Source organism: Chiloscyllium punctatum, chromosome 29 (assembly GCF_047496795.1).
Source record: "Chiloscyllium punctatum isolate Juve2018m chromosome 29, sChiPun1.3, whole genome shotgun sequence".
Classification (NCBI taxonomy): Eukaryota; Metazoa; Chordata; class Chondrichthyes; order Orectolobiformes; family Hemiscylliidae; genus Chiloscyllium; species Chiloscyllium punctatum.
Genome location: NC_092767.1, coordinates 51,549,391 through 51,621,479, shown reverse-complemented (window position 1 = coordinate 51,621,479; position 72,089 = coordinate 51,549,391).

The window sequence follows — 72,089 nt, the reverse complement described above, 5'->3', positions numbered from 1 at the left end:
TGTTTTGGTGTAACAGGGTTGAAGGCCTGAATATCCTCCTGTTGTTCCTATGTAACAGGCTGGAGAACGGAATGGATTCCTCCACTATCTGTGTAATTCGCTTCACTTGTTGACTTCTTCCGTCATCTATGTTCAAACAATATCATCTTTATTTTTTGTAAACTCCAATGGCTACTGGGTCAACCTGATCATCCTTTCGTTGTAAGCTAGCACCTTCGTTGCAGGAATCAGTTGAGGGAACCGTCTCTGAGCTGCTTCCAATATAACAACATCCTTTCTTCATTGAAGAGATTAAATCTGTACACACTACTCCAGATGTCATCTCACTAAGACCCTGTACAGCAGCAGCAACACATTACCAGCCTGCTGTAAAGTTCCCACCCAGGTTAGAGCAGTCTCAGCTCTCTGGGGGAATACAGAGCATTGTTGAGAGATCATTGTCCTTCTCTAATCCATCAGCATAACGGGAGATCTGGTGAAATTAAATTTGAGAAGATCATAAATGATGTGGCGATATGATCTCTACCATTCATTTCCCCAGAGCCCCAGAATCTAGGAAGGTGGAGCGCAAAAACAGCAAGGAGGAGCAAACATTGATGGGAGTTTTATATCAAAGTGAAAGCTGCAGTACAAATGCTGGGCATGTTATAAAACAGGAAATGAGACATACACATTTGTGGGTACTGCAGTAATAATGTACTGTTTAAATTATATCTAAACTGTGTGAACCCAATTGAATGCTAATGCTGGGAAAATGGATTTCATGACCACGTGTGAGATGGTTTACATGAACATTATGTCGAGCACTGAGCTCGAGATCAGGTTATTTAGGAATTGGTGTTGAATGATCAGAAGAGCTAATTGAAATTTTTGCTGTAAAGGACCTTTTGGGATCAGTGACCACAATGTATTGGTTTTCTTTTACCCTGTTTGAGTACACGGCAGTTTTTGTTTTATTTGAAGTAACCGTTATAAATCTGTATCATGCAAGCCATGAATGTGTGAGGAGAAAGTGGGGACTACACATGCTGGAGATCAGAGTCGAAGAATGTGGTGCTGGAAAAGCACAGTCAGGCAGCATACTAAGAGCAGATGAATCAATGTTTGGGGCATAAGACCTTAAACAGAAATGAAGCTTATGGGCCAAGGGGGCTGAGAGATAACTGAGAAGGGGGTGTGGCGGGGGAGGTTAGCAGGGATAGCAATAGGTAGATGAAGGTGGGGTTGAAAGTAATAGGTGATGAAGGGAGACAGAATGCCTCATCTACTGCATCCATTAAACCCATTGTGGTCTTCACAACGTTGGTGAGGCAGGAGGTCAACTTGTAGATCATTTCAGAGAACATCTCTGAGACAGCCACATTGAACAACTCCATCGCCTTCTGGCTGAGCACTTTAACTTCGTTTCCAACTCTGCCAAGGACATGAGAGTCCTAGACCTGCTCCATCCCCAAACCAGAATCACCAGAAGCCTGGAGGAAGAAAGCCTCCTGATCTGCCTTGGGACCCTCCAACCACAGGTGATCATAGTGGATTTCACCATTTCCCATTTCCCCTAATCCCACTTTATCTCAGTCCAACCTTCCAAGTCAGCACCGCCCTTTTGAATGTTCGTATGTGTCCACCCTCCTTCCTGTCAATCTAGTCCACCCTCTCCTCCGACTATCACTTTCGATTCCAATTTAATCTACCTATTTGATGAAAGGAGGCATCTTAGAAAAATGTCAAGTGTTGCAGTAAGCTGGAGGATTCAGAGAAATGTAGGACCCAGCAAAGGATCACCAAGAAACTGAGAAGGAAATCAAAAAGAGAAAAAGCATGCAAACAGAAGAAAAACATGAAGACTGCTAAAAAGCGTCTATCAATGTATGAAATAAAAATAAAAACAAGGCCAAATGTGGAAGAGTTGTTGCGCGTTCAAGATAATTTATTGCAGAGAACAGAGAAATCGCAGGGAAAAGAAACAGTTTCTTTGTGTCTATCTTCATGGAAGAATGTCCTGAAATTCTTCCAGAAATACCAAGTGACCATGGGACTTGTGTAAGTAAAGTCTAAGACCATTCTTATCAATGCTGAGATTATCTTTGGAAAAAAAAGCTGGATTGAGTATTTATAAATAAGATAGACTAGTTGTACTTCATGCACGAATTTCACAGGAAGTAGCGATAGGCATGTTGATTGCATCGTGGATTTTCACTTTATTTTCTGACACATTCCCGAAAGGCATTTAGCCAATCTGGATAAGGCAAAGGTTATAAATATTATCCAACACTTTAAGAAAGAATGAAGATGTAGAATGGTGAACTACAGACCAGTTATCTTGTCATCCAGAGTCGGGTATCTGTTGAACCCGATAACAAAGAACGTGCTAATAGATATATAGAAGGTAATAATATAACCGGGGAGTGTGAGAATGTATCGATGGAAGGAAAACCAGAAGTGGCAAACATTGTTTTGGAATGGTTTGAAGATCATTCTTGTGGACATAGGCAATGAAGAACAAATGTATAACGTATAGTTGGATATTCATGAGCTTTTTTTTCAAAGAACTCACACAGTAAGCTCATAAGAAAAGTTAAACGAGAGGTATTGGGAAGATTATATGCAAATTAGAAAGTAAAAATTAGGTTTACATTCCTGTGAATGTAATTGGAGTAGAGAAGATGTCGTGCACCATTTGCATTGAGTGTTCATGAGACTAATCGTAGAGCATTGTGTGTCGTTCGGAATCCCAATCTAAGAAAGAATACACTGAGTACCGAGGACTGCAAAAGGTATTATCAAGATTAATCCCTAAAATGGCAAGATTGTCTGATGTGGAAACACAGCCTGTGATCTCAAGTTTCAAAACATGAGAGGTAATTGCAGTAAAACTTAGAAAAATAGAGGGGACTGAATAAGAGAGGGAGATGGAGAAATACAGGTTGGCGAGATTAGGAAGAATCCCACGATATTCTATACGGACAAATAGAACAGAATAATCAGCAAACAGTTAGTGTCCATTAGAAACCAAAGGGGCAATCTGTGTGTCAACCCGGAGAACATTGATGGATTGTTACATGAGACATTCACATCTGTTTTACTTGGGAGAAGGAGGATGCAGATACAGAATTCAAGAAGATGGACGGGGAAGCTCTTGAACAGATTGATGTAAAATACGAGCAAGGATTTGAGGATTTGTTCTGTATAAATTTGGACCAATCTCCATGTCTGAATGTGTTGTTTCAGATGGCTGTTTGGGTCAAGGGACGAAAGACCTTGAATGAATATTTTAATTAGAATCTGACCATAGGGTAGGTGCCAGAGAACTGGAGAACTGCTAATACCGAGTCCACTTCGCAGTAAGGGTGGGAGAGATAGACCAGGGAACTATAGACGAGTGACTATTAGATCACTGTTAAGGAAACTACTGGAGAAAATCGAACTCCAATAAGATTCACAAGGTTTGATCAGGGATAATCATCATGACTTTATCAGAAGGAAGTCATATCCAATGCGTTTGATTGAATTAGTTTGAGGAAGTCGATTGTTTTGTTTTTTAGGAAAGCCTTTGATAAATTTCCACCTGGGAAACTGAAAACTAAAGTAATATCTCACAATATGAAGCAAAACTTGACACGTTACAACAAAAATTGTCTTAGTAGCAGGAGGCAGAGGGTGGTGGGAGAAGGCTGTTTGTGTGACTGGAGACCAGTGTCCCCGGTGTACCACAGGCATCAGTGCTGTGTCCCTTACTGTTTGCATTATTCATAACAAAATATAGATCTGAATGTGGAGGGGTCTAGGTGGCGAGTGGGGGAGATGTGATAAGTAAGTGAATGTTTGACATAAAGATTGCCTGAGAGTTTAGCAGTGAGGAGGAAGGCCTTAAGTTACAGGAAGATGCAGATGGAATGGTCAGATGGGCAGATCAATGGCAGATAGAATGTAACCCTGATAAAGATGAGGTGATGCACTTTGGGAGAAGGAACCGGGCAGGGGAGGACTCAATGAATGGCAGCACACTGGGAGCCTCAGTGTGTGCTTCTCCACACATCCCTAAATGTGACTGGACAGATTAATGGACTAGTTAAGAATTTGTCCTTGGGTGTTGTGTTTCCGAATCAGGGCATGGATTATAAGAGCAATACAAGGTTTTGGTTCAGCCAAACTGGAGTACTGTGTGTAGTTCTGGGAGCCACAGTCCAGAAAGGATGTGATTGTGCACAGGTGATTCACCAGGATGTTCCCTGGGATGGAACATATCAGCTATGGAGAGAGGCTGGATAAGCTCGGGTTGTTTACTTTGGAGCAGAGAAAGCTGAGGGGTCCATGATTCAGGAGGATAAGATTATGAGGGACACGGACAGGGTGGATAGACAGCAGCTGTTCCTTTTAGTGAGAGGGTCAAGAACAAAGGAGCTCGCTTTTAAAGTGAAGAGTTTGAGGTTCAGAGAGGATTTAAATATTTTTTTCACCTAGAGGATGTTGGGTTCTGGGATTACTTCCTGAGAGGGGAATTTTCACGGATAACCTCACAATCATTAAAAAGTACTTGGATAAGCAGTTGGAAGTGTCATATTATTATACAGGCTATGGGCCTGCTGTAGGAAAGTGAGACTAATATAGATCGTGCTGTACTTCTATTGGCACAGATTCTATGCTCCTGTGAGTGAATGGTGTGGAAGGTCAATCATTGAGCAGTTTAAGGCAGGAATTGATGAGTTTCTGAAAACTATATTCACAAGGGTTATAAGAATGAACTGTAATAACTTGATAAATCATATCAATGTGAGAAACATGAGAAAACAAGTGCAGTTTCCTTACAGTTTGAAACCAGAAAATGGAGAATGGGGAACAGGGAAATGACAGAACTATGAAGCCACTACTGCAGTTCTGTCTTCACAGAACTTTCAAACAATACAAGGAAAACCAAGTCTGATGTGGTAAAATAGTAGAGTACATGGAACATAGAACATAGTTAGTAAATGGTTTAAGAAAAATTATTAGGGCTGAAAGTAATGGTCATAGACAACACTAACATAGATTTATGAAAGGGGAATTATGTTTGAGAAACAGACTGAGAGACAAATGAAAGAGAAGCAGTGTATGTAAAACATGTTGATTTTCAGAAAAAAACATTCGTAAAGCTCCAAGCCCAGATTGCAAAATCAAACTGCGGGATATCTGCGGATGTGGGACATCTCCGACTCGCTTGAAAGGCGGTTGGAGCCGGAGGGGGAGGATCCAGTTGTTGTGGTCCACGTTGGAACTAACAACATAGGCAAAGCTGGGGTGGAGGACCTGTTTGGGGATGATCAAACACTTGGAAGGAAATTCAAGTACAGGTCCTCAAAGGTCATAATCTCTGGATTACTGCCCGAGCCAAGTGCCAATTGGCGTCGGGATAAGAAAATTAGGGCAGTAAACACATTGCTAAGGGATTGAAGTGACAAAGAGGGATTCCACTTCATGGGGCATTAGCATCAGTTTTGGACCCAGCGGGATCTGTATCGTTGGAACGGTCTCCACCTGAACCGATCTGGTACCAATATTCTAGCGAACAGGATAAAAAGGGTGGTCAGTAGGACTTTAAACTTCTGAATTGGGGCGAAGGGAAAGTGAAAGCGACAGGGAGTATGGAGTTAAATGGAAAGATAAGCAGCAGGATAGCATGTGTCCAGGTGAATTTCAGCTTGAGGCAGACTAGAAATGCTGCAAAAAGGAAGGATAACTGAGGACATCTTATGACTTCCAATATCTCTAATGATCAGAAAGTTAGCATTAAGGCACTTTACCTGAATGCTCGTAGCATTCGTAACAAAGTAGATGAACTAATGGCACAGTTCATCGAGAATGATTATGATGCGGTCGGCATCACAGAGACATGGTTGCAGGTTGTTCAGGACTGGCTGTTGAACATCCAAGGATCTACAACTTATCGAAAAGACAGGGAGGTCGGCAGAGGAGGCGGGTTTGCCTTGTTAGTTAAGAACAAAATTAAATCTATGGCACTGAATGACATAGGGTCGAATGATGTGGAGTCTGTATGGGTGGAATTGAGGAATGACAAAGGCAAAAAAAAACATAATGGGAGTTATGTATAGACCTCCGAACAGTGGTCAGGACTAGGGGCACAACATGAACCAGGAAATAGAGAAGGTACGTCGGAAAGGCAAGGTCACGGTGATCATGGGGGACTTCAATATGCAGGTGGACTGGGTAAATAATGTTGCCAGTGGATCTAAAGAAAGGGAATTCATAGAATGCTTGCAGGATGGCTTTTTGGAACAGCTTGTCATGGAGCCCACAGGGATCAGGTTATTCTGTACCTAGTGCTGTGTAATGAACCAGACTTTATAAAATATCTTAAAGTAAGGGAACACTTAGGAAGCAGCGATCATAATATGGGAGAGTTCAGTCTGCAGTTTGCAAGAGAGAAGGCAAAATCGGATGTAATGGTGTTACAGTTAAATAAAGGTAATTATGAGGGCATGAGAGAGGAACTGACGAAAATAGACTGGAAGCAGAGACTTGCGGGGAAGACAGTACAGCAAAAATGGCAGGAGTTTGTGGGTATAATTGAGGACACAGTACAGAGGTTCATCCACAAGAAAAGAAAGATTATCCGCGGAGCGATTAGACAGCCGTGGCTGACAAAGAAAGTCAGGAAATGTATCAGAGAAAAAGAGAGATCCTATAAAGTGGCCAAGAGCACTGGGAAATCAGAAGATTGGGAAAGCTACAAAAACAAACGGAAGATAACAAAGAGAGAAATAAGGAAGAAGAGGATCACATACTAAGGTAGGCTAGCCAGAAGTATTAGAAATGATAGTAAAAGTTTCTTTCAATACATAAGAAACAAACGACAGGCAAAAGTAGACAAACTAATGCTGGAAGCCTCGTGATGGGAGATAAGGAAATAGCAGGAGAATTTATGAAGTACTTTGCGTCATTCTTCACAGTGAAAGACATGAGCAATATCCCAACAATTAAAGGGAGTCAGGGGATTTAGTTAAATATGGTTGCTGTTACAAAAGAGGAAGTGCGAGAAAAGCGAAAAGGTCTTAAAATTCATAAATCTCCTTGCCCCGTTGGGCTACATCCGAGAGTTCTGAGGGAGGTGGCTGAAGAAATAGCGGAAGCGTTGGTTGAGATCTTTCAAAAGTCACTGGAGTCAGGGAAAGTCCCAGATGATTGGAAGATCGCTGTTATTACCCCCTTGTTCAAGAAAGGATCAAGACAAAAGATGGAAAATTATAGCAGCATCCAAGGAGCAGGAGAATCGACGTTTCGGGTATGAGCCCTTCTTCAGTCTCATGCCCGAAACGTCGATTCTCCTGCTCCTTGGATGCTGCCTGACCTGTTGTGCTTTTCAAGCAACACATTTTCAGCTCTGATCTCCAGTATCTGCCGTCCTCACTTTCTCCATGGAAAATTATAGGCCTATTAGCCTAACCTCGGTTGTTGGTAAAATTCTAGAATCTATCGTTAAGGATTAATTCTTGTAAGATCAGGGTCGGAAAAGAACAAATCAACATGGATTTTGTAAGAGGAGGTCGTGCCTGAAAAACCTGTTGGAATTCTTGGAAGGGGTGACAAGTGGGTTAGACCAGGGAAACCCAGTGGATGTGGTCTATCTAGACTTCCAAAAGTCCGTTGATAAGGTGCCACACGGGAGGCTGCTGAGTAAGGTGAGGGGGCATGGTGTTCAAGATGAGTTACTGACATGGACTGAGGATTGGCTCTCTGACAGAAGGCAGAGATTTGGGATAAGAGGTTCTTTTTCAGAATGGCAGCCAGTGACAAGCGGTGTCCCGCAGGGTTCAGTGTTGGGGCCGCAGCTGTTTACATAATATATTAATGATCTGGATGAAGGGCCTGCGGGCATTCTAGCGAAGTTTGCCGATGATACAAAGTTAGGTGGACAGGCAGGTAGTTCTGAGGAAGTGGGGAGACTGCGGAAGGATCTAGACAGTTTGGGAGAGTGGTCCAGGGAATGGCTGATGGAATTCAATGTGAGCAAATGTGAGGTCTTGCACTTTGGAAAAAAGAATACCAGCATGTACTACTTTCTAAACAGTGAGAAAATTCATAAAGCCAAAGTACAAAGGGATCTGGGAGTGCTAGTTGAGGATTCTCTAAAGGGAAACATGCAGATTGAGTCCATGACTAAGAAAGCGAATGCAATGTTGTCATTTATCTCAAGAGAGTTGGAATATAAAAGCACCGTTGTGCTACTGAGACTTTATAAAGCTCTGGTTAGGCCTCATTTGGAGTACTGTGTCCACTTTTGGGCCCCACACCTCAGGAGGGACATGCTGGCACTGGAGCGTGCCAGCAGAGATTCACACGGATGATCCCTGGAATGGTAGGTCTAACATGTGAGGAACGGCTGAGGATCCTGGGATTGTATTCATTGGAGGTTAGAAGTTAAGTGGAGATCTAATAGAAACTTACAAGATAATACATGACTTGGAAAAGGTGAACGCTAGGGAATTGTTTCTGTTAGTCGTGGAGACTAGGATCCATGGGCACAGCCTTAGAATCAGAGGGGGTCAATTCAGAACAGAAATGCGGAGACATTTCTTCAGCCAGAGAGTGGTGGGCCTGTGAAATTCATTGCCACAGAGTGCAGTGGAGGCTGGACGCTAAATGCCTTCAAGGCAGAGATTGATAAATTCTTGATGTCACAAGGAATTAAGGGCTACGGGGAGAATGCGGGTAAATAGAGTTGAAATGCCCATCAGCCATGATTAAATGGCGGAGTGGACTCGATGGGCTGAATGGCCTTACTTCCGCTCCTAAGTCTTAAGGTCTTATGGTCTAAATCTTAGTGGATTGGGGATAATATGTGGACGTGTTTCTAGAATGGGACAGCTGGCAGAAAATAGTGAATTGAAATAAGCAGACTCGTGAAGCAACAGCTTGACATTGTCTGTAAGATATGATTATGTGAGTATGACTATATCCCAGGCACCCCATCATCTTCCCCGGATATCTCTTGTCTCATCAGCAGGACAGACACAGCAGAAGTGGCGGCACAGCTGGAAGTGAATTGCTCAGGGAATCCTCAACAGTGACTCCGTATCCCATGAAGTCTCATGGCGTTAGTTTACACATGGGAAAGGAAACTCCTGCAGATTACCATGTACCAGCCTTTCTCAACTGATGAATTAGTACTCCGCTATGTTGATCAACACTTGGAGGAAGCACTGAGGGTAGCACGGATGCTAGATGTACTCTGGGTGGAGGATTTCAGTGTCCACCTCCAAGCGTATCTGAGCTACAGCAATACTGATCGAGCTGGCCGGGTCCTAAAGGATATAACTGCTAGACTGGTTCTGCGGCAGGTGGTGAAGGAACCAACAAAAGGAAAATACACATTTGACCACAGCCTTACTAATCTGCCAGTTGCAGAAGTATCTGTCCATGACAGGATCGGTAAGAGCGCCCACCGCATAGTCATTGTGGAGACAAAGTCACACCTTCACATTGAGAATAGCCTCCACCTTTTTGGGTGGGACTATCACGGTGCTAAATAGGGCAGAATTCGAACAGATCTAGAAGCTCAAGTCTGGGTGTCCATAAGGTGTTGTGGATCATGAATAGCAGCAGAATTGTACAGCCACACAACCTCATAATCTGGCATATCCCCCTGGCAACAATTACCATCAATCCAGAGGATCAACATTGGTTCAATGGAGTGTGCAGGATGGCAGGAGTAGGACCAGGCATACCTGAAAGTGAGGTGTCAGCCTGATGAAGCCATCAAACAGGACAACTTGTGCGCCAAACAGCATAAGCCATAGGTGATAGACAGAGCTAGGTCATCCCACAAGCAAAGGATCAGATCGAAGCTCTGCAGGCCTTTGACATCTAGTCGAGAAATGTTGGGGACAATTAAACAATTCACTGGAGGAAGAGATTCCACAAATAACCCCTTCCTCCATGATGGAAGAGCCCAGCACTTCAGTATAGAAGATAAGGCTGATTCATTCGCAACAATCTTCAGTCAGAAATGCTGAGTGGATGATCTATCTCGGCCTCCTCCAGTGGTCCTCAGCAATTCAGTTACCAGTCATCAACCAATTTGGTTCAGTCCACGCGATATCCAGAAACAATTGGAGATACTGGATATTCCAAAGGGTCCATAATCTGACAACATTCTGGCAACAGTACTGAAAACTTGAGCTCCATATCTTGCCACTCCCTTCGCCAAACTGTTTCAATACAGTTACAACAATGGCTTTTCCCGATTTTATGGAAAATTACCCCAAGTATCTTCTATATATAAAAAGCAGAACAAATCCAATCGGGCCAAATACCACCCCATCAGTCTACTCTCGATCATCAGTAAAGTGGTGGAATGTCTCAGTGCTTTTAAGCAACACTTGTTCAGCAATACGCTGGTCAATGATGCCCAGGTTGGGCTCCCTCAGGGCCACTCAGCTCCTGACCTCATTACCGTGGTTCAAACATGGACAAAAGAGATGAATTCCAGAGGTGGGGTGAGAGCGATAGCCCTTTAAATCAAGGCTGCCTCCGACCAAATGTGGCATCAAGGGGCTTTGGCAAAACTGGAATCAATGGGTAGCGGGGCAAACTCCCCGCTGGTTAGAATCATACCTGACACGTAGGACGATGGTCATGGTTGAAAAAGGTCAGTCAACTCAGCTCCAGGAAAAGCAGTGGCCTCGGCTGAAAACCTCTTCATGGCTGCTTCATCAATGACCTTCCCTCCATTTTAAGGTCAGAAATGGGGATTTTCGACAATGATTGTACAATGTTCTGCAACATTTGTGGCTCCTCAGATACTGAAGCAGTCCATATTCAAATGCGACAGTATCCAGGCTAACAAGTGGCAAATAATATTCAGGCCACGCAAATGCCAGACCATGACCATCACCAATAAAATATAATCTAACCTGCCACTTGGCATTCAATGGTGTTACTATCACTGAATCCCCCAGTATCAAAGTCCTGGTGGGTAATCATTGCTCAGAAACTCACTGGACTCACCACATAAACACAGTAACTGCAAGAGCAGGTCAGAAGCTAGGAATACTGCTGCGAGTAACTCACATTCTGACTTCCAGAAGTCTGTCCACCATCTACAATGCATAAATCCGAAGTGTGATAGAAGACTCCCAATTTGTCTGAATGAGTGCAGTTCCAACAACACTCAAGAAGCTTTATACCATCCAGGACAAAGCAGCCAGTCTGACTGTCCCTTCATCCACAATGCTCCACCATCAACGCTCAGCAGCAGCAGCAGTGTTTTACTATCTACATGCTGCAATGAAATGATTCACCAAAGATCCTCAGAGACCATCTTCCCAACTCACGACCACGTCTATCTAGAAGGACAAGGGATGCAGATGTATGGAAAAACCATCATCTTTAGGTTCCCGTCCAAGCCATGCACCATCCTGACTTGGAAATATATCACCGCTCCTTCACAGTCACTGGGTCAGAATCCTGGGATTCCCTCCCAAATGGCATTGGATGTCAACCACAGCAGGTTGACTGCAGCGGTTCAACAAGGCAGCTCACCACCACCTTCTCAAGGGCAACTAGGGACAGGTAATAAATGCTGGCCCAGCCAGTGACTCCCAGATTCACGAAATAAATAAGTAGATTTTAACAGAGGACGGTTGCTGAGGTGTCGCAGGGATCAGTGCTTGGGGCCCAGCTGTTCACAATGCCCTTTAAACATTTGGTTGCTGGAATCAGATACAATGTATCCCAGTCTGCTGACAGCACTAACGGATGTGGGATTGTGAGTGGGTGAGGAGGTTGTAAATAAACACCAATATTGCAAGACAAAAAGCAGTTAAGAAGATAAATGGTGTGCTGACCTTCATTTCAGGAGGATTTGAGTCTAGGAGAAAGGGTGCCTTACTGCAGCTGTGCATGGCCTTGGTGAGACATCATCTCAAACATTGTTCTGTATTGTGTGCAGTTTTGATCTCCGTACCTAATAAAGGACAAACCTGACATTGAGGGAGAGCAGTGAAGGATGACCAGACTGATCTCTGGGATGACAGGCTTGTTGTAGGAGCAGAGATTGGGGAGACTGGGCCTGTCTTCCAAGGGGTTTAGGAAAATGAGTGGGGATGTCAGTGAAATATACAAAACTCTGACAGGGTGAGACACATTGGAAGCAGGGATGATACTTCCCCTGGCTGGGACGTCGAAAACCAGGTGCCACAGTATTAGGTACAGGCAGGTCACTCTGCATTGAGATGAGAATAAATGTCTGCACTCACAGACCAGTGAACCTGGGGAATTAGCTCGCACCTGGAAACCGAGACACTGATTATAAATAAGGATTTAGAGACAGTAAAGGGATGGTGGGAGAGCAGGAGTACGGTGTGGAAATGAAGGGCCAAGCATTATTACATTGAATTGGTTAGCAAACTCGATGGCCCAAACGTACTACTGCACTGCCTATTTTATAACTTCCCAAGGTTACTCACATTAACGGATATGTATATCGTGTGGGGTAAGTGCATTGAGGAGAGTTTTTTCCATGAACTAGAATGGGGGAGGCTCAATGTGTTGTATGACCTACTCCTTTCCCGCTGTTTCTGTGCAGTCTGTGGGAAAGCTCTGTAAATGTTGTCACACGCTCTCAGGAGGTCTCTGCAGGGTCTTACAGGATCTGTGTTCCCATTCCCTTTTCTGCTACAGATGCCGAGGCCGGGTGTTCTGTCCAGTTTCATCCTTTTAGACCTCGGAGTACTTAATTACAAATGAGTGTCTTGATTGGCCGTTTCAGAGACCATTGAAATGTTTATCACATGTCAGCGTCTTTGGAGTCACTTTTAGGCGAACCCAGGAAATCATGGGAGATTCACTTTCTAAAAGTACATTGGATAAGGAAATTCTGTTTACAATCCATATTGGCTTCAAGGTCACTGTTACTGACCCCAGATTTTAGGTCTCGATATTTTATTAATTGTTTTTAACTTCCACCCACTGCCAGAGCATTAGCATGGTCTGGATTAGTAATCCAGTGACATTTCCACAACAGCACCATCTCCACATGGGGACCGATCGGAAACCACACTGAGCAGGTTATTTCTGTACTGCTTGACAGCTCTGTCAAAAAGAACTCCCACCAATTTGACTGTCGTGATGGGACTGAGGAGGTGGTAATTTGTCAGATTGTAATTATTCCCGTTTTAGGGGACGGGACGCAGCTGAGTAATATTCCTCATTGCCAGGGAGATGTCAGAGTTGGATCCGGAATGAAACAGCTTCTCCCAGGGTCACGGCTTCTTGTGCAGCACAAGTCTTCAGTTCTATTGCAGGAATTGTGTCAGGGCCCATTGTCTTTGTCGTATCTACTGTGTTCACCTGTTTCTTCATGTCACGTGCAGCGGATCGAATTGGTTGAAGATTGGCATCTGTGATTTTGTGGGTATCATGATGAGGGTGAGGTGTATCATCGACTCAAAACTTCTGGCAGAGGATGCTGCAGATAAAACATCCTTCTCTTTTACACTGATGTGCAGGTCTGTTCCATTATTTAGGATGGGGATGTTTGTGGAGCCCACTCCTCCAGTCATTTGTTTAATCGTCCATCACCATTTATGACTGACTGTGGCAGAACTGCAGGGCTTCGAACAGATCTGTTGGTCAAGTCTGGTAGCTTTAATGAGTTAGCATCAGGTTAAAGTTCATGTGATTCTGACTTTGACATGTTCAGCCACACTCGTCACTGAGCCATAGATGGTGTTGATGATAATGACAGACTGAGGTGTTACCCTGGCAAAAAGTTACAGGTTGTGGTTGAATGCAGGTCTGCTTCTCCTTCTGCTGTGGTCTACAGCACGACATGAATACGCAGTTTCGAGCTGCAATATCTGCAATGCAATTCTGCTGTCTGTTCCCCAATTCTCACTGAGACCCATTCACCCATCAGCCCTGCACTCAGTGACCTAACCTGGTTTCTGATGTGGAAATACTTCCATTTTCAAACTCTCATTCTACTGAGGATCTGTCTCCCCGGGTCTTGCTTCCAATCTGACATATTCCGCAAAAGCATTTAACTGATCTTAATTCACCTGAATCTTTTTCCTATAGAAATACCATGTTCTGTGTTTAAAGTGAATGTGTTTCCTCTGTTCCTTTCCCTGACCATGATTAAGAGCTCTGTCCTGTCAGTGATGCCAGCGTTATGTAGTTTCAGAGCCAATGAATTCTCTGGATTCCCAATTATGTTCACCACATTGTATGTTTCCTCTTTTGGTTTGATGCCTTATCACTCATGGCTGCCTTGTCCTCCCATGAGTATGTTTCATCTTTTTCGGGTTGCATTTCTGGTATTATCTTCCGAATTATCCCCAGAACCTCCTCCCATTGCTTCTCCATGGTCTTTCCTGCTCAGCTCCCCTTCCAATTAACTCTGGCCAGCTTCGCCCGCATGTCTTTGTAGTTACATTGCTTAATTATAACCACATTACATCTTGAAGAGAGCATTAGATATCACCAGAAAGAAGGTGTTTTGAGAGTTAGGACATGAAGAATAATTGGTGGATTTCTTAACTTGGTGCAAAGGGAGAACGAGAGAGAGGATATAGATCTGGAGCTGTGGAAAATGAGAAAACTACATTATCAAAAGAAGTAGATGAACATTCCCCAATGTTTTGGCAATGCCTGTGTGCTGTGGTCCCTTGTACAGTGCGCGTGCAACAGAGTAATACGTTCAAATGCTGAGTCTGATGCCAGAATATTTATCTCCAATAATATGACAGACACTAGCTTTGGAAAGAATCCAACAGGCCAATATATTGAAATCCCGTTAAAAAGGGGATTAACTGAAATAAATTGGGACACTAGAATCAAGAATTTGGAGCACACATCCTGGTAAGAATGAGAGATTAGTGTTAGGAATCCCAGAAAAGAAGCGAACGTTGAGAGGATCAAATCATGCTTTAATGTTTTATCAAGTTTATACATCATTTGCACCATTTTTCGTTAACTGTGTCTCTGTTGTTCATTTACAATGTGTTGTGCACGTGTGAAAAATGCGATTTAACTGCACACAAACATTGATTAAACAGTGTGTATAAAATCACTTTTCGACCATTGAAACTGTCCTGTTGTCGTGTTACGAGGATACATGAACACCAACTGGCCACCAAAAGACATGGCGCACTATCACTATGTTCCATACATACAGATAATGAAAGGCACCACTTTGACTGGGACAAAGCACACACACATGCTAAGACACGCAAGTACCTTCTTAGAGGAATGGCATTCTAACCAGAAGTCCATTAATAAACTCATCAATTCAGATCCTGTCTACATTCTTTTGTAAAAATAACCGGAAATGACATCACCCATCTTAAGAAACCAAAATCTATAAATAGAGAGGTGGGACATACCACCAGAGCTTCAGCGGAGACTCTCACTGATGATGTCACCTAGTCTTGGTGACGAAACTTCTGAAAACAGACCTTCAAGCTCAACGAGCTAACTTGCACACATATAAATTATTATTTTTTGCTTATTAGTGGAATTTAGGAGTTCTCTGTCACTCACGTTTTAACAGATTATGATGTGAGGTGAGTTTTTCTGGGTATGTGGTTTTAATTAACAGAGGGGTTCGACATTGATGTCATAACAGTTTTGAGGCCTTGCTGTGTGGGATTTGGACCGACTTGAACGGATTTGGGGTACAAAAGGTCCCAGCAAATTCCAATTCATTGCAATTAGTGATTTTTATCTTCAGATAAAACCAGTGGGAAAATTCGTTTAATTTTGTTACTTGTGGTTGATTAAATCAAAAAGTGAGGGAAATGGCTTTTAACATTACCAAAGAGGTTCCCAAATTTTCAAGGAAGTTTAGAAGGACAAAAGGAGGACATTTTTTAGAATTAGCAAATAGGTTGGAATTGGGTTTAACCAGGGAGAATAGGGAAGTTGAAATTGTAATGGAGTTGGTCAAGCACTTTGATGTATCTGCAGTAGAGTTAGAAAAACCTTAAATTGCAAATGTGGCAACTGGAGATAGAAGATAAATAAAGGGAAGGAAACAGAGAGAGAAGAAAGAGAAAGACAGGAAAAAGAAAGAAAGAGAGGATTTGAAATTCAGAAGTTGGAAATTAGAAAAGAAAGTTAAATTAACAGGATAGAGATGAAGGGAGAACGTAGGGATGCATAAAACTATGCTAATAACTTGCCATGATTCGGTGAGAAAAATGTCAAAAACTTTTTTATTTCATTTGGAAAAATGGCAAGGCAGATGACGTGTCCAATGAACGTCTGGATAATGCTAGTGCAGACTAAGCTGGTGGGCACTGCTGGTGTGGCATGTGCAGCGCTATCAGATGTGGGGTCAAGAGATTATCACGATGTTAAATTGGCTATATTTATTGGTTATGAATTGGTACTAGAAGCATATAGACATAAGTTCTGAAAAATAGAGACGGAAACAGGTCAGACTTATATTGAGTTTGAAAGAATTAACCACAGTCATTTTGACAGGTGGGTGCTGGCCTTAAAAATGGATAAGACCTGTGAGGCTTGAAGGGAGAATAATCTGCTGGAGAAGTTAAAAGACTCACTTCCAGAGATAGTAAGAATTCATGTGAATGTACAGAAAGTTCAAGAAGTGAGAAGCTCAGCAGAAATGGCAGGTAAATATGCACTGGGGCATGAGATGATATTTAGCTTCTGGCAGGAATTTCATCCTGTGAGGAATAGAAATTGGGCGAAGGGACGATCACACATTACAAAGCAAACAGTCGCGCACAATATTTTACCAAGTTGAAGAAAGAAGCCCAAGGGGGATAAAAGGTGGTGAAAGGCCTCAGGTGTTCTCACTATAAGGGAGTGGAACACATAAAATTACAGTGCCGATGGTTGAAAAAGGGTAGAGGGAAAAGGTGGTTTCAATGCAGTTAGCTGGGACACACAGTGATGGGCGTTGAATGAAGGCACTTTGGGGAAAGATGTGGCAGAAGAGGCTAAGCCCAGTGGAATTAGTGAAACTGGTAAAGGAGACCCCAAGTGGAGCCGAGGAGCTGCAGGAGAGTGCACAGCTGAGGCAGGGTCTAGGTATGGAGTGAGTACATGATCTCTGAAAGAATTCACCTCTGTAGATAAAGTTTACTCAGAAAGAACAGGGGGAGAAGGACAAGAAGTCATAATTTTGTGAGATATGGGATCTGCTCAGTCTCTAATAGTTGAGAAGTGAGGCGCCGGAAAAGCACAACAGATCAGGCAGCATCAAAACAGCAGGACAATCGAATATCAGGCAGAAACCCATCGTCAGGAACATGGTGGGGGGAACAAGGGGGGTTATAGATAAATACGAGGGGAGTAGCTGAGCTGGTGGGAGGGTCACTGGGAAGGCAATAAGAAGATGTAGGTGGGAGTGATAGTGATATGTCAGAAAGGAGGGTGGAGTCAATAGGTGGGAAGGAAGATGGCCAGTTAGGGCGGTTCAAGAGGGCAGTGCGAGGTTGAACGGTTGGATCTGGGAGAGTTGGTGGAGGGGAGATTTGGAATTTGGTGAAGTCAACGTTGATGCTGTACAGTTTGAGGGTTCCAGCTGTCCGACCACCGATAGGAGTCCTATCACCCTCCTGTCAAACTATCACACTCACACCATCACTCCTCACCTGCATCTACCTATCGCCTTCTAAGCTCCCTTCCACCCATCTCCATCCCCACCCTCCCATTTATTTCTCAACCTCCTTCCCTCTCCCTTACCTCCCACTTTCCTGATGAAGCATTTATGCCTGAAACATCAATGCTCCTGCCCCTCGGATGCTGCCGACGTGCTGTGCTTTTCCAGCACCACACTTTTCAAATCTCATCTCCAGCATCTGCAGCCCTCACTTTCTCTCACCCTCTAATAGGAAGAGATGAAAGTATTTTCACTCTTTCTGGCATGCTAATCAAGAGCGTGTTAATTTGTAGAATGGGGACAGAAATTAAGCATTCACTTGTGTAACATCAGGATGCAGTGCCATATCAAGTCTGGGGTAGTAACAGTGACAGTGAGTAACAGAGTGTCAGTTCCAGGAATACAGTTTGTTCTTGGGAACAATTTCGCAGGAGGCGAGTTGGGAGACGCACCCCTTGTGGTGAAGAAGCCAACAGAAGTCTAGGAAATTGAGGTGTTAAAACAAAAATACCGAGGAATTTTTCCAGAGTGTGTAGTAACAAGATCCCACTGTCATAAGTTACAGCAGGAAGGAAAAACGAAAGAAAAAGACAAATGATTTGATGCTCAGTGAACTGACACCCTGTTTGATGTAACGGTGCAGGAAAAACCTGAACAGGCAGAGGATCAGGCAGAGGGGTTTAGTCCAGAAAGGCTAATGGACTTACAACAGATATACACACACACATTCACACACACATACATATGCACACACACAGAAAAGTAATCAGAATATATTGTTGAAAGTTATTAACTTAAAGATAGAATCCTAAAATTAAAATGGAGACCCCGATAGGTTACTGCAGAAGGGAAATGGGCTGAAGTACACCACATTGTGTTCCGTGTAGCGTACAGTGTTACGGGTAGCACATAAACTAATTGCAGGCGGTCACCTAGGTGGACAGAAGACTCAGGCTAAGGTACAGGAGCATTTCTAGTGGCCTGGTATGCACAAGGACGTGTTTTTTTTTGTACATGACATACATATCACATGGTTGGTAAGTAACAGGCAGTAATAAAACCAGCACCCTTCTTGCCAATTACTGCATTCGAAGAACATTTCACGTGGGTTATGATTAATTGTGTAGCTCCCCTTCCTAAAATAGAAGTGGAAAATTATATTTGCTGACCATAATGAATGTGTCCACAAGATTTCCCGAGGCAATTCCATTGCGGAATGTTAAGATAAAACGGGAGGTGGAGGGGTTGGTAGCTTTCTTTACTCGCTGTGGGCTAGGCAGTAAGATTCAGTCAGACCAAGGAACTCATTTTACCGCTCAGCTGTTTTAGGAAGTCATGGATAGGTCAGCATACAGCAGTTGAAATCAAGTGCATCGGATCCTGAATCCCAAGGAGCCTTGGAAAGTTAGCATCAGACGCTGAAGACCATGTTATCAGCGTACTGTTATGATTACCTGAATGATTGCAATAAATGTGTCCCATTATATTGTTTGCCATTAGAGATGCCCCAAATAAATCTACTCACTTTACTTCCTCTGAGTTAATATTCGTACATGAAGTGAGAGGTCCTTTGAAATTAATTAAATATAAATTGACAGGACCAAATTCGGAAATCTCACACTTGGATTCTGTGTGTGAGGTGAAGGAGAGAGTAGATGGAGTCGGTGAGTTTGCTAAATAGTATCTGAAGAGCACAACATAGAGTGAAGCAGGTGGCAGATAAAAACACTGAAACTTTGAGGATATCCCGTGGGGATGACGTATTAGTATCACCACCTGTGGTAAGAAATCCCTTCAAAGCCAGGTTTAGTGGCCCCTTTCAAATTTAAAAAAATGTGGAGTCAGTTAAACTATCTAGTAAAGATACCAGAGATGACAAAAAAAAATCGAGTATTTTATATGGATGAATAATGCTCCAGCCACATTTAAGACTCAGGAACAGGGCTGTGGCCAGATGAATAAATTGTGAAGTTCATCTGTATGGTGTGGTGATCATTAGGAAGTGATTAACAGCACACATGTAACAGTTGGCTGAGCATGTTGAACGATTACAAGAAGCAAACTTGGTAATAAACTTAAAGAAAACAGAATTCACGAAGGCAGAGGTGACGTTCTTGGGACATTACATTGGACATGGAAGGTTGATCCCATGGAACATAAAAACGAAGGGCTTTGAGGAATTTCCACAACCATCCTCGAAGAAAGAGATGACTCGATTTTTGGAACTGAGTGGATTCTATCATAAGTTTGTCCCAAACTTCAGCAACGTATTGGCACCACTGATGGATATATTAATGATGAACACAGAATTGTGGTGGACAGAACAATGCCAGGAGGCATTCGAGAATTTTATATCAGGATTAATCACCGCACCAGTTTCAGATACACCAAATATTCTGAAACCTTTTGAAAATTGTGTTTGATGCTCGGGATGTAGCGGTCGGAGATGTATTGATACAGAAAGAGGATGATGGAATTGAATGGCTAATTGGCTATTTGTCGAAAACACTCAATATCCACCAGAAAAAAAAACAAAATCTCCATTATTGAACAAGAATGATTATGTTTCGCACTGGCCTGACAATATTTAATGTGTATATGACAAACAAATTGTCGGAGATGGTTGTGGACAACGACAAATCTCTCGCATTTTTTGGAATATTTAAAGACCAGAATATGAGACTATTTAATTGGAGTCTTACCTTCCCGACTTTAAACTCACAAGATGTACAGGCTGTGGCTCCAACAATGTGATAGCAGATGTGTTATCGCGGATTTAAAGGAAAGCAGTGGAGATAAGATTTGACTTATTCCAGTGTTGTATTGGTGTGCAGGATTAATATGAATGATATAACTGAGATTAATACTTCTGTATTTCATATAATTGGGATTGAGAATTAGAGGAGAAGAAATGTAGTCATCTTTTCATTCTGCTGGTTCGTTTTATTTTCTGAAGCGGGGAGATGTTATGAAGCCAAAAACATGTAGGGTACTTTAAAACAGAACGGGTTTTTTCGAATAGAAATTAAAGCCACTGATGCCAGCTAAAGGTCAAACTGTTCCACATGTCACCATTAGCTGAGAAATGGATACCTGAGTTTTGGTTGCTGTTTTGATAGCCATTCAAATGCAACCAAAGAGTTTAAATAACGCTCAGGAAACCAGAAGCCAATGGAATTTGAATATTATTATTTGGACACCTGGTAAGCAACCAAATTATGAGAATTACTATATCATGGGGAGTATGCATCTTGAACACTGGTGGGAGAGCTACTGCCATCCAACAGCAGAGCAACTGCTGTAGAGCAGGAGTGCTAACTGGCCATCTCAAACACTCTCTATCAAAGATACATGTTCATGTAAACCTACTTGCAATTAAAAAAAAATGACCCGGGGAGATCAGCAGCTGGAAGAGTGAGCACAGCGGGGAAGATGGAGACTGTGTGCTTTCGAGATTGTAATGTTTAATATGTGCGCTGTAGGAACAGCATATTTTTACAGAGTTTGAGTCAGATAGTAAGTAGCTAAGAAAAGAGGGGCTTGTATTTGTCAATAGTTGTTGTTTAGTGTTCACTATTAAAGTTAAGAAACAAACTTGTTAATTTTTATTTAAATAGTGGAATATAGGAGATCGGTGTCACTCATATTTTAACAGATTACAAGGTGAGGTGGGCTTTTCTGGGTGTTTGGTTTTTATTAACAGAGGGGTTCATCTTCATCTTGTAAATGTCCATCCACATTAGCCCCATTTCCCTGCAGTTGGCCCATATCCTTCCAGTCCTTTCCTATCGACATATTTATCCAAATGCATTGAAATGTTGTTAATGGACACCCCCACCCCCCGCCCAACCACCAACCACATCTGCTGGCAGCTCATCCATGTAACAGCCCTCTGTGTATAGAAGTGGCCACTCAGGTTCCCTTTTATTCCTTCCCCTCTAACCTTAAACTGATCCCCTCTAATCCTCAATTCTGTACACCTTGGAAAAAGACTGAGAGCATTAACCCTAGCCATACCCCTCGTGATTTTATACAGCTCTGTAAGGCCTCCCTCATTCTCCTACACTCTAAAGAAAAGGTCCTAGCTTGTCCAACCTCTCCCTATAACTCAGACCATTGGATCCTGGCAACGTCTTTGTAAATTTCTTCTGCACTCTTTCTAATTTAATAACATCGTCCAGTTAACAAGGTTACAAAAACTGAATACAATACTCCAAGTGCGGCCTTACAAAGTCCTGTGTAGCTGCAACATAAATTCCCAACTTCTGTACTCAATGTCCTGCCTGATGAAGGCCAATGTGCCAAAAGCCTTCTTCACTCCCCTGTCTAACTGTGACTCTACTCTTAGAGAACCGTGCTTGTGCAAACCAAGGACTCTCTGCCCACTGCACCCCTTAAGACCCTCCCATTCACAGTGTAACTCCTACCTTGACTTGAGTTTCCAATATGCAAGTCCTCACACATCTATATTAAATTCCATTTGCCATTTCTCAGCCCACTTCCCCACCTGATTAAGTTCCTGCTGCAATTTCTGATAAATTTTCTCACTGATCACGCTACCACTTATTTTAGTGTCATCTGCAAACTTACTAATCATGCCTTGTACATTCTCAACCAAATCATAGATAACAAACAGCAATGGACCCAGCCTCCGGTCTGACCATCATCCTTCCACTAAACCCTCTGCTTCTGATCATCAACCCAACTGTGTATCCGACTGGCCAGTTCCCCCAGCATTCCACGTGATGGAACCTTCCAGAGCAGTCTGCCATGTGGAACCTTATCAAAGGCCTTACTGAAATCCACAGAGACTAAATTTACAGCTCTGTCCTCGTAAACCTTCTTGGTCACTTCATCAAAGAACTCTAACAAATTTAGGAAGCATGATATCCCACTCACAAGACTATGCTGACTGCTCTAAATCAAACCCTGTGTAAGTAATGGGTGCAGTCAATGGTGTCCTTCATTGTAAGATGATTCGAGTACATAAGTAAAGCCATCTTCCTGCTGTTGTACAGCCTTGCTGAGAGAGTATTTGGGACACTCTCTACAGATTTGATCTCCTTCGAAAGGAATGATATCTTTCCCACAGATACAGATGGCGGTATCATGAGGTTAGAGTGAAGAACCTGAGAGTTTAATCAGCAGAGCTGTGAAATACGAAGAAATGGTGATGCTGATATATTTCCAAAAGACACATTGATAGGGTGAGAAATTCCATACTTTACCCAGGATTGATTGGTTTGATTTATTTTCACGTACAGTACAGGGAAACACTTTATTTATGAGCAGAGGATGCAGATCATAGTATGCATAGCCAGACAGATCATAGGGTGGAAATAGACTTGGACAGAGTAAGGCATACAGGATACACTGCAAAAGACAAGCACTCGACAAGATCAACATGAGCAAGATCAGCATTATTTGAATGTAGAGAGTCGATTCATCAATCTAACATTGCTTTACGAATTGTTTATATGCCTAAATTAACTCTCCCCAGGTTATTGTGCAGTTGGCGTGTGAACCAGTACTGAACGCGATGTTGTTCACAATTCCCAACAGCAGCCACAATACCTTCGATCTGAAACAAATAGCTATTCCCACCAGCTTCCACCCTACATAGAGAACACCAGGCTAGATTCTTGGAGATGAAAGGTGCCTTCTTGAGACTTCACACAAGACATATGGCTTCCCTCCTCACCACTAGAAAACCATGTTAATGTCCCACGTGTGTATCATGAGCAACGGAGCCAGGAGGAACAATATGGAGCAGTCTGTCTGTGCAGCCTCTGCTCCACTTGTTCATCATCTTAGAGCATCAATCTGGAGACAATGAGGACTGCCAATGCTGGAGATTGTAGTCGAGAGTAGATTGCTGGAAAAGCACAGATGGTCAGGCAGCTCCGAGCAGCAGGAGAATCCACATTTTGGGCAGAAGCCACTCCAGGAATCAGCATCAATTACCTCATCTGTCCCTTTGCAAGTGCGTTGAGGGAGGAATGGCCTCGTACTGTTCCTGTGTAAATGACTCAAGGGGCTGAATGGCCTCCTCCTGTTCCTGTATAAGTGACTTTAGGGGCTGAATGGCCTCCTTCTGTTCCTGTGTAATAGACTGAAGGAGCTGAATGGCCTCATCGTGTTGCTGTGGAAGTGGCTTTAGGGGCCGAATGGCCTCCTTCTGTTCCTGTGTAATAGACTGAAGGAGCTGAATGGCCTCCTCCTGTTCCTGTGTAAGAGACTCAAGAGTCTGAATGGCTTCTTCCACTTCGGATTGGACAGGACCAAGAGCCTGATTGGGTTACCCCTGGTTCCTGTTTGACAGCTCGATGTACTGTCAAGTGTGATGATGCTGCAGGCTTTGAGAGGTTATTTTGTCCTGGTTCCTTTTCAGAGAGAGATTGAATGATCGTTACCAAACTGGTTAGTTAAGGCCACTGAGTAAACAGCTAGGGAGGCCTTGGGTTAATTTTAATGCAGCCTAAATGGTGTGGCCAGCTCTCACAGGTTACGATCTCTGGGTTTTGGTTTCCAAGTAGCATCAGAAATTGTTGGGGTCTCCACAGAGTTGGAAGCTTCAGTGACTATCTCCTGTCTGCTACTCTCTGAATTTTCTCTTGGTGCTGTTTTTAATTCCTGAATTAGAGAAATGTTTGTGACAATCTGTGTCTGAATTTTCCTTTCTGCCAGGGGCTGTGTTGATGGGATTTTCCTATATTGGAACAGTTCATTAGTAATAGTTCCTAGATTTGTTATTCTGTTAACTTGTCTAATAGAATTACGTTATTCTAAATTCCTCTTTCTTTGCTTTCATTTTATCTTTCATGTTTCAATAAATAGTGTTTATCTTCACACCAAGTAGTTTGACCAGTCCATTGCATCTGGAACAGTCACTTCAAAATAAAAAAATATAGAGGCTAGGTTACCGCCTTCAAATATTTTCCAGGCGCTCTGGTGTAGCCCATCACACTAGACTCCTTCTCTTCCTGAGTAATAGGCTGGAGGCACTGAATGGGCTGTCCCTGTTCTTCTCCAATAGTGTAAATGGGCTGAATGGCTTCCTCATATTCCTGTGAAACCAGCGTGAGGTGCTGAATGAACTCTTGTTTTACTGTGGCAATGTGCAGTGCCAGGCAGTGCTGTTACATGAATGTTACGGACCATTTAACAGCACAAGTCTCAATGGAGTCTGGGTCTTGCTGCACGTGGACACAGACTAGTTCAGGAGCTGACAGGGGTACAAAATGTTCTGAACATTGTGGAATCTTCAGTGACCATCCCCACTTCTGATCTGATGGTGGGGAGGGTGAGGGTGGGGGTAGGGGTGGGGGTGGGGGCGGGAGACATTGATGAAGCAGCTGAAGCTGTTTGTCAAGAGGAAGCTACCCTGAGGATCTCACACAGATGTGACCCAGGACTGAGATGATCACCATCTTCCTTTGTGCCATGTTTGACCCCAAACACTGGAGAGTTTACTCTGATTCCCATTAAGTCCAGTTTTGTTAAGCTCCTTGATGTCAGCAGACGTCAACCACTGCCTTGATATCGGGGCCAGTCATTTGTACCTGAACCCTTGTCTCAACCTCTTTTGTTCATATCAATAGGCCATGGTATAGGAGCAGCAAGTGTTTTCTTCAAACAGGTGGGATTGAATGTCAGGATTTCTCTTCTCAAGATTGTTCGGGGAATGAGATGAATGAAATTATTTGAAGAGGAGGTAGATGGATATTGATCTGTCAGAGAGGTGAGGGCTATGAGGAATTGGGTATTAAAGAGGATTTCAGACCGAGAGCAGATCAGCCACAATCTTAGTGAAGGGCAAGGCAGGCTTGGGGAGTGAACGACCTGCCCCTGTTTCGGATGTTCTCACATTCTGTTATTGGAAAGTTAGTGGGTGTTATTTTCAGGGTTGTCTGTTATTGCATACTGCAGTCAGGGAGACCGCATGATTTTGTGAGCCATCTCTGGATGTGGTATAGGGGCTGTATTCACAGTGAATCTGGGTCTACAACATGACCAACAAATGAAGCACAAGTTGCAGAGAGAGGAAGCTATTTAAAGAGAGATAAGGGGCCTCTTTCATACCCGTGCCTGGGTTTTCCAATTACATTTCCCAAATCACCTCAAATCGTGTGGGACAGTCTAGAAGGGCTGAATGGTCTCCTCTGTTTCTGTGCACCAGGTTATAGGAGTAAGTAGCCTCCAACTGCTCCTGTCTAGCAGGTTTGATGGGCTGAATGGAACACGGGAACATGGGAGTGAGGAGCAGGAGTGGGTCATTTGATACTTTGAGCCTTCTCCACCAGGCTCTAAAATTATGGCTGATCAGGTTGGGGTTTCAGCCCCACTTTCCTGTCTGTATCCCATTATGCATGACTCACTTTTCTGTCAAATATTTAACTAATGCATCTTCCAATCAATGTGAGCATGGGGGCACGATAAACTTCCAGTGAAGAGAATTCCCACTCGAAAGGTCCTTTCAGAATTATTCATCATCCTTTTTATAGAATCAGAGAGTCATGCAGAATGGAAACAGACCCGTTAGTCCAATCTGTTCACTCCGATCAGATATCAAATCTGATCCAGTCCCATTTGCCAGCATTTGGCCAATATCCCTCCTCTTTCAGATACTTTTTAAATATGCGATTGTAACCGCCTTCAGCACTTTCTCTGACAGCACTTTCTGTACACACACCACTCACTGTGTGAAACATTTATCTTCAGGTCCCTTCTAAATCATTTGCCCTCTCCCCTTCAACCTATGCTGTCTTGTCCTGGACTCCCCTATCCTGGAGAGCAGAACGTGGCTGTTCAGAATATCCATGCCCCTGATGATTTTATAAACCTCTATAATGTCACCCCTCAACCTCTGACACTCCAGGGAGAAACACATCAACCTAATCAACCTCTCCCTACAGCTCAAACTTCCAATCTGGGACATCTGTGTCGAAATCATTTCTGCAGAAAACCGAGTTGTATGCAGTATTTTTAAAGTGTCCTCACCAACGTCCTGTACAGATACAACATCCCACCACAACTCCTCTATTCAATGCTCTAACTGATTAAGGGAAATGTGCCAAATGTGTTCTGTCCCATTCTGTCTACCTGCGATTCCACTTTCAAGGAACAATGTACCTGCAGGTTTATCCCTTTGTTTCACAATACGCACCAGGACCTTACCATCAAGTGTATAATTCCTGCCCTGGTTTGCATTCACAAAATGCAAAATCTCCTATTTATCTAAATTAAACTTCATCTCTCACTCCTTGCCCTTTTGTCCCATCTAATTGTGGTCTCGTTGTGCTCTGAGATAATCTGCTACACCACCTTTCTGATGTCATCTGTAAACTTACGAACTATGGCCCCTATATTCACATCCAAATCCTTTACATAAATGATGAAATGCAGTGAACTCAGTACTAATTCTTACAGCACACTGCTGCTCACAAGCCTCCAGTCTGAAAAATATCCCTCCTCCTTCAAGACAATTGTGACGAGCTTCCTCTCTGTCCCATGTGACCGAACCTTACTCATTTGTCTACCAATCAGAATGAAATACTTGCTATGAAGAGGGGCTGAGTAGGTTAGGTTTATTTTCACTGGAAAAAAGGAGATTGAGGGGGGACTTGATTGAGGTTGGCAAAATCATGATGGATATAGACAGGGTGGATAGAGAGGGGCTTTTTCCCAGGGTGAAGGATTAAATAACGAGAGGTCGTGCTTTCAAGATGAGAGGTGGAATGTTTAAGGGGGATACACAGAGGGTGCTGGGCATTTGGAACGCGTTGCGAGCAGAGGTGGCAGAGGCAGGCACGGTAGTTTAATTTAAGATGCGTCTGGACAGATGCATGAGTAGGTGGGGAGCAGAGGGATACAGATGCTTAGGAATTGACCGACAGATTTAGATAGTACATTTGGATCGGCTCAGGCTTGGAGGGTGAAGGGCCTGTTCCTGGGCTGTAAATTTCCTTTGCTCTTTGTTCTTTAAAAGAACACCTTGCTGAAGTCCATATAGACAAGGTCAACAAACTGTCTTCATCAATCGTCTTTGTCGCTTCTTCAAAAAACTCAACCGAATTAATGAGAGATGATTTCCCATGCAGAAAGCCACGTTGTCTACCCCGATCAGCCCTTGCCTTCCCAAATGTATGTAAAGGCTTTCCCTCAGAACCCCCTCCAACAACTCACCCACCACTGACATCAGGCTCACCGGTCAATAGTTTCCCGACTTTTTGGGGTCACTGTTTCCTTTTCTAGTCGCACTCCTCCACTGCTCACAACAAATGTTAAATATAACCAGGTCGGTGATATGGTCGATGATATCGGTCTCAGACTGGGTCTGGGTCAGTTTTAGGAACAAGTCAGGCTAGTTTCTTTAATATGCTAAAACAACACGTTTATGATCCAGAGCAATGTTACTCAAACTATGGCGGAAAGATGAATAGCAAACTGTTTGGGTATTGCAAATATATAATCAATAGCTTGGAAAGGATGGACGCTAAGAAATTGTTTCCGTTAGGCGAGGAGACTAGGACCCGTGGACACAGCCTTAGAATTAGAGGGGGTCAATTCTGAACAGAAATGCGGAAACATTTCTTCAGCCAGAGAGTGGTGGGTCTGTGGAATTCATTGCCACAGAGTGCAGTGGAGGCTGGGACGCTAAATGTCTTCGAGGCAGAGATTGATAAATTCTTGATGTCATAAGGAATTAAGGGCTACGGGGAGAATGCGGGTAAGTGGAGTTGAAATGCCCATCAGCCATGATTAAATGGCAGAGTGGACTCGATGGGCCGAATGGCCTTACTTCCACTCCTAAGTCTTATGGTCTTATGGTCTAATACTTCCCTTTCTAAACACAAAAACACGTACACACACACAAACACATACACACACAAACACTATTAAAATGGATTTAGAATTGGGACTTGATGGAGAAGGAAGAGGTGTCAGTATTGCATTTCAGAATTTAGGCCCAGGATGAATGAAAGTACAGATGTTCGTGTTGATTGAAGTCACATTTCGCAGCAGTAAAGGTTTATATCATCAGAATGGTCATGGGTAGGGTGAGTAGTCAGGGTTTTTCCCCAGTTTTGGGGCGTCCAAAACACATACACACACAAACAAACACACACACCCAAACACATGTACACACACACACAAACACATGCAGACATACAAACACACACACACACACACAGATTAACAAAATTTCTGCAATTTTAATTTGAAAGAACTTTGTCCAGATATTATTGGAACTCATGACAAAAGTAAAAATTGAGATTCTCCAAAACGTTATTCTGCTTCTGAAGATATTGTACTCACACAGCTGCTAGCAATGGGATTTCATCCTGGGAGAGTTGGATTTGGCTGAATTCCCTTTGCTTTAGGCAGTGAGTAGATTCCAATGAATTCTGGTCAGGGAGCACCCAAAGGGTAGTACGGTGGTTAGCACTGCTGGCTCACAGCACCAGGGACTTCGGTTCGATTCCAGCCTTGGGTGACTGTCTGTGTGGAGCTTGCACAATCTCCCCTTGTCTGTGTGAGCTTCTTATGGGTGATCCAGTTTCCTACCACAAACTGTGTAGGTTAGGTGGATTGGTCATGCTAAATTGTCTGTAGTGTTCAGGGATTTCTAGGTTAGGTGCATTAGTCAGGGGTAAATGTTGGGAAAGTTGGTATGGACTTGTTGGGCCGAAGGGCCTGTTTCAACATTGCCGGGATTGTATAAAAATAAGAACGGTAATGATGACTGTTGAGTTTGTTTTAGCTCGCACTCATTGCTGTGATGAGGGACAATGAAGGACGGAGAGTGCAATAGACCATTCCTTCTCAGGCAGATTGGCGACCTTTAAGCGGCATTTGGATAGGTACATGGATGGGTGCTTAATCTAGGATAGAAGTTCGGCACAACATCGTGGGCCGAAGGGCCTGTTCTGTGCTGTATTGTTCTATTACATTTTCTCCCTCTCTGAGCTGAATCACACAATAATGTCGTCCTTTCCCAAACTGGACCATGTGAGATCTCCTTGTACATTGTCCAAACTATGTCTTCATCACATTCCCTGTTCCATGTTGGTGCATCATTGCTACTATCATACACAGAGCCATATCCTTAGCAGAAAATGGTCTCGGCCAATTTGAAATATGTTTACATGGCCCTGCGTCATTAAAAAAATAAAATGTTTAATTTATTCAGAATACCTGTGTTAAAATGAATGCATTTTTTAACAAAGACAGAAATTGCTGGAAAAGCTCGGTAGGTCTGTCAGCATCCAGATGCCTTTTACATGCTGTAGTTGTACCAGCCTCCACCACTTCCTCTGGCAGCTCATTCCATGCACACACCACCCTCTGTGTGAAAAGGTGCCCTTTAGGCCTCATCAAAACCTTCCCCCTCTCACTTTCAAACAATGCCCTTTAGTTTTGGACGCCCCTAACCTGGGGAAAAACCTTGACTACTCACCCTTTCCATGACCGTTCTGATTTTATAAACCTTTACTGCTGCGAAATGTGACTTCAATCAACAAGAACATCTGTACTTTCAAACATCCTGGGCCTAAATTCTGAAATGCAATACTGACACCTCTTCCTTCTCCATCAAGTCACAATTCTAAATCCATTTTAATCAGTTTGTTCAGATGTATCCTGAGACACTTCTGTGGGCTTTACACCTAGACCTTTGTGCCCGGAGGTAGGGACACTAGCATCACTCAGCAATACCCATAAAGCTGTAACAGTATTCTCCTGTGTGTTTGTTCATCAGCCTGTTATGACATGCTGGGACATATCTCTGCAACAGGTAGGATTTGAATCCAGTCCTACTAGACCAGAGCTAGGAACACTACCACACAAGTTCAGGAATTGGAATCAAATCCAGAGTTCTGGCTCAGAGGCAGGGACATTACCCACTACACTACCATACCCAGATTTTGGGTCATATTTTAGTGCCCACTTTCAGCTCGGTGTGGATTTATTATAATCAGGTTCCCATTACTGAACTACACAAAACACTTTGTATTGTTAAACAAATGCAAGATATTTGTCTCAACTGTAGGATGTTGAGTGTACTTGCTATGCTATCGAAATTAATTATAATCATCTTTCATTGCTATTATCTGTAGTCTGCAATATTAAGGAAAGAAATCCTGCAGACACACTCTACCCAATGAAGTGTCTCAAATGGATATTTATTACTGAACACCAGAGACGAAAGAAGAGCTTAATTTCTGATCACAAAACACCGATCACTCTTACCCAACTCTCACGTGTGACTCCCCTTTTCCTAAAACCATGAAATGATACCAGGCCGTTGATTACTGTCCAGCCTCTCCTCCCCACTGATTGTGTCTGCAATCTGTCCCTCCTCCCCCTAACCACACAAGGCAAACCAAGCTCAGGGTCTTTGTGAAACTCAAGGCCGGAGTGTGCAGGCCTCCTGGAGAGGGATGGGCATTTTAAAATTGAAGGGGGAGGGGGAGGTGACAGTAATATCACACAGTGGGCTGAGGAGTGGCAGATGGTGTTTAGTTTAGATTAATGCGAGGTATTGGATTTGGTAAATCAAACAAGAGTAGGATATATACAATTAAAAGTAGGGCCTTTGGCAGTGTTGTAGAACAGAGACCTAGGCCGTCAGGTATAATTCTTTAAAACTTGCATCTCATATAGATAGTGTGGTAAAGAAGGTGTTTAGCACACTTGTCTTCATTGGTCAGACCTTTGAGTATCAGAATTGGGACATTATGCTGAGGTTGTACAGGACATTGGTGAGACCCCTTCTGGAATACTGTGTCCAGTCTGGTCACCCTACCCGCTCATTCCATAGGCACACCACCCTCTGGGTGAAAAAGCTGCCCCTAGGGTCACTTTAATATTTCCACTCTCACCTTAACCCTATGTCCTCTAGTTTTGGACCCCCCGTACCCTTAGAAAACACCTTGACTATTCACTTTGATATTATTGACCTTGATATTATTAAGCTGGAGAGGGTTCAGAAGAGATTAACCTGAGTGTTGCTGGGAGAGGAGGGAGTAGGCGATAAGAGAGGCTGGGGAGACAGGGACCTTTTTTCACTGGAGAGTATGAGATTAAGGGGTAACTTTACAGATGTTTATAAAATAATGAGGGGTACAGATAAGCTGAAGGGCTGATGGCTTTTCGCGAGAGTTGGGGATTCAAAACTGAGGCATATTTTAAGATGTGAGGAAAAAGATTTACAAAAGTCATGAGAGGCAATTATTTTAGACAGAAGCTGGCTTGTGTGTGGAATGAACTTTCAGATGAAGTGGTGAAAGCAGGGACATTTACAACGTTTAAAGGACATTTAGATCAGTCCATGGATAAGACATCAGTTTGGATGGTGCTGTGAGCAGCTGCCCTCTCCCTCACCATCTCTGAATGAATCCCTGTTGGTTTTCACCCTCTGTCAATGCATGTGCAGTGGCGTAGGGAGGCCAGCAGACGGTGGCATTGCATCACCACAGAGACTGCCAGACCTGCCCCACACAGAGAAACACAGATACACACACGGGAATGGTGAAGACACAGCGTGAAGCTCATCTGGTAACTTAAACTAAATATAAAGAAATGCTCAATTCGCCTCGTAAACTGTTAAATTATGAGGGACAGAGAACTCCCAAATTCCACTGTTTAAATAAAAACATCAATTTATTTTTTCACTCAGAAAGTGAACAGTTTACATCAACTATTCACAATTCTGGGACCCTCTTTCTCTTAACTGCTTATTACGTGACTCCAGCTCTACAGCGTTTTACAGTTTCTGGGTTTTCTATCCTCTCATATCTCAGGTGCTTGTAAGCTCTCAGTTCAGAACAGCATTCCCTCTCTCTTACATATTTTCAACTCCATCACATTATACCCTGATGAATATCGATAAGTGGGACCTATCCGATTTCTCTTGCTCTGTGGTTTATCAGTATTTCATTCGGTCCGTCTGGTGTGTGTCAGGATGTTTGTTGCTCCATTGACAGCATGTCATTATTCGACTCAGTCCGTGGGAATATGTAAGTATTTCACTTGCTCACACTAGTGAGTGTGGCAGGATTTCAGTTGTTTCATGGGGACTGTGACGCTATGACAATGTCAATGTTTGTAGGTGGCACCGAACCTGGAAGAACCCTGAAGTCTATGGAGGACAGTGTGGAACTCTAACAGGACAGTGATATGTTGGAGAAGTGTTCAGGTGTAAGGCAGATGGGGATCAGTGCAGAGCTGTGTGAGGTGATGGACTGTGGTAGGAAGGACATTGAAAGGCAGTTTAATACAGGTCGTACCATTACAAAGGGGCTGCAGGAATAGAGGGTCCTGGGTGTATATGAGCACAGATTATTGAAGATATCAGGACAAGTGGGGAGAGCAGTAACTATCAGAGATTAGTTTCAGTATCCGAGCTGTTTATAGGGGGAGGTGTAGGAGGGAGTCTCTGTGCTCCCTTCCTGGGAGGTGGTGGTGACGATGTGTTGTGAGCCCACCCTCCTGCCCACCAAGACCGTGGGGATTCCATTTGTACCAGCTCGACACAAAAGGGAGATGGCATCAGGGCCACAGCTTCTAAGTTGTGCCGGGGGGAAACGGAAGTGAAAGTGGGTTTAAAGTGAGAATTGTCCTTCACTGAACATTGCTCCTTACTCGGTCGGTGGGACGTGGATGTTTCAGAATCTCCACACGAGGCGTCCCTGTCCTCTCCGGCTCGTACCAGGGTCCTCCCACATGGCGGGGGGTGGGTGGTGAGGGAACGGATATCGGGCACTCCACCACCCGGCTTGGCCCTTTCTATCCTATTCCAGGCTGTTTCTCCTGGAATAGGAGAAAGGGAGGAAATGAGTGAAGGTGGGAGTGGGTGGCCCTGCTATTAGTGCTGGTGTAGGTGGGGATAATGGCAAATGGTGAGGTTTTCAGAGGGAGTCTGTCGACAGCGTTGTATCCATGCGGTGTAATTGATGTGGGAGCTAAAGTGGACGGGGTGACAGAGAGAGACAGACAGAGACAAAGACAGAGAGTGACAGAGACACAGAGACAGAGACAGAGACAGAGACAGAGAGGGAAGGTCCTTCATGCAGCAATGACAGAGTTGGACCATGGGCCTTGTTCGGGGGTCAGTGCTATAACAGATATACAGTGAGTATGAGGGACCAGAGAGAATATGGTGATAATTATCCTGACAGAGTGCGGAAGGTTATTGAAGCTTGTCCTGTATTGCTGGGCATTTCTTAAGACCGCAGATACTGCACTGAGCTGGGTGGTGAGCTCAGACCATGCTCGGTGGGTCTGGTGGTGTGGCCTCCTCTGGAAAGAGAATGGTTTCATTCTATACTAGCTCATCCACCAGCACCTCCGGGCCCCTGTCGACAAGCCGTGGTGTAATTGTCTTTTATCTGCCATGCTCGGGGTAAACTGTTCAGGGCAGCTCCGAACTGAGAAAGCTCAACCGTGTGCCCCTTGGCCTTTTAAAGATGGCCCCAGTGTCAGGGATCACGGAATATGCAGGGGCATCCAGGCGATGGTGAGTACCTCCAGCCATGATGGGTGGGAGAATCGGGCTGGTATTGAATGAGAAGGACAACATGGGGTGGGCTGGGTAGTTAATGAGGTGTGTCCGATACCATAGCACCAGGAAACGAGCTCAGCCTCGTGCGGACGAGCCCTCTGTCACACTCAAGGAAAATCAAGCAAAGATAAATTATTGTTAGAATCTGCCTAATGAGTCATAGATTTTGTTCAAAGCAATTCCAGTATCAAAGATGCAGAACAAAAGCTCATTGGCCTCACACCAATATCCCTTTTTTCCCATTTTTCCAGGGAAGATTGGCTCATGTTATAAGATGTTAACGAACAGTCGACATTTCAGCATTCTGTAACCTGGGAACACATCCTTCCATGACACTGTCTCTCAGTCTCCCCCTCTCTGTCTATTTCCCAAAACCCTCCCATGTGGTGATATTTGAACTGATTCCCCCACCATCTCTCTCTGTCACACCCATAGCACCCTCTTGTTATGGCAACAATGGAGATATGGAGCTGTAAATGGATAGGAGCTGCACGTCCTGTCACTTCCAGCCCGGGCTGCAAGTTTCCCCACACTGGGCAGGGATCTAACACAGTGTTACTGAGTAATGCACTGGGGTGGTGTATATAATCCTACATGCTGGGAGGGTAACTGCTCCTGGGTTACAGATCAATGCACTGGGGTGGGGTACACAGTCGTGCATCCTGGGGGGGTGGGGGGGGTGTAACTGGTCCTGGTTTACAGATTCATTCACGGCCAGACTAACTGGTTGTGGTTCATAGATAATGCAATGGTGTAGTGCGTGCAGCTCCACATACTGGATGGATATTTCTTTCATGTTCAGACATTAATGCACTGCTGTGGTCTGCACAGCTCCCCGCCCTGGACAGATATCTAGTCCGGGTTTATAGATCAATGCACTGTTGTGGTCTCCACAACGCCCCGTATTCCTGAGTAGCAGCTTTGAAATGCTGAATGTTCCCTTCCATTTCCTGTGTAGCAGTTATGAGAGATTAAAAGTTCTTTTCCAATCGCTGTGTAACAGCCTCCAATGGCTGACTGGCCTCATTCTGTTCCTGTTTAAAACTCTTGATGAGCTGAAGAGCCTGCTTCAGTATCGGTGCAGTTGTGAGTGGTGCTGAATATTTTGAAACCATCAGTGAATAGGCCACTTCTGACTTTATGATGGAGGGAAGGCCATTGATGCTGAAGCTGTTACTAGCCCACAGTGCCTCATGGATGGCCAGTTTCCATGTGCTCGGTCCTTAAGAAGTATGTCCTACTTCACAGGAGGGAGTGTCACATCACACAGTGAGCAGTACGCCTAATATGATTTATCTCTCCATCCCGGAGGCTCACACCTCATTCGTGATGAAGGTCTGCTGCCCGAAACGGTGATTTTCCTGCTCCTGGGATGCTGCCTGACCTGCTGTGCTTTTCCAGCAACACACTAATTTGGGGCTGGAGCCTGGGGGCTGGGGGCTGGGGGCTGGGGGCTGGAGATGGAGCTGGGGTAGGGGAGCTGGGAATGTGATCAGGAGACGGAGGTGGAGGAGAGGTGATAGGTCAGAGAGGATGGGGAAGGTCATGGACAGGTCAAGGAGTTCCCGGGAAGGTTCTGTCCCTGACATTCTATAACTGACATTCCCCGGAATGTTGTGTCCACAACATTCTATAACTGACATTCCCCGGAACGTTCTATCCCTGACATTCTATAACTGACATTCCCCGGAACGTTCTATCCCTGACATTCTATAACTGACATTCCCCGGAACGTTCTATCCCTGACATTCTATAACTGACATTCCCCGGAACGTTCTGTCCCTGACATTGTTTGTGAACGGCCGGACGTCAGTGAATTGAACAAACGATAAGATCCCGAGGGAAGAGATCCCGTTCCAGGGAGAAGGAGACACTGTTCCGAAGGCCCCTCAGGCAGTTAAAGGGGTGAATACGTTTTCCCTGCGTTTACATTTCTCCACGACACAGGATCGGCCACAATTTAGACCAAAATATAGGAATTCCCAAACTCCATTTGTCTTCAGGAAACTGGGAGAGATTCCTTCAGGACAGCAATGTTTCCACCCTCCGTATTAGGAACTGGGAAGGAGTGACCTGTGTCTGCTCTCGAGTGATCGAGTGTGTGGGAATGTTCTAGAAACCATCTGTTCTTATGGATGTGTCTCTGTGTGTTTGGGGAGGAAGGGTTTCTTGTGGTTTATGTCACATTTTTGTCAGTAATTCCGACCTTCCCATTTGTTATTCCAGCTACAATTATTTTAATAAATCCCTGAATACAGGGACACATTTGAAAATCTCACTGGGTCCCCGATCAAACGGGTCCCTTTGCCTCCAGGCTGATGGATAATGGGTTTGTTTTCCTTCCTCACAGTTAATGTAGTGACCATCTACGTCCTGCTTTATAAATATTGTGGATTGTCTCCATGTGTCAGACGTTACCTGGGGGCCATGGCAGCGGCGGATCTCCTGGTCATTATCCTCGACCTGATCCTGAGACACATTCCCATTGTTTATCGGGAACAGTTTTATTTCCTGATGGACTCCATCCCCGTGTGTAATATCCACGCCGTCCTGCTTTATGCAGCCACTGACTGCTCTGTCTGGTTCACCGTCACTTTCACCTTTGATCGGTTTGTGGCCATTTGTTGCCAGAAGCTGCAAAGTAAATATTGCCGTGAGAAAACGGCGGCTGTGGTTCTGGGAGCAGTGACTGTGCTGAGCTGTTTAAAGAATATTACCTGGTATTTTATGCTCACGGCTCGGTATTGGCTGCAGAACCGCCCCTGGTTTTGTCATGTAACAGACGCTGTTCAATACTCCATTGTCTGGATCACAATCGAGCTCCTCCACCACATTCTAACCCCGTGTGTCCCATTTCTCCTGATTCTGCTGCTCAATGTTCTCACCGTCAGATACATTTTAGTGACCAGCAGAGCCCGCAGGAGACTCCGCGCTCACACCAATGGGGACGTTCAGTCTGACACAGAAATGAGAAACCGAAAAAAATCCATCATTTTACTGTTTGTGATCTCGGCCAATTTCATCCTGTTATGGTCAACGTTAATGCTGTTTTCTATAAGGAGACGGATGTGGTATTTTGGTTATGAGTCTATGTTTATCCATCGCTTTGTGGGGGAATTGGGCTTCATGCTGCAGCTCCTCAGTTGCTGCACAAACACTGCGATTTATGCCGTGACCCAGACTAAGTTCAGGCAGCAGCTGAAGAACGTGCTGAAATATCCCTTCACCCAAATCCATCCATCAATCAAATTCCCTCATTAATCAATCCATCCGGGATTTTCTCATTTCAGTTCAGTGTTTCAGTGATGGATCAGCCTGTCGCTTTGGTAACAAACTGAGGGGAGCGCTGGTTTGTCCATCCTTATCCCACAGGGGGGTTACAGGGAAACATTTCAATGTTTATCACAACTCAGGGGCCAGTGAGAAAAGGCACCATCCCACTGACTGTATCCACCACTTCCATTTGTAACCAATAAAAATGTTATTTAAAGCGTGCCGAGCAGCAGAGTGACCGATGTTGTTGTGTGTCATTGTGTTGGAGAAGCTGAGCTGGAGAGAGACAGACTCAGCCCCAAGTCCTGGTCCTCAGGGAAGGGGAGGGCACCGCGCCCTGAGTTCAGGAACTGGGTTTAACTCCCTCTGTACCCCCACTCCAACCTGGACTCCCCATTTCCTCTCCCCTACCCTTTCTCCTCATTGCTCTCCCTCTCTATCTCTGCATACTCTTTCCTTCTCAATACCTCTCATTTTCACTCTCACTCATTCCCCCGTCTCTCTATCACACACACCCCCAATCCCGGTTTCTCTACCTGCCTCCACTCCTCCCTCTCTCCCTCCCTGAGAGAGAGAGAGAGAGAGAGAGAGAGGAGAGAGGAATGGAGTTGAGAGAGGGAACGCGAGGGGGCAAACAGAGGGGGCAAGTGAGGGAGGGAGATCGCAGCAAGAGAAAGAGAGAGAGACAGGGGTGAGAACGAGAGAGAGAGGGAGGAGAGAAAGGGAGATGAGGCGACAGTGATTCGAGAGAGTGTGAAAGAGCAGGGAGAGACAGGGTGGGGGGGACGAGAGACAGGGGGTGAGAGAGAGGGGCAAGAGAGAGAGAGGAGGCAGGTGAGAGAGAGGGGGATGGACAAAAGGGGTGGGAGAAACGGGGGGTGCGAGAGAGAGGGGGCGGGAGAGGGAAGGCCGAGAGAGTGGGGGTGAGAGAGGGGAGGCAAGAGAGACAGGGGTGCGAGAGAGGGAGGGGCGAGAGAGATGGAGTGAGAGAGAGGGGGGCGAGAGAGACAGAGGGGGTGAGAGAGAGAGGGGGGGCCACGAGAGACTGGGGGTGACGAAAGAGACCGGGGACAAGAGAGAGACCGGGGGCGACGAGAGAAACCAGAGGCATGAGAGCCCGGGGGCGAGAGAGACCGGGGGTGATGAGAGAAACCAGGATCATGAGAGAGACCGGGGGGGGGGGGTGGTGAGAGAGACTGGGGTGGGGGGTGGTGAGAGAGACTGGGGCAAGGGAGACCAGAGGCGATGAGAGAGAGTGGGAGTGAGAGAGACCTGGGGCAAGGGAGAGGGGGTGATGAGAGACTCGAGGCGATGAGAGAGACCAGGAGCGATGAGAGAGATTGGGAGTGATGAGAGAGAGAAGGGGGTGAGAGAGACTTGGGCTGTCGAGAGAGCGGGGTGGGGGGGGCGAGAGAGTCCGCGGGGGGAGGGGGGAGACTGGGGCGAGAGAGACCAGAGGCGTTGAGAGAGACTGGGAGTGAGAGAGACGTAGGGCAAGAGAGGGGAGGTGACGAGAGACCGGGGGTGACAAGAGAGACTGGGGGTGAGAGAGACCAGGAGCAAGAGAGAACAGGGGCAAGAGAGACTCGGGGGGCGAAAGAGATCGGGGGGTGAGAGAGAGACAAGGTGTGAGAGAGACAGGAGCGAGTGAGACAGGAGCCGACGAGACAGACCAGGGACGAGAGAGACCAGGGACGAAAGATACCTGGGGCAACGAGAAACCGGGCATGATGAGAGAGAATGGGGAAAGAGAGAGACTGGGGGCAAGAGAGACCAGGGGCGAGAGAGAGAACGGAGGTGAGAGAGAGGGGTTGACGTGAGAGACCGGGGGTGAGAGAGACCGGGAAGAGAGACCGGGGGCAAGTGAGACTGGGCGTGAATGAGACCAGGAATGATGAGAGACTAGTGGGGAGAGAGACTGGGGGTGACGAGAGACACCGGGGGTGACGAGAGAGACCGGGGGGTGAGAGAGACCGGGGGTGACGAGTGACCGGGGGCGAGAGAGATCGGGGGTCAAGAGAGACTGGGGGGAGGTGAGCAAGAACAGAGGCGAGAGAGAGACAGGGGGTGGGGGGTGCAACGAGAGACCCGGGAGGGTGAGAGAGATCAGGGGTGAGAGACGCAGGGGGACGAGAGAGAGCGGGGGGGCAATGAGAGAGACTGGGGCGAGAGGGACCGGAGGATGAGAGAGAGAGACCGGGGGCGACGAGAGAGACCGGGGGCGACGAGACAGACCGGGGGCGAGAGGGACCGGGGGCAAGAGAGAGGGGCTGACGAGAGAGCTGGGGTGATGAGAGAGACTGGGGGCGAGAGAGAACAGAGGCAAGAGAGACCAGGGTGGGGGTGGGGGGGTGAGAGAGACGGTGGGGGGGGAGGGTGAGAGAGTCCAGGGGCGAGAGAGACCAGGGGCGAGAGAGAACAGGGACAAGAGAGACCCGGGTTGCGAGAGAGATCGAGGGGAGAGAGAGAGACCCGAAGAGATGAGAGACCAGAGGTGAGAGAGACCGGGGCGATGAGAGACTGAGGAGAGTCAGAGACCGGAGGCGAGACAGACGGGGAAGAGTTAGAGACTGGGGGTGAGAGAGACTGTGAAGAGTTAGAGACAGGGGGCGAGAGAGACTGGGGAGAGTTAGAGACAGGGGGCGAGAGAGACTGGGGAGAGTTAGAGACAGGGGGCGGGAGAGACTGGGGAGAGTTAGAGACAGGGGGCGAGAGAGACTGGGGAGAGTTAGAGACTGGGGGCGAGAGAGACTGGGGAGAGTTAGAGACTGGGGGTGACAAGAGAGACCGGGGGTGAGCGAGACAGGAGTCGACGTGACAGACCAGGAGTGAGATAGACCGGGGACGAGAGAGACCTGGGGCAATGAGAAACCAGGTGCGACGAGAGAGAACGGGGCAGACAGAGACCGGGGTGGGGTACGAGAGAGAGACCAGGAGCGAGAGAAACCGGGGGTGAGAGAGAGACCGGGGGTGAGAGAGAGACCGATGGCGAGAGAGACCAGGGAGAGTTAGAGACTGGGGGCGAGAGAGAGACCGGGGGCAAGGGGGTAAGAGAGAATGGGGAGAGAGAGTGACTGAGGGCAAGAAAGACCGAGGGTGACGAGAGACCAGGGGCAAGTGAGACCAGGGGCCAGAGACACTGGGGGCGGCGAGAGATCGGGGAGCGAGAGACCTGGTGTGACTAGAGACCAGGGGCGACGAGAGAGACGAGAGACCAGAGGCGAGAGAGACTGGGGGCGAGAGAGACCGAGGGCAACAAGACAGAATGGGGGGGGGTGAGAGAGACCGGGGGTGAGAGAGAGGGGGTGATGAGACAGACCAGGCCGAGAGAGGCCAGGGGAGGGGGGGGTGGAAGGTGGCGAGAGACCGGGGGCGAGAGAGACCAGGGGCAAGAAAGAACGGGGGCGAGAGAGAGACCGGGGGTGAGAGCGATTGGGTGGGGGTGGGTGAGTGGGACTGTGGGGGCGAGAGAGAGACTAGGGGCGCGAGAGACCGGGACGAGAGAGTCCAGGAGTGAAGACGGAGACCGGAGGCGAGGGAGACCAGGGGTGAAGAGGGCGACCAGGGTGAAGAGGGAGACTGGGGGCGAGGGAGACCAGGGGTGAAGAGGGCGACCAGGGTGAAGAGGGAGACCGGGGGCGAGGGAGACCAGGGGTGACGACACAGACTGGGGGACTAGAGAGACTGGGTACAAGAGCGACTGGGGTTGAAGAGAGACCGGGGGCAACAAAAAAGATCGGGGGCAAGAGAGACCGGGGGAAATGAGAGATCGGGGGCGATGAGAGACAGGGAGCGAGAGAGAGACTGGGGGACGAGAGAGAGAGTATGGGGTGAGAGTGACCGGGGTGAGAGAGGGGTTCACAAGAGAGACCGGGGCAATGAGACAAACTGGGGGCGAGAGAGAGACCGGGGTGGGGGGTTGGGGCAGTGAGACAGAGGGCGAGAAAGACCGGGGGTGAGAGAGGGGTTCACAAGAGAGACCGGGGCAACGAGACAGACCGGGAGCGAGAGAGAGAGAGGCGGGGTGGGGGGGTGCGAGAGAGAGACCAGAGGGTGAAGAAAGACCAGGGGCGGCGAGAGAGAGAGACCGGGGGTGAGAAAGACCAGATTGAGAGACAGGATGCGAGAAAATGTGTGTGACGAGAGACCCGGTCGATGAGAGACTGAGGGCGATGAGACACCAGGGGGTGAGAGGTGACAGAGACCAAGGATGAGAGAGACCGGGGGCGAGAGAGACTGAGGGAGAAGGGAGACAGGGGGCAAGACATCGGGGGTGACAAGAGACCGCGGGCAACAAAAGAGACCGGGGCAAGAGACACTGGGAGTGAGAGAGACCGGGGGCAACAAAAGAAACCGGGGGCAAGAGAGACTGGGAGTGAGAGAGACCGGGGGCAACAAAAGAGACCGGGGGCGAGAGGGACCGGGGGAGAGAGAGACCAGGGGTGAGACACCAGGGGTGACGAGAGACCGGGGAGACAAGAGAGATTGGTGGGGTTAGAGACCAGGGGTGAGAGAGATCGGAGGAGAGAGAGAGAGACTGGGTTACGAAAGAGACCGGGGGCAAGAGAAACTGGGGACGAGAGAAACGGGGTGACGAAAGAGACCAGGGACGAGAGAGAACGGGGTTGAGAGACACAAGGGGGGACGAGAGAGACCAGGGTGGGGGGTGGGCGAGAGAGACCGGGTGGTGGTGGTGGAGATGAAAGAGACCGGTTGGCAAAGAGGCCGGGGCGAGAGAGACTGGGGGTGAGAGAAAGGGGGTGAGAAGAGACCGGCGGCGACAAGAGAGACCGTGGGCAACGAGAGGTGGCAGGGGGCGAAAGGAGAGCAGGGGTGAGAGAGACCCGGGGTGAGAGAGACCGAGGGTGGAGGGTGGTGGGGCGATAGATAAGGTTGACAAGAGAGACTGGGGACGACGAGACATATCGGGGGCGAGAGACCGGGGGCAAGAGACCAGGGGTGAGCGAGACCGGGGTCGAGGGAGACTGGGGGGGCGATAGACCGGGGGTGAGAGAGAGGGGGTGACGAGAGACACTGGGTGCACGAGAGAGAGACCGGGGATGAAGAGAGACCGGGGCGGGGGGGCGAGAGACACCGGGGTGGGGGGTGAACAAGAAGAAGACAGGTGGGGCAAGAGAGACGGGGGGCGAGAGAGTCCGGGGGCGAGAGAGTCCGGGGGCGAGAGAGACCGGGGCGCAAAAGAGGCCTGGGGTGAGAGAGACTGGGAGTGATGAGAGAGAACGGGGGCGAGAGAAAGTGGGGTCGAGAGAGACCAGGGGCGAGAGAGAGACCGGGAGCGAGAGAGTTCGGGGAGGGAGAGAGGCCAGGTGTGAGAGAGACAGTGAGAGACAAGACAGACTGGGGGCGAGAGAGACTGTGGGCGAGAGACACTGTGGGCGAGAGAGACCGGGGGCAAGACACTGTGGGTGACGAGAGACCGGGGGCGACAAGAGAGACCGGGGGGTGAGAGAGAGAGACCGGGGGAGGCAAGAGAGACCAGGGGAGGCGAGAGAGACCGGGGGCAAGAGAGACCGGGAGGGGAAAAGACACTGGGGGCAAGAGAGATTGGGGTGGAGAGAGACCCAGGGGTGACGAGAGACACGGGTGGCGAGAGAGACCGGGTGCGAGAGAGAGCCCGGGGGGTGAGAAAGACCAGGGGCGAGAGAGAGCCCGGGGGCGAGAGAGACAGGGTGACAAGAGAGACCGGGGATGACTCCTGGGTACCTCATATGCTGTATGTAAACCCTAAACCCCTCAAATAGATTCCAGTCTGGAAATCACTCCTGGGGATCTGTTATTGTATCTGTGTAGTGATCCTTGTTGGATGTTAGACCGAAGACAAGATAAACTAAATGGTCAAATGTTACATTGGGAGCAGGAACACAGAAAGCTGCTGGTTCATTTCTGTCCTGTTACATATCTCCAAGTTTCAGATTGGGTCTGAATTTCTGTCACAATGGGGAAAGTCTCAAAAGCTGTTTACTGTCCTGCACGAATGCATCATCATAACATGAATTCTCTTGCAAGATAGGAAATGGAGACAGCTTCTGGAAGGTGTCTGTATCCCTGTGTGTGTGATTCTGTGTGTCTGTGATTCTGTGTATATGTTCAATGTTTTATATATTTTCAAACTGTATTGATGTTGCCAGTCTCTCTTGCTTTTCCTTAGTTATAAACTCAATGTCATCGTTTTGCTGATATAAAATGGTGGCTGTGGACAAATCTAAAATGTCTGCCTGACTGATTTGTGTCAGGAATACTTTCAGCAAGGGAGAGGGGGCAATTTGTCAAAAGCCATTTCCATTCATTGATGCTAGCAGAGATAGGAAATGGAGACAGCTCTTTGAAGGTGGTTAAAATGTAAATCCCAGAACCTGTTTACAGTGAATGCAGAGAGACAATGTGACATTCCAGTAAGGTCTGCCTTACTTTCCAAGCTCCTAATATATGAGAGAAACATAATATACAAAACCTGAAAGAGCTCAGCCACTGAATTGTAGATTTGCAGCGTTGGATCAGAATTATGCCTGGCTAGGCGTTATCACAAATTGAAGGGTTTCTCAAATCCCACACTGACCTTCTGTGGGTTCAAATTGGGAACCCATTGACGAGATTGAAGGCTGTAAATCACTCCGGGCTATCTTTTTATTCTGTACATAACCACTCTGAACCCCTTGATTAGATTCCAGGCTGTAACTCACCCTGGGCTGTCTGTTATTCTGTATATAAACCACACTGAACCCCTCAGTTAGATTCTAGGCTGTAACTAACCCTGGGCTATCTGTTATTCTGTATATAAACCACCCTGAATCCCTCAATTAGATTCTAGGCTGTAACTCACCCTGGGCTATCTGTTATTCTGTACATAAACCACTCTGAACCACTATTAGATTCCGGGCTGTAACTCACTCTGGGCTATCTGTTATTCTGTATATAAACCACTCTGAACCCCTCAATTAGATTCCAGGCAGTAACTCACCCTGGGCTATCTGTTATTCTGTATATAAACCACTCTGAACCCCTCAATTAGATTCCAGGCAGTAACTCACCCTGGGCTATCTGTTATTCTGTATATAAACCACTCTGAACCCCTCAATTAGATTCCAGGCAGTAACTCACCCTGGGCTATCTGTTATTCTGTATATAAACCACTCTGAACCCCTCAATTAGATTCCAGACTGTAACTCACTCTGGGCTCTCTGTTATTCTGTATATAAACCACTCTGAACACGTCAATTAGATTCCAGGCTGTAACTCACTCCGGGATATCTGTTATTCTGTATATAAACCACTCTGAACCCCTGAATTAGATTCCACACTGTAACTCACTCTGGGCTCTCATATATTCTGTATATAAACCACTCTGAACCCCTCAATTAGATTCCAGACTGTAACTCACTCTGGGCTCTCTGTTATTCTGTATATAAACCACTCTGAACACGTCAATTAGATTCCAGGCTGTAACTCACTCCGGGATATCTGTTATTCTGTAACATAAACCAGAGGATTTGAGCTACGCGGAGAGGCTGTATCGGCTGAGGCTGTTTTCCCTGGAGCATCAGAGGCTGAGGAGTGACTTTATCGAGGTTTATAAAATCATGACGGGCATGGATAGGAGAAATAGACAAAGTCTTTTCCTCGCTGTAGGGGAGTCCAGAACTAGAGGGCAGAGGTTTAGTGCGAGAGGGGAAAGATATGGAAGAGACCTAAGGTGCAATTTGTTCACTCAGAGGGTGGTACATAAATGGAATGAACTGTCAGAGGAAGTGGTGGAGGATAGTACAATTGCAACATTTAAAATTCAGCTCGATGGGTATATGAATGAGAAAGTTTTGGAGGGAGATGGGCAAGTGCTTGAAAAAGAGACTAGAGTAGGTTGTGATATCTGGTCGGCATCGACCGGTTGGACCAAAGGGTCTGTTTCCATGCTGTACATCTCTAGGACTGTATGACTCTGCTATTTTGTGACTCACTACTTGTTATCTGTGATTCTGTATGTAACCCACCCTGAACCCCGCGATTAGATTCCTGGCTGTATCTCATTCTGTGGCATCTGTTATTCTGTATATAAATCACTCTGAACTCCTCGATTAGGTTCCAGGCATTAGCTCACTCAGGGCTATCTGTTAATCTGTATATAAACCACCCTGAAACCCTCAATTAGATTCCATGTCTTAACTCACTCCAGGGTATCTGTTTTGTGTATATAAACCACCCCGAACCCCTCGATTACATTCCAGGCTTTAACTCACAGATGCAAAGTAATTGGTTATTTGCTTGGCCATTTCCCTGTTAGCCATAATAAGCTCATCTCTCCTGATTGCAGATTTCCACATTTGACTATGCTTCTCTCTTTCCTTTGAAATATAGACCATAGATTTATGCAGTCTTTATGTTCCTGTTTGTTTGCATGCATGTTCGCTGTTTGATTTCCTTACCCGTTTCATGGCCCTCCTTTTCTGGATCGTAATTTTCTGAGAATTCTTAGGATTCCACAATGTCTGGAATTCTTCTGAAGTCACTTCCTGGAATTAATATAATCTTTAATTTATGATGCTTATCATTGTTAACTCACTTTATCACTCGTGGGTGTTTTACCTGAAATAAATAGACTTATTTTTCAGACTTTGTAGTATTTCTATAAACCTCCTGGTCCTGACCATATATATTCAGGAACACTGCAGGAGGACAGGAAAGAAATAGCAGGGGCCCTGGTTGGTACTTTTCCATCATCGGGAGCCAATGGGTGAGGTTCTGGAGGACTGGAGGGTAGTGAATGCTGTGCCGTTATTCACGAAGGGCTACAAATAAAAACCGGGGACCTATCGACCAATAAACCTAAAATCTGTGGCAGGTAAGTTACTTGAGAAGATTCTGACGGAGAAGATATGCATGCATTTGGAAAGACAGGGCCTTGTGAATGGGGGATTATGGCTCACAAATTTGTTAGACTGCTTTGATGAAGTGACCAGTAACTTTGGCAAGGGCATGGTTGTATATATAGATTTCAGTAAGTCCTTCAAAAAGGTTCCACATGGTATGGAGGGAGAGTTGGCAAATTAGGTCCAAAATGGTATTGATGATAGGAAGAAGAGGGTAATCGTGGAAGGATGCTTGTCGGACTGGAGGCGTGTGATGAGTGGAATGCCTCAGGGGTCGGTGCTGGGACCATATATTCATATATGACACATATCTATGATTTAGATGAGAATGTACAGGCATGATTTGTAATTTTCCAGGTGACACTAAAATAGGTGGTATCGTGGACAGTGAGGAAGGTTATCAGAAATTTCAGCAGTACATTGATCAGGTGGGGAATTGGGCCGAGAAATGACAAATTGAGTTTAATTCAGATAAGTGTAAGTTCTTGCATTTTAGAAAGTCAAATTAAGGCACGAGTTTCATGGTGACTGGCAGAGCCTTAAGGAGTGTAGTGGAACAGAGTGACCTTGGAATTCAGGTGCACGGTTCTCTGAAAGTGGAGTCCCGGGTAGACAAGGCACTGAAAAAGGCTTTTGACTCACTGGCCTTCATCAGTTAGAGCACTGAGTATCGAAATTAGGGAGTTATGTTGCAGTTATACAAGATGTTGGCGAGTCCATACTTGTCACGTCATGTTCAGTTTTGTTCACTTTGCGCGAGGAAGGATGTTATTAAACTGGAAAGAGTGCAGAGGAAATTTACAAGGATGTTGCCAAGACTCAATGGTCTGAGTTATAGAGAGAGGTTGAACAAGCTAGGAGTTTTTACTATAGAATGTATGAGGCTGAGGGGGATGTGATAGTAGTGTGTAAGATCATGGGAGACATGGATAGAGTCAATGCACTCAGTCTTTTTTTCCCCAGGATGGAGCAATCACGGACAAGAGGGAATCAATTTCAGGTCAGAGGGGAAAGAGTCAAAGGGAACCTGAGGGGAAATTTCTTTTACAAACAGGGTGGTCTGCATATGGGATGAGTTGACAGCAGAAATAGTTGAGGCGGGTACATTCACAAAATTTAAAATACATTTGGACAAATACAGAGGTAGGAAAGGATTAGAAGGATACCGGGAAATGGCGGGGAAATGGGGTTAGTGTGAATGGATATTTTGTTCAGAATGGACCAGTTTGGGCCGAATGGCCTGTCTCCGTGCTGTAAGACTATATGGTTCTAACAACCATTGTTCTCCTACTGAATGTTATATTGTATTTTCCCAATTCACTGGAGTGAACTTGACTCTCTAACCTCTGGGCTTCCATGATGTTTGACCCGAATGTTCAAACATTCCACATTGAATACAGACGCCGTGTAAAATACAATATATTAATGTCACTATTCCTCCAAAGCTGCTTCAGAGCAAGGTTAGTAATTAGTCCTTCCGACTACACAATAGACAATAGACGATAGGTGCAGGAGTAGGCCATTCTGTCCTTTGAGCCTGCACCACCATTCAATATGATCATGACTGATCATCCTTAATCAGTATCACACAACACCAAATCCGAAATAATCTGCTCTCTAGTTTGGTTCACAACATACTCTCCAACCTACCTGATATACACTATAGGAATTTATTTTTCACAACATTAGCAGTCACTTAGTTAACTCAGTTTCGATGCAACTTGACACCATCCATTATTACTGCAGAACCCACGAGTATTTGTTACTCATTCACAGGATGAGTGCTTAGCTGGATAACCAGCATTTACTAACCATGCCAGACGGCAGTTAAGCGTCAACAGCGTTGCATTGGATCTGGAGTGACATGCAGGCCAAACCAGATAAGAATTCCCCCCCAACGCATTTCGCCCCCCCACGCATTCCCCCCAATGCATTTCGCCCCCCCACGCATTCCCCCCCCCCACGCATTTGCCCCCCCCCACGCATTCCCACCCCACGCATTTCACCCCCCCCCCAGGCATTCCCCCCCCGCATTCCCCCCCACGCATTTCGCCCCCCCACACATTCCCCCCCACGCATTTCCCCTCCCCACGCATTTCCCCCCCACGCAATTACCCCCCAACGCATTATTAAAAAACATCTCTTTTAATGCAGTGTTCTTTCTCCATCCAAATACAGCAGGACCCTCACATAAATGCCCCCAAAAACACATAAGCCCCTCCTCCCCTCTTTTTCTCTATATATTGATATATAACGTTAAACGTCACACAACACTAGCTTTTGTCCCAGTACAACACTGGCATCTCTATCATTGAAATATAAAGATCAGCGTTGAGCTTTTAAACAGATGCTTGCTTGAAACACACACAGCAAGATCCCACGAGCAGCAGTGTAACCACTGACAGATCGTGTGTGTCCCTGGTGCTGGTTAAGGGTTTGATTCGGTCTCCTGGACGAGAGGGACCAATCCTCCTGTTGAACAAATTCCAAACATTTCCCCCTTTCTTCTCTGATCCCCGTCTTGTGCTCTCTCTCCATCTGAGATCTCCCTCCCTCCCTCCCTCTCTCCCTCTCCCTCTCTCTCTCCCTCTCCCTCTCGCTCTCTCCCTCTTCCTCTCTCTCTGTTCTCACTGTCTCCATCTCTGATCTCTCTTCCCTCCCTCTCTCTGTTCCCCCTCTTACTCTGTCCATCTCAGAGATATCTCTGTTCCTCCCCTCTCTCCCTATATCTCTGAAATCTCTTCCCCTGTATTCCTCCCTCTCGCTGTCTCCATCTTGAAGATCTTTCTCTCTGTCTCTCAGATTTCCCACATTTTATCCCCCTGGTCTATGCACATGACTCTGACATTAGAATGTGGCATTGGAGAGAGTTTCTCATGATAAGGTATTCATTCCCTCCCTCCGGGAGTCCTTCCTCCCAGACCCTGGTGGTGTAACCAGTTTGGGTCACAATCCCAAGGCCCCTGTTCCTTTAACCCCAGGCCTCAAATCCATTTTAAATCAATGAACCTTCCGACAGGACAGTCAGTGCTCTATCACTTCTCTCTGTCTGTCTGACCCCCTTCACACCCCCATTGGAGTGAGAGAGAGGGAGGCAGTGACATCTGTGGGATTAGACTGTGCAGCAGCTCCCCCTCCAGCTTTTCCGCCCACCCTTTGTCTCCCCCTCCATCTCTCCCCCCTCCCCTTTGTCCCCCTTGTGGTAAAAATCCCAGACAGCCTGAACCCCACCGTTCTCTGTCTGTTTGTGTCTGTCTGTGTGTGTCTGTCTGTCTGTGCGTGTCTGTCTGTGTGTGTCTGTCTGTGTGCGTCTGTCTGTCTGTGTGTGTCTGTGTGTGTGTGTCTGTCTCTGTGTGTGTGTGTAAATGAACGACAAGGAGACAGGACAGTTTCTGGTTATTCTGTGTCTGATGATTCCTTGCAGCAGAGGTGATTTCATTCTTTCTGTCTCTGCGTCGTCCCAAGCTTCAGCTCCTGGATCCAATCTCCTCCTTCCCCCACCCCGCCCCCTCCAGGGTTAGGGGGAGCGGGGGGTGGGGAAACACACTGAGAAATCAAATCAAATCAATTTGAAATAAAATACGACAGTGGCACCAAAAGCACAGCAAGATCCCACAGTTCTCTGCCTTCCCCAATCTCCCATGTGACCCTGGTTCAGTTTAATTATTGAAGAGTGAATGAATGAATTGCTGGCCATCACAGTGACATTGAAATACACAGACATCCCCGCAGACCGGTTGGCCTGAGGCTACAAACATTAATAACCATGTACGCACAGTGAGATCCCACAAGCAGCAATCTAACCCCACAAACATAGTTTGTGATGATGGTTAAGGGTTGACGAAGATAGGTGGAGTTGTGGACAGTGAGGAGGGCTGTTGTCGGCTGCAGAGGGACTTAGATATGATGCAGAGCTGGGCTGAGGAGTGGCAAATGGAGTTCAACCCTGCCAAGTGTGAGGTTGTCCATTTTGGAAGAACAAATAAGAATGCGGAATACAGGGTTAATGGTAGGGTTCTTAGTCAGGTGGAGGAACAGAGGGATCTTGGGGTCTATGTACATAGATCTTTGAAGGTTGCCACTCAGGTGGATAGAGTTTGTAAGAAGGCCTATGGAGTATTATCGTTCATTGGCAGAGGGATTGAATTCAAGAGTCGTGAAGTGATGTTGCAGCTGTACAGGACTTTGGTTAGGCCACAGTTGGAGTACTGTGTGCAGTTCTGGTCGCCTCACTTTAGGAAAGATGTGGAAGCTTTGGACAGGGTGCAGAGAAGATTTACCAGGATGTTGCCTGGAATGGAGAAGAGGTCGTACGAGGATAGGTTGAGAGTTCTCGGCCTTTTCTAGTTGGAACGGCGAAGGATGAGGGGTGACTTGATAGAGGTTTATAAGATGATCAGAGGAATAGATAGAGTAGACAGTCAGAAACTTTTCCCCCGGGTACAACAGAGTGTTACAAGGGGACATAAATTTAAAGTGAAGGGTTGAAGGTATAGGGGAGATGTCAGGGGTGGGTTCTTTACCCAGAGAGTAGTGGGGGCATGGAATGCGCTGCCCGAGGGAGTGGTAGAGTCAGAATCATTGGCGACCTTTAAGCGGCATTTGGATAGGTACATGGATGGGTGCTTAATCTAGGTTAGAAGTTCAGCACAACATCGTGGGCCGAAGGGCCTGTTCTGTGCTGTCTTGTTCTATGTTCTATGTTCTTTCTTTGTGTCAAATCTCAAGGTCCCAGTTACCTTAGCCCCAGGCTTCCAACCTGTTCAAAAACGATAAGGCTGCAAGCCGACAAGACCCAGTTGAGCAGAGGTCCTGGTAAGAGCCAGCCCGCCCCCCTCCTCCCTAGAGAGAGGAGATTAAACCTCGGGGTAATACACAGACAAAACTCACCTGGGCCCAACAGGCTGCAGCCTTTCAAACAGGCCTCAGGACTGCGTTCCCCCCCGCTGGAGGAAGCTCTTATTTGAAGGTTTCCTGCTCCCAAACACACACTTTTCAAATCCTCAAGTGGCCAGGAAGATCCCTTTTGGAGGAAAGAAGCAGCATTAATGGGAAGGCTGAGCAGGAAAATCTTTCACAGGGAGATAGCGCAGCGAGATCCCGGCTTTTCCCCTCTCAGTGAGACAGACAATTTCTCAGAAATATCCAAACACAAACACAAGTTGAGTTTTCATGTTGAAAAGGTCTTGGAATGACGGGTTAGCTGATTAAAACCACTCACTGCTTGCAACGATAGAATTAGGGCAATTGACGCACAGCAAGATCCCACAAGTGACAGTGCTGCAGAAGCTCAATAATCTGATCATTTTTATTATTTCCTGTCACCCCAGAATCAAATATTGCAGCTATTTCATAATCTCACACTGCCCCTCTCTCTCTCTCTCTCTCTCCTGTTTCTCTTGCTCTCACCATTTTCCATTTCTTTCTCTCACTCTCTTTCTCTCTGTGTCCAATTCGATCACCCTGCCCTCTCTGTGACCCACTTTCCTCTGATAGTGTGACAATTCTTTCCAGAGGGTCAGATATTTTGGGTTCGAGTTCCCTCCCGAGGGAGTCCCGTCTCCTAGATCCTGGGGGTTTCCCCTGTTTGTGTCACCGATGCCCCGGTGACTTTAACCCCAGGCTTCAAACCCGTGATCTGACAGGTCCCAGTGAACCAGAGGTCCCGACTAACAAGGCTCCCACCCCCAGCCCAACCCTAGAGGAGATGAAACCTCGGGGGAAGAAACAGACCCCCACTCACCTGGGCCCCACGGGCTGCAGCCTGGCCAACAGGCCTCAGGCCTGTGCTCCCCGCCCTCTGGAGGTTGTTCTTGGCCAAGGCTTTCCTGGCCCCCAGGCATTTTGGATCTTCACTTTCCTGCTTTCCCAACAAAAGTTCCTCGGGATAAAAGAAAGAAGAGATGAGTTGGTTGGGGGGCAGGGGAGCGAGAGCATTGTGATGCAAAATTACACAGCAAGATCCCAGTTTAAACACAATCCCACCACTACCTTCTCCCATCCCCAAATTCACTTCATAACCTCACAGCAACATCAAAATACAAACAAATCATAAGAAAGTAATTAACCAGAGGCTGGAAACATTATTAAACACACACACACACACACACACACTCACACACACACACTGTCACAACCAGACAGGGAGGGCTGCTCACTCTCCATACAGAGAGAGAACAGGGCATGAGAATGAATCTGACCAATTCCTTGCGCACATTTATTCTCGTTGAGGGGTTAGTGGAGCCCAGCCCTGCCCTCTCTCTGACACGTTGCATCGTCTGTCAGTCTGCTCCCAGGGGAGGGCTCTGTCTGATTGACATGTTAATTCCCAGGACAGGCGCCTTGTGGGATCTTGCTGCCCACTGAATGTTCATTCTGGGGCAACAAAGTGTCATCTTTCCCAGTTGCGACAACTCTCTTTTTTTTACTGAAGCCTTATTAGTTGTGTCAGTGCGATTTGAAAATATTTTAGATTACTCCCACACTAGCGTCTCAGAGCCTGGCAATAGGTAGGCTTCCTGAGACACACACACACACACACACACACCGGGCTGGGAATGGAGAGGGTGGGTATTTGCTGAGATTTTCTTGGGATTTTCCTGCTGTATGTGTGATTCCTAGAATTAATCTCTGTCTCTGTCCCTGTGTGTGTCACTCTCTGTCACTCTCTTTTTCTCTGTCTCTGTCCCTCTCTCTCTCTCTGTCTCTCTGTTTCTGTGTGTGTGTGTGTGTGTGTGTGTGTGTGTGTCTCTTTCCCTCTGTCCCTATGTGTCCCACTCTCTGTCTCTCTCTCTCTCTCTGTCTGTCTTCTCTCTCTGTCCCTGTGTCTCTCTCTTCTCTGTGTCTCTGTCTCGGTCTCTCTCTCTCTCTCTTTCTGTCTCTCCCTGCCCTGCTCTACATCCAGCCATTTCTAACTTGATTTTGAGTCTTTTATTTCCTTTCCCTTTCTCAAAAATATTGGCAGAGTTTGGGAATTTATATCATAGATCACGTGCCTGCCCCTCAACACCCACATTTCACCCTCACAGCTCCCCTGCCCCCATACACACAGAGACACACATACCCTGACACACACACAGAGACAGACACACACAGACACACACCGACACACACACACAGACACACACAGAGACACAGACACACGCACACAGAGGCACACACACACAGCGACAAACACACAGACAAACACACACCGACACGCACACTCAGACACACACACAGGCAGACACACACACCGTCACACACAGAGACACAGGCACACACACACAGAAGACAGACAGAGAGCGAGACAGAGAGTGGGACACACAGGGACAGAGAGAAAGAGAGAGGAGTGACACACACACCCTCACACACACACAGGCACACACACACCGACACGCACACAGACACACACACACTGACACGCACAAACACACACACACACAGACACACACCGGCACACACAAAGATACACACAGAGACACAGACACAGACACACGCACACAGAGGCACACACACACACAGACACACACACAGAGACAGACACACACAGACACGCACGCACACAGAGATAGGCACAGAGACACACACACAGAGACAGACACACACCGACACGCACACACAGAGACAGACACAGAGACACACACCGGCACACAGACACACACACCAGCACACACACAGACACACACAGAGACACAGACAGGGACAGACACACACACACACACACACAGAGACACACACACAGAGACAGACACACACCGACAAGCGCACACACAGAGACACACACAGAGACAGACACAGACACACACACACAAACACACACACACAGACAGACACACACCGACACGCGCACACACAGAGACACACACAGAGACACACACAAAGACAGGCACAGACACACACACACAGACAGGCACACACCGACACACACACACCCACACACAGATGCAGACACACACAGAGACACTGACACACGCACACAGACACACACCGACACGCGCGCACACACACACACACACACACACAGACACACACCCCGACACACACACCCACAGACACACACAGACACACACACACAGAGACAGATACACACTGACACGCACACAGACACAGGCACACACCGACACACACACAAACACAAGCACACACTGACACACACACACACACAGACCCAGACACACACACAGACACACAGACAGACACACACCCAGACACAGACACACACAGAGACACAGACACATGCACACAAAGGCACACACACACAGACACACACCGACACGCGCACACACACACACAGACAGACACACACCCCGACACACACACATACACACAGACACACACACGTACAGGCACCGACACACACAGACACACCACCACACAGGACATGGACACTGTGCACAGATTTAGTCTGGGGATGGGGGGATAGAGTCAGTGAGGGTCTGAGTGCAAGTATCATCACAGAACTGTCTTTGTGTGAGAGATAGTGAGACCAAGCCTCCGTGTGTGTGTGTGTGTGAGAGAGAGAGAGAGTGAGACCAAGCCTGTGTGTGTGTGTGAGTGTGTGTGTGTGTGGGTGTGTGTGTGTGTGTGTGTGTGTGTGTGTGTGTGAGAAAGAGTGAGACCAAGCCTCTGTGTGGGTGTGTGAGAGAGAGTGCGTGTGTGTGTGAGAGTGAGACCAAGCCTCTCTGTGGGTGTGTGTGTGTGAGAGAGAGAGAGAGAGAGAGAGAATGAGACCAAGCCTCTGTGTGTGTGTGTGTCTCCCTGTCCCTCTCTCTCTCCTCTCCTTGTCCCTCTCTCTCTCCCTGTCCCTCTCTCTCTCCCTGTCCCTCTCTCTCTCTCCCTGTACCTCAAACTCTCCCTTTCCCTCACACTCTGCCTGTCCCTCACTCTCTCTCCCTGTCCCTCTAAATCTCCCTGACCCTCTCTCTCACTCTCTCCCTGTCCCTCCCTCTCTTCCTGTCCCTCTCTCTCTCGCTCTCCCTGTCCCTCTCTCACTCTCCTCCCTGTCCCTCTCACTCTCTCTCCCTGTCCCTCACTCTCTCCCTGTCCCTCACTCTCTCCCCTGTCCCTCTCTCTCTCTCTTCCTGTCCCTCTCTCTATCTCCCTGTCCCTCTCTCTCTCCCTGTCCCTCACTCTCTCCCTGACCCTCTCTCTCACTCTCTCCCTGTCCCTCACTCTCTCTTCCTGTCCTCTCGCTCTCCCTGTCCCTCTCACTCTCTCCCTGTCCCTCTCTCTCTCTCCCTGTCCCTCTCTCTCGCTCCGTGTTCCTCTCTCTCTCCCTGTCTCTCTCTCCCTGTCCCTATCTCCCTGTCAAACTCACTCTCTCCCTGTCCCTCACTCCCTTCCTGTCCCTCACTCTCTCCCCGTCCCTATCTCTCTCCCTGTCCCTAACTCTCTCCCTGTCCCTCACTCTCTCCCTGTCACTCACTCTCTCCCTGTCCCTCTGTGTGCGTGTCTCTCTCTCTCTCTCTCTCTCTCTGTCCGTCACTCTCTGTGTCCCTCTCTTTCTGTCTCTGTCCGTCTCTGTGTCCCTCTCTCTCTGTCTTTCTCTCTCTCTCTCCCTGTCCCTTTTTCTCTTCCTGTCCCTCTCTCTCCCTGTCTCTCTCTCTCTCTCCCTGTCCCTCCCTCTCTCCCTGTCCCTCTCTCTCCCTGTCCCTCTCTCTCTCTCCCTGTACATCAAACTCTCCCTTTCCCTCACACTCTGCCTGTCCCTCACTCTCTCTCCCTGTCCCTCTAAATCTCCCTGACCCTCTCTCTCACTCTCTCCCTGTCCCTCCCTCTCTTCCTGTCCCTTTCTCTCTCGCTCTCCCTGTCCCTCTCTCACTCTCTCCCTGTCCCTCTCTCTCTCTCTCCCTGTCCCTCACTCTCTCCCTGTCCCTCACTCTCTCCCTGTCCCTCTCTCTCTCTCTTCCTGTCCGTCTCTCTATCTCCCTGTCCCTCTCGCTCTCCCTGTCCCTCACTCTCTCCCTGACCCTCTCTCTCACTCTCTCCCTGTCCCTCACTCTCTCTTCCTGTCCTCTCGCTCTCCCTGTCCCTCTCACTCTCTCCCTGTCCCTCTCTCTCTCTCCCTGTCCCTCTCTCTCGCTCCGTGTTCCTCTCTCTCTCCCTGTCTCTCTCTCCCTGTCCCTCTCTCCCTGTCAAACTCACTCTCTCCCGGTCCCTCACTCCCTTCCTGTCCCTCACTCTCTCCCCGTCCCTTTCTCTCTCCCTGTCCCTAACTCTCTCCCTGTCCCTCACTCTCTCCCTGTCACTCACTCTCTCCCTGTCCCTCTGTGTGCGTGTCTCTCTCTCTCTCTCTCTCTCTGTCCGTCACTCTCTGTGTCCCTCTCTTTCTGTCTCTGTCCGTCTCTGTGTCCCTCTCTCTCTGTCTTTCTCTCTCTCTCTCCCTGTCCCTCATTCTCTTCCTGTCCCTCTCTCTCCCTGTCTCTCTCTCTCTCTCCCTGTCCCTCCCTCTCTCCCTGTCCCTCTCTCTCCCTGTCCCTCTCTCTCTCTCCCTGTCCCTCACTCTCTCCCTGTCCCTCTCCCTCTCTCTCTCTCTCTCTCTCTCTCTCTCTCTCTCTCTCTCTCTCTCTATCTCACTCTCTGTCCATTACACTCTGATCCCTCTCTCTCTGACTCTATCCCTCTCTCTGTCTCTGTCGCTCTCTCCCTCTCTGTGTCCCTCTCTCTCTCGGTCTTTCACTCTCTCTCTCCCTGTCCCTCACTCTCTCTCTGTCCCTCTCTCAATCTCTCTCTCTCCCTGTCCCTCTCTCTCTTCGAGTCCCTCTCCCTCTTCCTGTCCCTCTCTCTCTCCCTGTCCCTCTCTCTCTCCCTGTCCCTCTCACTCTCTCCCTGTCCCTATCTCTCTCCCTGTCCCTATCTCTCTCCCTGTCCCTCACTCTCTCCCTGTCCCTCACTCTGTCTTCCAGTCCCTCTCTCTCTCCCTGTCCCTCTCTCTCTCCATGTCTCTCTCTCCCTGTCCCTCTCACTCTCTCCCTGTCCCTCACTCTCTCCCTGTCCCTCACTCTCTCGCTGTACCTATCTCCCTCCCTGTCCCTCACTCTCTCCCTGTCCCTCACTCCCTCTCCCTGTCCCTCTCTCTCTCCCTGTCCCTCTCTCTCTCTCCCTGTCCCTCTGTCTCTCTCCCTCGCGCTCCAACGCTCCCTGTCCCTATCTCTCTCCCTGTCCCTCACGCTCTTCCTGTCCCTCACTCTCTCCCTGTCCCTCTGTGTGCGTGGCTCTCTCTCTCTCTCTGTCCGTCACTCTCTGTGTCCCTCTCTTTCTGTCTCTGTCCCTCTCTGTGTCTCTCTCTCTCTGTCTTTGTCTCTCTCTCTCCCTGTCTCTCATTCTCTCCCTGTCCCTCTCTCTCTCTCCCGACCCTCTCTCTCTCCCTGTCCCTCACTCTCTCCCTGTCCCTCTCTCTCTCTCTCTCTATCTCACTCTCTGTCCATCACACTCTGATCCCTCTCTCTCTGAATCTATCCCTCTCTCTGTCTCTGTCCCTCTCTCCCTCTCTGTGTCCCTCTCTCTCTCTGTCTTTCACTCTCTCTCACATCCTGTCCATCACTCTCTCCCTGTCCCTCTCTCTCTCTCTCTCTATCTCACTCTCTGTCCATCACACTCTGATCCCTCTCTCTCTGACTCTATCCCTCTCTCTGTCTCTGTCCCTCTCCCCCTCTGTGTTCCTCTCTCTCTCTCTGTCTTTCTCTCTCTCTCTCCGTGTCCCTCACTCTCTCTCTGTCCCTCTCTCTCTCTGTCTTTCTCTCTCTCTCTCCCTGTCGTTCACTCTCTCCATGTCCCTCTCTCTCTCTCTGTTTCTGTCTCTCTGTGGCCCTCTCTCTCTCTCTCTGTCCCTCTCCCTCTCCGTGTGTCCCTCCATTCTCTCTCCCTCTCTCTCTCTGTCTCCGTGTCCCTCTGTCTCTCTCCGTGTCCCTCTCTCTCTCTCCCTGTCCCTCTCACTCTCTCTCCGTGTCCCCCTCTCTCTCTCTGTCCCCACCTCTCTCTGTCACTCTCTCTGTTTCGCTCTCTCTCTCTCTCTGTCCCTCCCACTCTCTCTGTCCCTCTCACTCTATCCCTGACCCTCACTCACTCTCTGTCCCTCTCACTCTCTCTCTCTCCCTGTCCCTCTCTCTCACCATGTCCCTTCCTCTCTCTCCCTGAAGCTCTCACTCTCTCCCTGTCCCTCTCTCTCTCCCCGTCTATGTCTCTCTGTGTCCCTCTCTCTTCGATTGTCCATCGTCACACTCTATCCGTCTCTCTCTATTTGAGTCCGTGTCCCTCTCTCTCTCTCCCGGTCCCTCTCTCTCTCCCTATCCCTCTCTCTCCCTGTCCTTCACTCTCTCCCTGTCCCTCACTCTCTCCCTGTCCCTCTGTGTGCGTCTCTCTCTCTCTCTGTCCGTCACTCTCTGTGTCCCTCTCTTTCTGTCTCTGTCCCTCTCTGTGTCCCTCTCTCTCTGTCTTTCTCTCTCTCTCTCCCTGTCCCTCATTCTCTCCCTGTCCCTCTCTCTCTCTCCCGACCCTCTCTCTCTCCCTGTCCCTCACTCACTCCCTGTCCCTCTCTCTCTCTCTATCTCACTCTCTGTCCATCACACTCTGATCCCTCTGTCTCTGACTCTATCCCTCTCTCTGTCTCTGTCCCTCTCTCCCCCTCTGTATCCCTCTCTCTCTCTGTCTTTCACTCTCTCACACATCCTGTCCCTCACTCTCTCTGTGTCCCTCTCTCTCTCTCTCTCTCCCTATCTCCCTCTCTCCCTGTTCCTCTCTCTCTCTCTCCCTGTCCCTCACTCTCTCTCCCTATCCCTGTCACTCTCTCTCGCTCCAAGTCCCTCTCTCCCTGTCCCTCTCTACATGTCCCTCTCACTCTCTCCCTGTCCCTATCTCTCTCCCTGTCCCTCACTCTCTCCCTGTCCCTCACTCTCTCTTCCAGTCCCTCTCTCTCTCCCTGTCCCTCTCACTCTCCATGTCTCTCTCTCCCTGTCCCTCTCACTCTCTCCCTGTCCCTCTCAATCTCCCTGACCCTCTCTCTCACTCTCTCCCTCTCTCTCTCTCCCTCTCCCTCTGTCTCTCTCCCTGTCCCTCACTCGCTCCCTGTCCCTCACTGTCTCCCTGTCCCTCACTCTCCCCCTGTCCCTCTCTCACTCCCTGTCCCTCTCTCTCTCCCTGTCTCTCTCTCTCTCCCTGTCCCTCACTCTCTCCCTAACCCTCTCTCTCACTCTCTCCCTGTCCCTCTCTCTCTCTCACTCTATCTCCCTCTCTTCCTGTTCCTCTCTCTCTCTCCCTGTCCCTCACTCTCTCTCCCTATCCCTGTCACTCTCTCTCGCTCCAAGTCCCTCTCTCCCTGTCCCTCTCTCCCTGTCCCTCTCCCTCTCTCCCTGCCCTATCTCTCGCCCTGTCCCTCACTCTCTCCCTGTCCCTCTCACTCTCTCCCTGTACATCACTCTCTCCCTGTCCCTCTCTCTCTCCCGGTCCCTCACTCGCTCCCTGTCCCTCACTCTCTCCCTGTCCCTCACTCTCTCCCTGTCCCTCTCTCTCTCCCGGTCCCTCACTCTCTCCCTGTCCCTCTGTGTGCGTGTCTCTCTGCCTCTATCTCTGTCCGTCACTCTCTGTGTCACTCTCTTTCTGTCTCTGTCCGTCTCTGTGTCCCTCTCTCTCTGTCTTTCTCTCTCTCTCTCCCTGTCCCTCATTCTCTCCCTGTCCCTCTCTCTCCCTGTCTCTCTCTCTCTCTCTCCCTGTCCCTCCCTCTCTCCCTGTCCCTCACTCTCTCCCTGTCCCTCTCTCTCTCTCTCTATCTCACTCTCTGTCCATTACACTCTGATCCCTCTCTCTCTGACTCTATCCCTCTCTCTGTCTCTGTCGCTCTCTCCCTCTCTGTGTCCCTCTCTCTCTCGGTCTTTCACTCTCTCTCTCCCTGTCCCTCACTCTCTCTCTGTCCCTCTCTCTATCTCTCTCTCCCTGTCCCTCTCTCTCTTCGAGTCCCTCTCTCTCTTCCTGTCCCTCTCTCTCTCCCTGTCCCTCTCTCTCTCCCTGTCCCTCTCACTCTCTCCCTGTCCCTATCTCTCTCCCTGTCCCTCACTCTCTCCCTGTCCCTCACTCTCTCTTCCAGTCCCTCTCTCTCTCCCTGTCCCTCTCTCTCTCCATGTCTCTCTCTCCCTGTACCTCTCACTCTCTCCCTGTCCCTCACTCTCTCCCTGTCCCTCACTCTCTCGCTGTACCTATCTCTCTCCCTGTCCCTCACTCTCTCCCTGTCCCTCACTCCCTCTCCCTGTCCCTCTCTCTCTCCCTGTCCCTCTCTCTCTCTCCCTGTCCCTCTGTCTCTCTCCCTCGCGCTCCAACGCTCCCTGTCCCGATCTCTCTCCCTGTCCCTCACGCTCTCCCTGTCCCTCACTCTCTCCCTGTCCCTCTGTGTGCGTGTCTCTCTCTCTCTCTGTCCGTCACTCTCTGTGTCCCTCTCTTTCTGTCTCTGTCCCTCTCTGTGTCTCTCTCTCTCTGTCTTTGTCTCTCTCTCTCCCTGTCCCTCATTCTCTCCCTGTCCCTCTCTCTCTCTCCCGACCCTCTCTCTCTCCCTGTCCCTCACTCTCTCCCTGTCCCTCTCTCTCTCTCTCTCTATCTCACTCTCTGTCCATCACACTCTGATCCCTCTCTCACTGACTCTTTCCCTCTCTCTGTCTCTGTCCCTCTCTCCCTCTCTGTGTCCCTCTCTCTCTCTGTCTTTCACTCTCTCACACATCCTGTCCCTCACTCTCTCTCTGTCCCTCTCTCTCTCTCTCTCTCTCTCCATGTCCGTCTCTATCTTCGAGTCCCTCTCTCTCTTCCTGTCCCTCTCTCTCTCCCTGTCCCTCACTCTCTCCCTGCCCCTCTCTCTCTCCCTGCCCCTCTCTCTCTCACTGTCCCTCTCACTCTCTCTCTGTCCCACTCTCTCTCCCTGTCCCTCTCTCTCCATTTCCCTCTCTCTCTCTCTTTCGGTCCCTCACTCTCTCCCTGTCCCTCTCTCTCTCCCTGCCCCTCTCTCCGTGTCCCTCTCTCTCTCTCTCTCTCTATCTCAATCTCTGTCCGTCACTCTCTGTGTCCCTCTCTCTCTGTCTCTGACCCTCTCAGTGTCTCTCTCTCTCTCAATCTCTCTGTCTCTGTCCCTCTCTCCCTCTCTGTGTTCCTCTCTCTCTCTCTGTCTTTCTCTCTCTCTCTCTCCGTGTCCCTCACTCTCTCTCTGTCCTTCTCTCTCTGTCTTTCTCTCTCTCTCCATGTCCGTCACTCTCTCCCTGTCCTTCACTCTCTCCCTGTCCCTCTCTCTCTCCCTCTGTCCCTCTCCCTCTCCGTGTGTCCCTCCTCTCTCTCTCCCTCTCTCTCTCTGTCTCCGTGTCCCTCTGTCTCTCTCCATGTCCCTCTCTCTCTCTCTCCCTGTCCCTCTCACTCTCTCTCCGTGTCCCCCTCTCTCTCTCTGTCCCCACCTCTCTCTGTCACTCTCTCTGTGTCGCTCTCTCTCTCTCTGTCCCTCCCACTCTCTCTGTCCCTCTCACTCTTTCCCTGACCCTCACTCTCTCTCTTCCCTCTCACTCTTTCCCTGTCCCTCACTCTCTCTCTCTCCCTGTCCCTTTCTCTCACCATGTCCCTTCCTCACTCTCCCTGAAGCTCTCACTCTCTCCCTGTCCCTCTCTCTCTCCCCGTCTATGTCTCTCAGTGTCCCTCTCTCTTCGATTGTCCCTCGTCTCACTCTCTCCGTCTCTCTCTATTTGTGTCCGTGTCCTTCTCTCTCTCTCCCGGTCCCTCTCTCTCTCCCTATCCCTCTCTCTCCCTGTCCCTCACTATCTCCCTGTCACTCACTCCCTCCCTGTCTCTATCTCTCTCCCTTTCCCTCTCTCTCTCCCTGTCCCTCATTCTCTCCCTGACCCACTCTATCTCTCTCCCTGTCCCTCTCTCTCGCTCCAAGTCCCTCTCTCCCTGTCCCTCTCTCCCTGTCCCTCTCACTCTCTCCCTGTCCTTCACTCTCTCCCTGTCCCTCACTCTCTCCCTGTCCCTCACTCTCTCCCTGTCCCTCTGTGTGCGTATCTCTCTCTCTCTCTGTCCGTCACTCTCTGTGTCCCTCTCTTTCTGTCTCTGTCCCTCTCTGTGTCCCTCTCTCTCTGTCTTTGTCTCTCTCTCTCCCTGTCCCTCATTCTCTCCCTGTCCCTCTCTCTCTCTCCCGACCCTCTCTCTCTCCCTGTCCCTCACTCTCTCCCTGTCCCTCTCTCTCTCTCTCTCTATCTCACTCTCTGTCCATCACACTCTGATCCCTCTCTCTCTGACTCTATCCCTCTCTCTGTCTCTGTCCCTTTCTCCCTCTCTGTGTCCCTCTCTCTCTCTGTCTTTCAATCTCTCTCTCTCCCTGTCCCTCACTCTCTCTCTGTCCCTCTCTCTCTCTCTCTCCATGTCCCTCTCTCTCTTCGAATCCCTCTCTCTCTTCCTGTTCCTCTCTCTCTCCGTGTCCCTCACTCTCTCCCTGCCCCTCTCTCTCTCCCTGTCCCTCTTTTCCTTCCTGTCCCTCACTCTCTCTCTCTCTGTCCCTCTCTCTCTCCCTGTCCCTCTCTCTCCCTGTCCCTCTCCCTCTCTCTCTGTCCCTCACTCTTCCCTGTCCCTCTCTCTCTCCCTGCCCCTCACTCTCTCTCCCTGTCCCTCTCAATCTCCCTGACCCTCTCTCTCACTCTCTCCCTGTCCCTCTCTCTCTCCCTGACCCTCTCTCTCCCTCTCTCCCTGTCCGTCACTCTCTCCCTGTCCCTCACTCTCTCTCCCTGTCCCTCTCTCTCTCCCTGTCCCTCTCTCTCTCTCCCTGTCCCTCACTCTCTCCCAGACCATCTCTATCTCTCTCCCTGTACCTCTCACTCTCTCCCTGTCCCTCTCTCTCTCTCTCCCTGTCCGTCTCTCTATCTCCCTGTCTCTCTCTCTCCCTGTCCCTCACTCTCTCCCTGACCCTCTCTCTCCCTCTCTCCCTTTCCCTCTCTTTCTCTCTCCCTGTCTCTCTCTCTCCCTGTTCCTCTCTCTCTCTCCCTGTCCTTCACTCTCCCTGTCCCTCTCTCTCTCCCTGTCCCTCTCTCTTTCTCCCTGTCCCTCTCTTTCTCTCCCTGTCCCTCTCTCTCTCTCTCCCTTTCCCTCTCTCTCGCTCCCTGTCCCTCTCTCCCTGACCCTCTCTCCCTGTCACTCTCACTCTCCCCCTGTCCCTCACTCTCTCCCTGTCCCGCACTCTCTCCATATCCCTCACTCTCTCTTCCTGTCCCTCTCTCTCTCCCTGTCCCTCTCTCTCTCCCTGTCCCTCTCTCTCCCTGTCCCTCTCTCTCCCTGTCCCTCTCTCTCCTTGTCCCTCTCTCTCTGTCCCGACCCTCTCTCTCTCCCTGTCCCTCTCTCTCTCCCTGCCCCTCTCTCTCCCTGTCCCTCTCTCTCTCTGGTGACCCTCTCTCTCTCCCTGTCCCTCACTCTCTCCCTGTCCCTCTCTCTCTCTCTCGATCTCACTCTCTGTCCATCTCACTCTGATCCCTCTCTCTCTGACTCTATCCCTCACTCCCTCTCTGAGTCTCTCTCTCTCTCTATCTTTCACTCTCTCTCTCCCTGTCCTTCACTCTCTCCCTGTCCCTCTCTCTCTCTGTTTCTGTCTCTCTGTGGCCCTCTCTCTCTCTCTCTGTCCCTCTCCCTCTCCGTGTGTCCCTCCTCTCTCTCTCCCTCTCTCTCTCTGTCTCCGTGTCCCTCTGTCTCTCTCCATGTCCCTCTCTCTCTCTCTCCCTGTCCCTCTCACTCTCTCTCCGTGTCCCCCTCTCTCTCTCTGTCCCCACCTCTCTCTGTCACTCTCTCTGTGTCGCTCTCTCTCTCTCTGTCCCTCCCACTCTCTCTGTCCCTCTCACTCTTTCCCTGACCCTCACTCTCTCTCTGTCCCTCTCACTCTTTCCCTGTCCCTCACTCTCTCTCTCTCCCTGTCCCTTTCTCTCACCATGTCCCTTCCTCACTCTCCCTGAAGCTCTCACTCTCTCACTGTCCCTCTCTCTCTCCCCGTCTATGTCTCTCTGTGTCCCTCTCTCTTCGATTGTCCCTCGTCTCACTCTCTCCGTCTCTCTCTATTTGTGTCCGTGTCCTTCTCTCTCTCTTCCGGTCCCTCTCTCTCTCCCTATCCCTCTCTCTCCCTGTCCCTCACTATCTCCCTGTCACTCACTCCCTCCCTGTCTCTATCTCTCTCCCTTTCCCTCTCTCTCTCCCTGTCCCTCATTCTCTCCCTGACCCACTCTATCTCTCTCCCTGTCCCTCTCTCTCGCTCCAAGTCCCTCTCTCCCTGTCCCTCTCTCCCTGTCCCTCTCACTCTCTCCCTGTCCTTCACTCTCTCCCTGTCCCTCACTCTCTCCCTGTCCCTCACTCTCTCCCTGTCCCTCTGTGTGCGTATCTCTCTCTCTCTCTGTCCGTCACTCTCTGTGTCCCTCTCTTTCTGTCTTTGTCCCTCTCTGTGTCCCTCTCTCTCTGTCTTTGTCTCTCTCTCTCCCTGTCCCTCATTCTCTCCCTGTCCCTCTCTCTCTCTCCCGACCCTCTCTCTCTACCTGTCCCTCACTCTCTCCCTGTCCCTCTCTCTCTCTCTCTCTATCTCACTCTCTGTCCTTCACACTCTGATCCCTCTCTCTCTGACTCTATCCCTCTCTCTGTCTCTGTCCCTTTCTCCCTCTCTGTGTCCCTCTCTCTCTCTGTCTTTCACTCTCTCTCTCTCCCTGTCCCTCACTCTCTCTCTGTCCCTCTCTCTCTCTCTCTCCATGTCCCTCTCTCTCTTCGAATCCCTCTCTCTCTTCCTGTTCCTCTCTCTCTCCGTGTCCCTCACTCTCTCCCTGCCCCTCTCTCTCTCCCTGTCCCTCTCTCCCTCCCTGTCCCTCACTCTCTCTCTCTCTGTCCCTCTCTCTCTCCCTGTCCCTCTCTCTCCCTGTCCCTCTCCCTCTCTCTCTGTCCCTCACTCTTCCCTGTCCCTCTCTCTCTCCCTGCCCCTCACTCTCTCTCCCTGTCCCTCTCAATCTCCCTGACCCTCTCTCTCACTCTCTCCCTGTCCCTCTCTCTCTCCCTGACCCTCTCTCTCCCTCTCTCCCTGTCCGTCACTCTCTCCCTGTCCCTCACTCTCTCTCCCTGTCCCTCTCTCTCTCCCTGTCCCTCTCTCTCTCTCCCTGTCCCTCACTCTCTCCCAGACCATCTCTATCTCTCTCCCTGTACCTCTCACTCTCTCCCTGTCCCTCTCTCTCTCTCTCCCTGTCCGTCTCACTATCTCCCTGTCTCTCTCTCTCCCTGTCCCTCACTCTCTCCCTGACCCTCTCTCTCCCTCTCTCCCTTTCCCTCTCTTTCTCTCTCCCTGTCTCTCTCTCTCCCTGTTCCTCTCTCTCTCTCCCTGTCCTTCACTCTCCCTGTCCCTCTCTCTCTCCCTGTCCCTCTCTCTTTCTCCCTGTCCCTCTCTTTCTCTCCCTGTCCCTCTCTCTTTCTCTCCCTTTCCCTCTCTCTCGCTCCCTGTCCCTCTCTCCCTGACCCTCTCTCCCTGTCACTCTCACTCTCCCCCTGTCCCTCACTCTCTCTCTGTCCCGCACTCTCTCCATATCCCTCACTCTCTCTTCCTGTCCCTCTCTCTCTCCCTGTCCCTCTCTCACTCCCTGTCCCTCTCTCTCCCTGTCCCTCTCTCTCCCTGTCCCTCTCTCTCCTTGTCCCTCTCTCTCTGTCCCGACCCTCTCTCTCTCCCTGTCCCTCTCTATCTCCCTGCCCCTCTCTCTCCCTGTCCCTCTCTCTCTCTCCTGACCCTCTCTCTCTCCCTGTCCCTCACTCTCTCCCTGTCCCTCTCTCTCTCTCTCGATCTCACTCTCTGTCCATCTCACTCTGATCCCTCTCTCTCTGACTCTATCCCTCTCTCCCTCTCTGAGTCTCTCTCTCTCTCTATCTTTCACTCTCTCTCTCCCTGTCCCTCACTCTCTCTCTGTCCCTATCTCTCTCTCTCACTTGCCCTGTCCCTCCCTCTCTTCGATTCCCTCTCTCTCTTCCTGTCCCTCTCTCTCTCCCTGTCCCTCACTCTCTCCCTGCCCCTCTCTCTCTCCCGGTCCCTCTCTCCCTCCATGTCCCTCACTCTCTCTCTCTGTCCCTCACTCTCTCCCTGTCTCTCTCTCTCTCCCTGTCCCTCCCTCTCTCCCTGTCCCTCTCTCTCTCGCTGCCCATCACTCTCTCCCTGACCCTCTCTATCTCTATCCCTGTCCCTCTCTCTCTCTCCCTGTCCCTCTCTCTATCTCCCTGTTCCTCTCTCTCTCTCCCTGTCCCTCACTCTCTCTCCCTATCCCTGTCACACTCTCTCGCTCCAAGTCCCTCTCTCCCTGTCCCTCTTTCCCTGTCCCTCTCACTCTCTCCCTGTCCCTGTCTCTCTCCCTGTCCCTCACTCTCTCCCTGTCCCTCACTCTCTCTTCCAGTCCCTCTCTCTCTCCCTGTCCCTCTCTCTCTCCATGTCTCTCTCTCCCTGTCCCTCTCACTCTCTCCCTGTCCCTCACTCTCTCCCTGTCCCTCACTCTCTCGCTGTACCTATCTCTCTCCCTGTCCCTCACTCTCTCCCTGTCCCTCACTCCCTCTCCCTGTCCCTCTCTCTCTCCCTGTCCCTCTCTCTCTCTCCCTGTCCCTCTGTCTCTCTCCCTCGAACTCCAACGCTCCCTGTCCCTATCTCTCTCCCTGTCCCTCACGCTCTCCCTGTCCCTCATTCTCTCCCTGTCCCTCTGTGTGCGTGTCTCTCTCTCTCTCTGTCCGTCACTCTCTGTGTCCCTCTCTTTCTGTCTCTGTCCCTCTCTGTGTCCCTCTCTCTCTGTCTTTGTCTCTCTCTCTCCCTGTCCCTCATTCTCTCCCTGTCCCTCTCTCTCTCTCTCCCGACCCTCTCTCTCTCCCTGTCCCTCACTCTCTCCCTGTCCCTCTCTCTCTCTCTCTCTCTATCTCACTCTCTGTCCATCACACTCTGATCCCTCTCTCTCTGACTCTATCCCTCTCTCTGTCTCTGTCCCTCTCTCCCTCTCTGTGTCCCTCTCTCACTCTGTCTTTCACTCTCTCTCACATCCTGTCCCTCACTCTCTCTCTGTCCCTCTCTCTCTCTCTCTCTCTCCATGTCCGTCTTTATCTTCGAGTCCCTCTCTCTCTTCCTGTCCCTCTCTCCCTCCCTGTCCCTCACTCTCTCTCTGTCCCTCTCTCTCTCTCCCTGTCCCTCTCTCTCCCTTTCCCTCGCTCTCTCTCTTTCGGACCCTCACTCTCTCCCTTTCCCTCTCTCTCTCTCTTTCGGTCCCTCACTCTCTCCCTGTCCCTCTCTCTCTCCCTTCCCCACACTCCGTGTCCCTCTCTCTCTCTCTCTCTCTATCTCACTCTCTGTCCGTCACTCTCTGTGTCCCTCTCTCTCTGTCTCTGTCCCTCTCAGTGTCTCTCTCTCTCTCAATCTCTCTATCTCTGTCCCTCTCTCCCTCTCTGTGTTCCTCTCTCTCTCTCTGTCTTTCTCTCTCTCTCTCCGTGTCCCTCACTCTCTCTCTGTCCCTCTCTCTCTCTGTCTTTCTCTCTCTCTCTCCATGTCCGTCACTCTCTCCCTGTCCTTCACTCTCTCCCTGTCCCTCTCAATCTCTCTGTTTCTGTCTCTCTGTGGCCCTCTCTCTCTCTCTCTGTCCCCCTCCCTCTCCGTGTGTCCCTCCATTCTCTCTCCCTCTCTCTCTCTGTCTCCGTGTCCTTCTGTCTCTCTCCGTGTCCCTCTCTCTCTCTCTCCCTGTCCCTCTCACTCTCTCTCCGTGTCCCCCTCTCTCTCTCTCTGTCCCCACCTCTCTCTGTCACTTTGTCTGTGTCGCTCTCTCTCTCTCTGTCCCTCCCACTCTCTCTGTCCCTCTCACTCTATCCCTGACCCTCACTCTCTCTCTGTCCCTCTCACTCTTTCCCTGTCCCTCACTCTCTCTCTCTCCCTGTCCCTCTCTCTCACCATGTCCCTTCCTCTCTCTCCCTGAAGCTCTCACTCTCTCCCTGTCCCTCTCTCTCTCCCCGTCCATGTCTCTCTGTGTCCCTCTCTCTTCGATTGTCCCTCGTCTCACTCTCTCCGTCTCTCTCTATTTGTGTCCGTGTCCCTCTCTCTCTCTCCCGGTCCCTCTCTCTCTCCCTATCCCTCTCTCTCCCTGTCCCTCACTCTCTCCCTGTCACTCACTCCCTCCCTGTCTCTAGAACATAGAACATAGAACATAGATCAATACAGCACAGAACAGGCCCTTCGGCCCACGATGTTGTGCCGAACTTCTATCCTAGATTAAGCACCCATCCATGTACCTATCCAAATGCCGCTTAAAGGTCGCCAATGAATCTGACTCTACCACTCCCACGGGCAGCGCATTCCATGCCCCCACCACTCTCTGGGTGAAGAACCCACCCCTGACATCTCCCCTATACCTTCCACCCTTCACCTTAAATTTATGTCCCCTTGTAACACTCTGTTGTACCCGGGGAAAAAGTTTCTGACTGTCTACTCTATCTATTCCCCTGATCATCTTATAAACCTCTGTCAAGTCACCCCTCATCCTTCGCCGTTCCAACGAGAAAAGGCCGAGAACTCTCAACCTATCCTCGTACGACCTACTCTCCATTCCAGGCAACATCCTGGTAAATCTTCTCTGCACCCTCTCCAAAACTTCCACATCTTTCCTAAAGTGAGGCGACCAGAACTGCACACAGTACTCCAAATGTGGCCTAACCAAAGTCCTGTACAGCTGCAACATCACCTCACGACTCTTGAATTCAATCCCTCTGCTAATGAACGATAATACTCCATAGGCCTTCTTACAAACTCTATCCACCTGAGTGGCAACCTTCAAAGATCTATGTACATAGACCCCAAGATCCCTCTGTTCCTCCACCTGACCAAGAACCCTACCATTAACCCTGTATTCCGCATTCTTATTTGTTCTTCCAAAATGGACAACCTCACACTTGGCAGGGTTGAACTCCATCTGCCACTCCTCAGCCCAGCTCTGCATCATATCTAAGTCCCTCTGCAGCCGACAACAGCCCTCCTCACTGTCCACAACTCCACCTATCTTTGTATCATCTGCAAATTTACTGACCCACCCTTCGACTCCCTCATCTAAGTCATTAATAAAAATTACAAACAGCAGAGGACCCAGAACTGATCCCTGCGGAAATCCACTTGTAACTGGACTCCATGCTGAATATTTACCATCTACTACCACTCTCTGACTTCGACCGGTTAGCCAGTTTTCTATCCAATTGGCCAAATTTCCCTCTATCCCATGCCTCCTGACTTTCCGCATAAGCCTACCATGGGGAACCTTATCAAATGCCTTACTAAAATCCATGTACACTACATCCACTGCTCTACCCTCATCCACATGCTTGGTCACCTCCTCGAAGAATTCAATAAGACTTGTAAGGCAAGACCTACCCTTCACAAATCCGTGCTGGCTGTCCCTAATCAAGCAGTGCCGTTCCAGATACTCGTAAAACCTATCCCTCAGTACCCTTTCCATTACTTTGCCTACCACAGAAGTAAGACTAACTGGCCTGTAATTCCCGGGGTTATCCCTATTCCCTTTTTTGAACAGGGGCACAACATTCGCTACTCTCCAGTCCCCTGGTACCTACCCCCGTTGCCAGTGAAGACGAGAAGATCATTGCCAACGGTACTGCAATTTCCTCTCTTGCTTCCCACATAATCCTAGGATATATCCCGTCAGGCCCGGGGGACTTGTCTATCCTCAAGTTGTTCAAAATGTCCAACACATCTTCCTTCCTAACAGATATCTCTTCTAGCTTATCAGTCCGTTTCACACTCTCCTCTTCAACAATACAGTCCCTCTCGTTCGTAAATACTGAAGAGAAGTACTTGTTCAAGACCTCTCCTATCTCTTCCGACTCAATACACAGTCTCCCACCACTGTCCTTGATCGGACCTACCCTCGTTCTCGTCATTCTCAGGTTTCTCACATACGCATAGAATGCCTTGGGGTTATCCTTGATCCTATCCGCCAGGGATTTTTCATGCCCTCTCTTAGCTCTCCTAATCCCTTTCTTCAGGTCCCTTCTGGCTATCCTGTATCCCTCCACTGCTCTGTCTGAACCTTGTTTCCTCAACCTTATGTAAGCCTCCTTCTTCCTCTTTACTAGACATTCAACCTCCCCTCGTCAACCAAGGCTCCCTCACACGACCATTTCTTTCCTGCCTGATCGGTACATACATATCAAGGACACGTCGTATCTGCTCCTTGAAAAAGTCCCACATTTCCACCACATCCTTCCCTGACAGCCTTTGCTCCCAACGTATGCTCCTCAAATCCTGTCTTACAGCATCGTAATTTCCCTTCCCCCAATTGTAGAAACTTCCTTGTTGTGCGCACCTATCTCTCTCCATAACCAAGGTGAAAGTCACAGAATTGTGGTCGCCATCACCAAAATGTTCACCCACTAACAAGCCCACCACTTGTCCCGGTTCGTTACCGAGTACCAAATCCAATATGGCCTCCCCTCTGGTTGGACAATCTACATACTGCGTTAGAAAAGCTTCCTGGACACACTGCACAAACACCGCCCCATCCAATCTACTTGATCTAAAGAGCTTCCAATCAATATTTGGGAAGTTGAAGTCGCCCATGACTACGACCCTGTGGCTTCTGCACCTTTCCAAAATCTGTTTCCCAATCTGTTTCTCCACATCTCTGCTGCTATTGGGGGGCCTATAATAAACACCCAACAAGGTGACTGCACCTTTCCTATTTCTGACTTCAGCCCATACTACCTCCAGAGGCAGATCCCCCTCAAACTTCCTTTCTGCAGCCGTTATACCATTTCTAATTAGCAATGCCACCCCCCCCCTCCTTTTTTACCACCCTCCCTAATCTTACTGAAACATCTGTACCCAGGAACCTCCAACAGCCATTCCTGTCCCTCATCTATCCATGTTTCCGTGATGGCTACAACATCGTAGTCCCAGGTACCGATCCATGCCTTAAGTTCACCCCACCTTATTTCTGATACTCCTTGCATTGAAGTATACGCACTTGAGCCCATCTCTGTGTCTGTAAGTAGTCCCTGTCAGTGCTACCTTCTCCACAGCCTCCCTCCAGTCTTGGACATCCTGACACACAGCTAGCTTACTTGCTGGACTACAAGTCCGGATCCCATCCCCCTGCCAAATTAGTTTAAACCCCCCCGAAGAGTGCTAGCAAACCTACCCCCCAGGATATTGGTGCCCTTCTGGTTCAGGTGCAACCCGTCCTGTTTATACAGGTCCCACCTTCCCCAGAATGCAGTCCAATTGTCCAAATTTCTGAAGCCCTCCCTCCTACACCATCCTTGCAGCCACGTGTTCAACTGCACTCTCTCCCTATTCTTTGCCTCTCTGTCACGTGGCACCGGCAACAACCCAGAGATGACGACTCTTTTTTTCTTGGTTTTTTGCTTCCAGCCTAACTCCTTGAGCTCTTGAATGACCTCCCCGCCCCTCTTCCTCCCTATGTCGTTGGTGCCAATGTGTACCACGACTTCTGGCTGCACACCCTCCCCCTTAAGGATTCTGAAGACACGGTCCGAGACGTCTCGGACCCTAGCACCCGGGAGGCAACAAACCATCCGAGAGTCTCGCCCATGTCCACAGAACCGCCTGTCCGTCCCTCTAACTAGAGAGTCCCCTACAACTAGCGCTCTCTTCTTCTCCCCCTTTCCCTTCTGAATCTCAGAGCCACAGACCCCTTCACTGCAGCTTACACCTGCAAGGCTGTCCCCCCCAACAGTTTCCAAAGCTGCATACTTATATCCATCT